General features: G+C 52.4%; 2 protein-coding genes and 1 long non-coding RNA gene across 9 annotated transcripts; 1 reads left to right on the forward strand and 2 right to left on the reverse strand.

Moving 5' to 3' along the window:
* Window positions 1–4,082: 4,082 nt before the first annotated feature.
* PPP5C (protein phosphatase 5 catalytic subunit) lies at window positions 4,083–23,526 on the reverse strand. Its single transcript, XM_072774024.1, has 13 exons — window positions 23,301–23,526; window positions 17,100–17,341; window positions 11,098–11,245; window positions 10,271–10,392; window positions 9,383–9,448; window positions 8,967–9,065; window positions 8,052–8,157; window positions 7,172–7,314; window positions 6,938–7,025; window positions 6,081–6,121; window positions 5,812–5,990; window positions 4,800–4,881; window positions 4,083–4,605 (listed from the first exon to the last, which is right to left on the reverse strand). The coding sequence occupies exons 1-13, from the start codon at window positions 23,419–23,421 to the stop codon at window positions 4,543–4,545; spliced, it is 1,500 nt and encodes a 499-aa protein (XP_072630125.1). The 5' UTR covers window positions 23,422–23,526; the 3' UTR covers window positions 4,083–4,542.
* LOC140603613 (uncharacterized) lies at window positions 23,465–37,026 on the forward strand. Of its 2 annotated transcripts, XR_012006528.1 has the most exons (4): window positions 23,465–23,598; window positions 29,619–29,775; window positions 33,666–33,799; window positions 36,054–37,026. It is a non-coding gene; the product is annotated as an uncharacterized lncRNA (long non-coding RNA). The 2 variants fall into 2 exon arrangements; XR_012006526.1 differs by lacking the exon at window positions 36,054–37,026 and having other exon boundaries at window positions 33,666–33,979.
* Window positions 25,598–54,270, reverse strand: HIF3A (hypoxia inducible factor 3 subunit alpha). 6 transcript variants are annotated; one of them, XM_072773976.1, is made up of 15 exons: window positions 54,213–54,270; window positions 49,101–49,291; window positions 47,777–47,922; window positions 46,403–46,487; window positions 45,999–46,111; window positions 45,640–45,848; window positions 43,659–43,765; window positions 43,300–43,447; window positions 39,789–39,907; window positions 38,603–38,793; window positions 37,370–37,474; window positions 33,027–33,298; window positions 31,927–32,044; window positions 30,454–30,535; window positions 25,598–28,287 (listed from the first exon to the last, which is right to left on the reverse strand). In XM_072773976.1, exons 1-15 carry the CDS (start codon window positions 54,236–54,238, stop codon window positions 28,190–28,192), a joined length of 2,010 nt encoding a protein of 669 aa, XP_072630077.1. In that variant the 5' UTR covers window positions 54,239–54,270; the 3' UTR covers window positions 25,598–28,189. The 6 variants fall into 6 exon arrangements, with proteins under 6 accessions (XP_072630077.1, XP_072630087.1, XP_072630105.1 ...); XM_072773986.1 differs by lacking the exon at window positions 54,213–54,270 and adding an exon at window positions 52,840–52,945; XM_072774004.1 differs by lacking the exon at window positions 47,777–47,922.
* Between the last annotated feature and the right edge of the window lie 15,405 nt (window positions 54,271–69,675).

Consider the following 69,675-nt stretch of genomic DNA (forward strand, 5'->3'; position numbering starts at 1 on the left):
ACTAAACATGCCAATGACAGGCTGGGTGGGGTTGTGGAGGGAGGCGTGAAGGGAAAGGTAGCTTCAAAGGAAGAGAGGCCCAGATCCAGCTACTTCCGAGCCTCAGCTCTGTCCAATGGGGCAGCTGCCTGGGTCCATCACAGCAGTTGGGGAGGGAAGCTTCCGAGACCCCCTTCTGGTTCTCCAGCTTCTCCTGTGTAGCCGTCCCCAACTCCGACAGGCCCTCCTCAGGTAGCAGGGTATCTCGGGGGCCCCTCATTCATGCCCAGACTCTGATGACCTCCACATTTGTTCCTGCTCAGATCCCAAGAACTTCCAATGGTTTCTGACATGACCATGCATCACAGTGTCTACACCTGACCTCAGTGTCTCCCCACTCGGCCACCCTGTGCACCTCTCATGGCCCCAGCTTGGTGACCCTGACCTAAATTCTAAAGGCTGGGGGTGGGGGGAGCCCCCATCCCAGCATCTGTAACCTTGCATCTTAATTACCTGTTTTCACGGGCATCTCTTGGCCAAATTCCCTTTAGTATTTAGTCTTATATTTAGACATTGGTTGTTTTTGCTGTTGTTCAATTAGCTGCCTTGAATCTTATGTTCATACAGATCCGTCCCTACTGGTACCTGTAAAACTTACGGACATATGGCGACCTTCCCCTCACAGGTCCCTCTCCCTGTCCTTCCTGCACCTCCACCCAAACTCCTTCATGTGGATGTTTAGTGTTAGTTCTTGTTGGGGGTATATCTCCTGACTTCCTTAATTCCTTTTTTTGTCAAGACATAAACACTACTGAGATGCTGCCCCTCCCAGCATCTCCTGAAGTGGTTTCTCTTTTCATTAAAAAACTCCTCTGGTAGCCACTCAGGGAAAGATAACACCCCACATACAAGAATAAGCAAACTCCAAACAGACCTGAGATCTAGATGGAAAACAAGGAATTGCACAAACGTGGGAAGAAAACCTGTCGGGGGCAGCCCGGGTGGCTCAGCAGTTTAGCGCCGCCTTTAGCCCAGGGCCTGATCTTGGAGACCCAGGATCGAGTTCTGGTCCTGGAGACCCGGGATCGAGTCCCACGTCAGGCTCCCTGCATGGAGCCTGCTTCTCCCTCTGCCTGTGTCTCTGCCTCTCACTCTTTCTGTGTGTCTCTCATGAATAAATAAATAAAATCTTTAAAAAACAAAAAAAGAAAAAGAAAAGAAAACCTGTCGGGATTTCTGTGAAACCTGGGTATAGAGTTCTAACCCTGACTCACAATGCAGAGACCATGAAAGAAAAACCCATACATTCGATTTCATCAAAATAGACTTTTGCATGGCACAAGCAAAGTCTAAAGAGAAAAGACTGGCATATAAACTGAAATATGGTTAAGACTTACACAGAGTATAAGTTTTATCTTCTGTGTAAATTTTTACAATTAAAAAATAAAAAAGGAAAGACCAGGAAAAAACTATTATTTGCAGCCTATTTCCCAAGCAGAGGGCTTCCAATACATTCCTTACAAGCTGTTCCAGTTAGAGGTCCACAAGAATCTCATGAAGAAACACCAGACCAACCCCCCAAATAAGCATTCTTTAAAAAGGAAGGATCACATTCACCACAAATGTCAATGTCATAAAAGACAAAGAGTGTGAGGAAACATTCCAGATTGAAGCAGACCAAAGGGGACAGGACAACTAAATTTAATTAGGGCATGCCTGGGTCAACTGACATGAATTGATATACACGGTGGCTGGAAGTAAATACAAACATCCTATGACTGTGAGGCTGACTAGCGGTTACGTTATCCTTACTCAGGAAAAACACACTGGAGGACACAGGGCTAATGGGCTATGACCTATGCTCTGCAACTTTCTCCCAATGGCTCAGGAAACACTGGTGTGCGTGTGTGCATGCGCGCCCCACACCGAGTGTGTCAGGCAAACGGAACTGAAATGAAATGCTTTGTTCCTTGGTGAATCTAGGTAAAAGGTATACAAGTGTTCTTTGTACTTCTCTGGTGGGCTTTTGTTCAGTTTAACATTGTTACCAAATAAAAAGTTAAAAAAAAAAAAAAAAAAAAAAAAACCCAACAGGATTTTATGAAGAATGCCAGCAATATACATTCTAGAATCCAGACATCCTTAACATATAAAGCCAAGCAGTTGACAAATTAAATGCTTGCTATAGGCCTCTTTCTATAGAAAAAATTCATCATCTACTGACTTAAAAGAATCTGGCTTCTCGAGATCAACCCAAAACTGTACTTTGAATCAGAAATTTGCACAAATAAATATTTATTTCTATCTGGGTTGGCCTTAGTGACTTGCTTGACAAGCAGAATGTAGTGGCAGTGATGCTGTGGGATCTCCATGATCAGGTCACGAGGACTTATGGGCTCTCCCACCTGAGTGTGTAGGGTGCCTCTCCATACCACCCTCCCGACACCCCCCACCCCACACCCCGCCACACCAGGACCCAATTACACTAGAAGAAGCCCAAGCAACATGGAGGCCCTGTGTGGACGCTCCAGTGACAGTTCCCAGCCTGCACCAGCTTCCAGGCCTCAGAATGAGCCGCCATAAATGTCTAGCTAGGCTAGTCTTCTAGTCTCCAGGTGACTCCGGCCCCAGATGTCACCTGACAGCAAATGCCTAAGACCTCAAGTGAGAACCGCACAGTGAAGCCCAGTCAACCCACAGAACCGAGACAAATACACAGGTCTAAAGGCAGTTGTTTGTTGTGTAGCAAAAGGACTCACCTTGCCTAAATAAAGGTTTGGCCCTTGCCCAGCTCCCAGGAGGGGACCTTGAAGCCCTGAGAACATCCTCCCTGATGAGGGTCTTTGTTTACTGAGGGCCTTGGGCCACTTGAGGTGGTTTATGCTGGGGACCCTGGGCTACATGACACCAGCCCGTCTGGAGACGAAGGGTCCGCCCGCAGTCGAGGAAGTCAAAGTGACCAACCCCAATAAAGACCCTGAGCGCCAAGGCCTGAGTGAGCTGCTTCTGTGCTGGGAGAAATCAGTGTGTGTGACTCTCCTGTGTGGAGGACAAGTGGGAGCTCCAGCCTCGTCTCTCCTGGACTCCCTGCTCCCCCGTCCCCATCCCTGTGTGTCCCTTGTCTCTGCTGATTTTAATCTTTTTGCTGTAATAAACTAACCATAACCGCTTTTTCTGAGTCCCATGAGTCCTCCTAGCAAATTACCAAGCAGGAGGGGTAGGTGGTCTGGGGCCTCTTGGCTACGGCTGCTGGAGAGCCACAACCCCAGTGTGCTTGTGGAGACTGCAGCTTCTCACCAGGCCTGATCCACATGCAGGTCTGAAGGCCTCCTCAGAACACGTCCTTCCTGTGGGGAGTAAATGGGACTCGGCACATCAGGATCTGTGCCTATCCTCCTCAGGATATGCTAACCCCCAGGAAGGAGGTTCCCATACCACACTGCTAAAGTGGAGCCTCTCCAAATACCATGAAATCAGGACAGCCATCTCATTTCTGCCCCAGGGGAGGCAACCCAGGGGGTCAACGTGCTCACAGGACCCCACCCTCCTACACAGACAATAACCCAGGTCTACATCTCCCCAGGAAAAGGTGGGTCCAGAGGTGCTCAAACTGGAAAACAAAAATGTCTCCAGAGGGCCAGAGCCAGGCATAGTAGCCTGGACGGGATTCAATACTCATCTCTGATGGAGAATGAAAGAACAACAGTAGAAAATACCTCTGGTCTTCCTTGGCGGGGGGAAATGTCTGCTTCACTGGGTGCTGCAAGAGCCAGAGTGGGGTCTGCCCTGGCGGACACTGAGTGGCTGAGGGCAGGCGGTAGCCTCAGTGAGGACCTGCTGACCAGATCGTTAGAGGGGAGGACGAGGCTTTCCAGCTTCTGTTCTGGCCTGGCCACCCCGGCCCAGCCTGCGCCTTGCTTCCCGGTGTGCACCCTGGGCCACTGCTGGGGTGGGGATGGGGGGTCCTCCCTCCAGAGCCCGTGGGAAGGGCAGACATTGGGCGGCCTGGCTGGTCCAGTCCCAAGGTACCCCAAGCTTTATGGCCCCCCCGACCCCTCCGGATGCTGTGCTCATCCCAATCCCAGCAGCTCCACCGAGACCAGTTGACTTACAATAATGACTTTATTTTAACATTTAATTACAGACATAAAATAGCTGGGGAAGGGGGTGAGCCCCAGCCTCGCCCCATCTCGGGGCCGCCAGGAGGGGGGGATGCAGGCGAGGCCTCCCTGATGACCCTCCTTCTGGGGGGGTCTTCCTATGGCGGGGCCCTATTGCTTCAGGGGGAGGGGCCATGCAAACAAGGGAGGCGGGGAAACCTCTGGGCCCCGCCCACCCCACATGCAGTGGCCTCCCTCCCTCTGCAATGCCCGGATGTGCCCCAACCCCAGCCTCTCCACCTCCTTTCTCTTTCTCCGGGGAGCGGACCCTCTGGTCGGCTCCCCACCCCCTCTGCAAACCTATAGGGGAATAAATACAAACTTTACAAAGTAAAAGGGGTCCAACGTTGCCCTGGGCTGGGCCTGGGGTCACATGGAGTGCAGGCCCTGGGACATTCGGGCCTCACATCATCCCTAACTGCAGCAGCGTGCTGGCGTAGGCCATGGGCTTGACGTCGGGATGAGGCTGGGGAGCAAGAGCACAGAGGACAAGGGAGACAGAAATGGGGTGGCTTCAGGGGGAGTCTGAGCACTAGATGCAGAGAACCGCCCTCCCCACAAGAGCTGTTGGGCACTGGGCCCTGACCCTGACTAGGCCTCTCAGCCTGGTCCTCCCTACGTCCAGGCCAGGGAGAGCAGGGGACCCAGCTGGTGACTCACCACTGCTGTGAACTGGTGGAACTGGGGTCGCAGATCGGAGCCCCGGAGGTGGATGTAGGAGGCTTTATTCCCCATCTGGTCACTGTGGGGACAGGGCAGAGTGGCCAGTCAGGGATGGGATGGGGGAAGAAGAGACCCAAGGAGGCTGGATGGCAGAAAGTCCGAGAAAGGAGGGAGAGACAGACGGTCAGAGTCCATCGGAGACTGACAGAAACAGGTACATAGATGTTGAGAGCCAGGAGAGGGTGAGAAACACAGACACAGGTGGACAGAGACACGTAAGTGAGAAAGAGGCCAACCCAGAAACACAGGGATCCTGGGGAAAGGAGGATGAGGGGAGGGAGGAGGAAGGTGGGATGGGGGAGCAGTAGAGGGCCTTCCTGAGCTGACAGGGAGCACAAGCAGCCCCATGGAGGCAGGGCTCTTGCCAAACCCTGAACTCTGACCACCCGGAGACATAGGAGATAGAGGAACGTGTGACTGGCACCCAGGGTATGGGTGGCCTGGTCCAGAGCACAGGCAACCCTGCAGGTCAGGGGGCCTGGTTTCTTCCACCAAAACCCAGCAAGTGGCAGGGAAGGAGGGACAGGGAACTGGGAGACCAGGACACTGAGAATGGGGCCCTTACTCGGGTCCTACTAGGAAGAACTCAAACTGCAAAGAGACATTTATGTGAGACATGAGGAAACAGAGCTCTGCGTTCAGGTGACCTCTCCTGACACCTGACAGTAGGACAGTGGTACCCTGCTTGCATAGAGAAAAGGAGAGTCCTTTCTTTCAGAAACATACGGGGGTGTCGGTGCATAAAAGAGGTGATGCCGGGGGTTTGCTTTAAAAGAGCCCAGGAGTTGGTAACTACTGAATCTGAGTGACTGCCACGCAGGTGTTCCTGATACCATTTGACCTACTCTTACCTCTCTTAGAAACGTTATTGTAAAATTAAAAAAAAAAAAAAAAAAAAATCAGTGGGAGAGAAAAAGAAGCCCAGATCAGCGGAGGAGGTGGGACCCACCAGTAGTTGGGTGCGGAGAAGACTGTGACACAGCGGCCACCGTGCGCCACCTCGTAGCCCTCGGCCTTGACTTCGTGGCTGCGGATGATGTAGTCCAGGTGGTTCTCTTCCAGGAAAGCCTTGGTGACATCAGGGCCAAACTGGCAGCTCACACCCCGCTTGCTGACCGAGCGTCCGTTCTGGGGAGACAGGGTGCTCAGGGTGCTGACCGCCCCACCCTTCTCTGCCCGCAGCCCACACCTGCCGGCCGCAGCCCTGCGCACACTGACCTGCGGCTGTGGGTCTGACCAGAGCAGGTCGCACATGGGACCTGGGGGGGAGGAGAGGGGACGTCAGGGACTGGCCCACCCCACAGCACAGGTGGGGTGGGGGCTGGGCAGGGCATCCCTGAGCAGGGGCATGTGAAATAGGGTTCTGAGCCTCGTGACCTCCCCTTCCTCCAGACCCATTCAATGTATTATGGCCCCACAATGGGAGGAACTTTTAACAGTATAGCTCAGATCACACACCCCTGCTGTTCAAAGCCTGCTGTGGCCCCCACTGCCCTAGGAACAAAGCCCAAGCTCACCACTCAGGCCTGTGAGGCTCTGCGGGGTCTGGCCTCATCAATCCCTTTAACGTACATCCTGGCTTACCCCTAAACCACTGGCCTGCCAGCTGTTCCTCCCACCTGCAAACTCACCCCTGACGTGGGGCCCCCTGTGCTTGCCCCAGACATCTTCTATGTGGCAGGTGTGTCCTTCCCCATGAGTTCTAATGTGGCATCCCTAGAGAGGCCATCCTAACCTCTTCAGGCCCGGGCAGCACTTCCCACAGTTGTGTGCATGTGCATGAGAACGCTCCGTCGGTCCTCACTGCTGGAACAGGAGCCCTGATTTGTCTGTCACTCTCTGGGCTCGGCAGCTGAACTCACAAATGAGTGACCGATGTGTGCTCCCCGTGAACACAAATGCTCCCTCACCAGCCCAGCCCCATGAAGGAGGTGCGGCAATCAGAGGACACAGAGGCTCAGCCTTGCTGTCCTTGCCGAGGGTGTGAAGCCCACCCGGGGCAGGGCCACCCGTTTCTGCTGGAGATGCTGCAGCCCTGGAAAGGAAGGGGCTGCCACTCAGCCCGCCCTGGTCACCTGAATCTGGGGGCTGCCGGTTCCGCTCGATCTTCCTGATATCGTCCAGGGTGACGCCGTCCTCACTGAATAAGCCCCCATGCATGATCTGGATGTGGGAGTGACACGGCTGTGAGTGGAGGCGCCAGCCACACCCTACCCCTCCAACTTGCTTCACCAGCATATCTGCCTGCGTGTGGCCCCCATGGGTGCGGGGGTGGGAGGAGCCTGAGGGGTCCTGTCTGCCACCCTCACCAGTACTTTGCCGTTGATACACTGGGCCAATGGGAGCCACTCGAACACTTCGCTGAAGAGTTCATACATCTGGGCTGTGTATTTGGCCTTCACCTCTCCCTCGAAGCCATAGATCTGGTTCATGTTGTCCGTCTCGTGGTTGCCTGGCCAGCAGCAGAATGAAGAGAAGCTTCAGCATCCCCTGCCTGGGCGCCCCTGGGGACTGGGACTTAGGGTGACTGCCTAGCAGCCCCAAGCCCACAACATTCACACCTCTGCTTGTAGGCCCTTCACAGAAACCTGACAAGGTGCAGACACTGTTCTTGGTCCCTTTTCTGGAGGGAGAAACAGTCTGAAAAGCACACATCAGGTGTGTGGCCATGAGGTGCAGGCCTGGTTCAGCCTTGGGCTTCATTTTGGAGAAGCCTTGTGCCTTGTAAGCCAGAAGGACCAAGGAGGGGCCTGCTACAGAACACCTATTATGGGCTGGCCCCGTGCTGTGCTTCCAACTTCCCACACACAACCTCATTCTCCCCTCCCGGGTTCCTGGGGCTCAGGGGAGACAGAGAAGCTGCCCAGGCCCCCATGTCTGCTGAGTCTGGATTAGTCAAGTCTTCTGCTAGACCCACCTCTTCACCACCTCCTACAGAGAAGCCCACAGCAGGTGGTTACTGAGCACTTACCGTGTACCAAGTGCTGTTGTGTGAGCCCCCCGAACCTGGCCATGAACCTGGCCACCACTAGTGCTCAGGCCCCTGGGAGCCCCAAGCCCGGCCCACCCTTACCCCCTCCATCTCTCAATGGACAGGACCCCCCCCCTCCCCCGGGGCTCCTTGTTCCCTGGCGAGCTCATCCTACACAAGGCCACACTGACCCCAAACCCTGCTGCTGCCCAGCTTACCTCGAAGTAGGTGAAAGTGATCTGGGTACAGGAGCTTAAAGCCAAACAGGGTGAGGATCACTTCTACGGAAAAGGAGCCGCGGTCCACAAAGTCGCCATTAAATATCTGCTCTGCTAAGGAAAACGAGGTGGGGCATGCACTGCCTTCTTCCCCTGCCTTTCCAGGTCCCATGGCTCCCGGTTCTTTCCTAGGAGTGGGGATGTCAGCAAGCCTGGAGGATCTGGGGTGTTCTCTCTGGCCCGGCAGCTGGGCCTATCCGAGCCTCAGCAGGACAGTCCTGAGATCCCCCACCTCACTTGTTTCTCAGGGAAACAGATGGTAGAGGGGGACATGAGGTGGTCAGCTCACTTTGCTCCCCCTCCTCAACCAAATACAAGCCCAAAACCATAGGGGAAATGGAACACAGACCCTCCCACCGCATACTATGCAGGCCTGGTGGCCCCACACGGTGGCCATTAATCAAGTAATTGTCATAACCTCAGCAAACACTTATACAGCTCTGTGAGGCTCAGAGCCTCAGCTCTTTGCAACCCTCTCAACAATGAGGCAGACTCTACGATCCCCGTTTTTCAAACGAGGAATCTGAGGCACTGAGAGGAGGTATTGCTAACGGTCACACAGCTGGGAAGTGGCGGTGCCTGGTGTTGTTACACATATGATCTTGTGGCAGCCTCATCTGGAGATGAAGAGAGGCTGGGGCCCAGAGAGACTGAGCCACCTGCCCAGGTCACACAGCATGCAGGGAACGAGCCCTGGCCTATCTGGTGCTGGCCGGCCACTCCCACCACATCCTTGTGCCTGAGCAACTGGTCAGGCTTCTCCCTTTGCAGGTCCACGCCTTGCTCTGTGGCAGGAGCGCCTTTCTCAAATCCAGGTGGAGGAAGGGGAGGGTGTGCTTTTCTGAGGAAGGATACATAGGGGTTGGTCTCCGAGGGTAAACCATTGAGCTCAAATATGTTGAGGAGGTCATAGAACTGGCCATGAGTGTCCCCGCACACCGTAATCTTCTCTGTCTGGAAGAAAAGAGGCCACCGGAGAGGGAGGGGCCCAGAGAGAGACGTGGGGAGGGGGCAGAGGTGAAGGGAGAGGCAAGAGGTCACGGGAGACCGAGAAGAGGCATGCAAAAGACACAAGCAGGGGACACAGAAATGGAGAGGGTGGGACAAAGACCAGGAGGGGAGAGGGACATTCAGGGGAGAGGCAGGAGGTGGGGGGAGAGGAAAGGCAGACCAAGCCAGTTGGGTCTGTGAGTTTCTGAGCTCCACAGCCCCTCCCCAGCCAGGGAGCCCCCCACCCCTGGCCAGTCCACACACCACCCAACAGTGCGCACCTCTTTGAGTGTGGTCTCTACGAGCGTGCTCAGCTTGGAGAGGGCCTCTTTGACCTGTACCAGGATCTGGAAGGGAGGGCAGGCTGTGAGCGCAGCCGGTGGGACTGCCTGCTGCCCACTCCGGGTCCCGGAGAGCCTGGGCTGACCAGGAGGCACCACTGAGTGCAGGGCAGGGAAAAGTGGGGGCAAACTGGAGAGCACAGAACTCCCCCAAAAATCTGGCTATGGGGCTGAAAATCCGAGTGCTCCCACAGTTCTGGAAGCTGGAGACCTCACAACTTAAAGACATTCCCAGGATGCTACCAGGGCTGAAGGAGAGTCCTGATTCCAGTGTGAAAACACCACGAGTCAGCGGTGACCACCAAGAGCTGCGCCAACTGCAGATTGCCGGGATTCAGCCCCTCACACCAGTGGCCTGACACAAGATGGGGCCGCCATCTTCGGCGGAGAATTCTTACTCAGCTCAGTCTCTACCGTTCTTTTACACAAAATGTCTGGCATACGATTTAAAAAAGGATGAGACGCATGAAGAACAGACAACAGAAGCAGACCCAGAGATGACCCAGATGGTGGAATTACCAGAGACTTTAAAATAACTATGATAAATGTGTAAAAGATCTAGTGGAAAAGACAACGTGCATGAACATATGGGGCAGGGAGATGAAAACTATTAATAAAAATAACTAGATGGAAATGCCAGAAACGAAAATGCAGCATCAGAAATAAAGCCTTCCTCTGCACTGCTCAGCACACTCCCCACTCGGTGGTGCCGGCTGCCGTGGCCACCCTTCTTCTCAACCTGCCCTCCGTGGCTGAGGCTGGGCACTGCCAGCGCTGCGATGCTATTGTGGGGTGACAGGTGTGAGCAGCGCCTGACACAGGCCTTACCTGGTAGGCGCATTTCCGGTGCAGTTTCTTCTGGTCCTTGTACCACTGCATGAGCTCCTTCATGAAGGTGATTGTCACTTTGCCATCCTCGAGCTTGGGCCCACTGTACTCATCCTCAATGGCTGGTGTGCGAATGGAAAGCAGGGGCGAGAGTCAGTGGCCGCAGCCCTCAAGGTGGTGGTGGGGGCAGGGAGGGGAGGCTGGCTCCTGGGCATGGGCGAGAGGCCGAGGGAGGGAGAAGGTCCCTCCCCTGCCCACTCCCTTCTGCTCAGGCCAGCTCTGCTAACCTCTCTGTATAGTGAGCTCCCTCTTCCAGCACCCCTCCCCCCTGCTGCCTACTTGGTTTTATAGCACTTAACACAGTTAATTCATTTGTTTACTTGTTAATCATCTCTCTCCCCACCAGGCCATCAGCTTGATGAGGGCAGAGACTATTTTAATCGCAGCTGTATCCCGAGAGCCTAGAACAGGGTTTGGCACCTAGTAGTTATCTGTAGAATGAGTGACTGAATTGTATGAGCACCCGGAGGACTGAGACAAATCCCACTGGGAGGCCCATGAGGGTGGGGTGGACTGTACAGATGCTGGTAGGAAGCTGGGCCCTGGCACGGGGCAGGAGGGGCTCGCCTACCTCGCCTGAACCAGGGAACGCAAACCCTGGCAAACCTCGGCGGCGTGGAACTGTGGAGCTCCCAGGAGCGTAGACAGAGGAGCAACAGACATTGGGCTGGGGACAGGAGTATAGGCACGTGGGGAGTGGAGAAGGCCCAGGCAAGGATGTGGTGTGTTCAGGGCTGGGTGTGGCAGGGCACCTAGGCCTGACTCACTCATGCTCTCAATGTCCAGCGAGTCCACAACGGAGCGCTTGTGCTCATCGCCTGCAATGGCCCGCTCGAAGGCTTTCTGCTTCACGATTTTGTTGCACTCCTGGTACTTCATTTTGGCATCCTTGTCGTGGGGCTTTACCTTCACCACCTGGGCAGGCAGGCAGAAAGGGAGGGAGCGAGGGAAAGAAGAAAAGAGGCATCAAGGCCCAGGCACAGCTGGCCTAGGGCAGAGAAGCAGACTGGTAGTGGGGACACTGAGGCTGTGCTCAGCCTGTCTGGCGCTGGGCTCCCCAGACACGGAAGCCAGACCACCGGCCTCCACGCACCACTGGCACACCCCTCTACTCTCTCACTTCCAGGCTGTGTGCCCCAAAACAGGGCAAGGAGAGCTGCCCGCACAAAGAGGGCTGTCCTGGGGTTTGGTAAACACTGTGAACCCATGCAAGCGGGGATTTCTTACAAAAATCAGCTCTGTCATTAAAAGAAGCGTCCTGGCTGAGGAGTACGCGCTCAGCTTTTGGCTGCTTGTGGGAACCACAGCAGGCTGAGGCTCACTCTACTGACATGAGAGTCAACACCAAGGGGGATAGGATTAGAAGGAAAGGATGGGCTGGGTCTACAATCACGAACAGCCCCAGATGCAACAGAACCAATGATTTGCTGGCTGACTGGGACCGTTTTTATCACCTATAAAGGCGGGGTGTGGGTGTGGGGTGTGTGTGTGACAACACGGGACACGACTAGCTCCACCTGACAGGGCCGTAGGGAAGAACAGGTAACAAACAGAGGGCCTGGCACGTCGCAGCCAGCACCTACTGCTGTCCCCTTGGTGTCCTCCTCTGCAGGGCAGTAAAAGCTGTGGGCTGCCTGGGTTCAAATCTCAGCCCCACCAGTCCTCAGCTGAGTAACCCAGGACCAGCCTCTCTGCAAGAAGGAAGCTGTAGCAGTATCCGCCCAAGAGGCAGCAGCTCACAGGAGTGAACATGCACAAAGTGTGCACGGTGGTGCCAGCAAGAGTAAAGTCTACACAAGTGGAGGCTGCCCTTCGTGGCTCCTCTCATGGGCCGCCATGCTGGAAATGGGATCACACACACAAAAAAAGCCCCAGGCACGTGACTGTGGGGTCCAGTAAGTGTGCAATAAAGGCACCTGATCCCTCCCCACCCTCCACCACTCCACCACCTTCTATCCCACTTCCCACAAACTCTGATCCTCCCAGTTTGGAAGCACACAAGGCCACATGCCCCGGCCCTGTCACTTCCTTTTTTTTTTTTTTTATTTTTATTTATTTATGATAGTCATCAGAGAGAGAGAGAGAGAGAGAGAGAGAGAGAGAGGCAGAGACATAGGCAGAGGGAGAAGAAGCAGGCTCCATGCACCGGGAGCCCGACGTGGGATTCGATCCCGGGTCTCCAGGATCGCGCCCTGGGCCAAAGGCAGGTGCTAAACCGCTGCGCCACCCAGGGATCCCGCTCTGCCACTTCCTTACCGTGTCATCTTGGCAAGGATGTCATGCCCCCAGGCCTCAGTATCATTATCTGTAACTATAACTGCTATGCTCAGACCCTGCCCAACTCGCCCACCCTGCGGGTCGACCAACGAGTAGGTCCTGCAGCTCCTGTGCCAGGGGCCCAGAGAGAGGTGCCAGTGCCAGTCCTCAAGTGCGGGATGCCACCGCCCCCAGGGAAAGGCTGGCAGAGGGAGTCAGAAGCCTGTGCAGAGGTACTTGCCAACCTCCGTGGGGGCAGCCCCGGTGGCGCAGCGGTTTAGCGCCACCTGCAGCCTGGGGTGTGATCCTGGGGACCCTGGATCGAGTCCCACATCGGGCTCCCTGCATGGAGCCTGCTTCTCCCTCTGCCTGTTTCTCTGCCCCTCTCTCTATGTGTCTCTATGAATAAATAAATAAAAATAAAATCTTAAAAAAAAAAAAAAGAATAAAAGCCACAAAAAAACCCCCCAAAAAACAAAAAAACCGTGGGTCACTGTGGCTCATTCACTCTGGGAATGGGTGCACAGACGCAGTGGATGGCAGGAAGCTGGGTCATGGCACGCGGTGGCTTCCTCCCTGTCTGGGCAGGCTTCGGCTAGGGCAGCCTGCCAGGCAGCTCCACCTGAGGTGTGGGCATGGTGTGAGGCTCGGGAGGTAGGCGGCACCAGACACCACCTGGAGTCCTTCCCACTGGGGAGGGTATGAGTCCACACCCTGGGATCAAGTCCAAACCGCCACTTGGCCTGGCCCACACAGGCCTGCCCACCTCTCTGCTCTCTGTTTGCCCAGCACAACCTAGCCAGACCAAACCCACAAGTCCAACGTGCCAGCTCCCTGTCACCTGGTGCAGGCTGCCCCCAGCCCAGAACACCTCACTTGCACCTCCAACTCCTTCCTAGCTCCTCCTCCTCCTCCAGCTGTCAGCACCGCCGCCCCTCCTCCAGGAGCACCCTTACCCCCCTGGCTGGGTCGAGACCCCGGGGCTCACCTGCCCCAGTCCTAAGCACGGCTGGAGATGGGTGTCTCCACTGGAAGGTGGCCCCATGAAGGTGAGGCTGTGGCTGTGCCCCAAGAGGGAGTGAATGCCTCCCAGGGGATGGATGAACCACTAAGCACTTCCTCTGGCCAGTCCCCTGTTCTCAGAGAGTTCCTAGGGTGGGTGGAGGACAGGGATAAATACTAACAAGGCAGGGAAAAGGGAGAAGGAGCAGTAACAATACACAAGTAATTTTTGGAGCACTTATTACGTGCCTGACATCATTGTATGCACTGAACTTGCTCATTTTATCCTCAAAGTGGTTCTACTAGGTGTTACCACAATCCCCACTTAATGGATGTGGAAACTGAGGCCCAGAGACATGAGGCCTAAGGAGCCAGAATTCCGTTTTCTTCCCGCCTAGGGTCCAGTCTTCCACCATGCAAGCTAGGACACGTTCCCTCCTGGCCTGCTGCCACCTGTCCCCACAGCACCTCGTATACCCTCTGGGGAGTTGCAGGACCATGCCACCTCTATCCTGAGCTCCCCTCAGCTTCCAGGAGGGCAGGGTGCCAGTGGAGGGCTGTCACAGGCACTGGCAGCCAGCGAGTGCTCATTCCAGGCCTGGTGGCTGGCGCTGCTGCTAGGACTCACTACGGGCCGGCAAAGGAGAGGTGGCCCTGCCAAGCCCCGCTGTTCCTGGGGAAGGTCATTTGCTCCAGACTGGAGGGGCCTGTGAGAGAGAACTCAACACTGGACTCTTCTTTAGAAAGTAGTATGCGAGTTGTATCCCGGTCCGGATCCTGACTATGGTGTCTGCATAGTTAACGCAGATGTGTCACTGGGGTAACCAGGGAGCTAGGTCTCACTTGTTCACTTCTTACAATTGCATGTGAAGCTATGATGCTCTCAAGAGCTGTTTTTGACAACTGCCACCTTCAGTTGGGAATGCTCACAGGCAAGAGCCACATGCTCAAACTGATCAAACAGGAACCCAGGTTTGCGATCCCTCCATGACACTGGAGGGCCACCTGTGTAATAACCGGGAAATGCCATGCATGACCTCACGCCCCCAACAAGTCCAATCAGCACCTAATAATTACAAGTGTTCCGGGCTGTGGTTGCAGAACCTCCAGTCACCTGGAGGGGCACACTGGCATCTGCACCCAGCCCCTCCTGTGGGCCACAGGCTCTCCCCCTCCATCCCCCCCAACACCCTCCTGGAGAAATGGCAGCAAGTGCCAAGGAGGGGCAGGCCCCACTCTCAATTTACTTATCTCATTTATTCCTTGCAAGAACGCTCTAAGGAAGGCCCTAGTGTTCTTCCCCTTTTACAGAGGAGGACACTGAGGGCAGAGAGCCAAAGCACTCAGAGCTACCCAACCAATGGCTGGGTGTCCTGACCATGCTGCCAGTGCCAACTGCCAACTCCTACATTAGTGACCTTGAGGCTTTTGATTATGACTCACCGTAAGGAAATACACATTTTATATCACATCCATATCCACATAAATGAGAATTTTTTTTTCACAAATACATACACAATTCATCTAAACGAACTACTTTTTTTTTCTATTCTAGTTGAGGAAGACAGATGTGCTGGTCTCAAACCACTAAGTCACAAGACGGGACTCCAGGTCCTACCTAGTCTTAGCTCTGCCAGGAGACCTTGGAGGAGGGGTTTCCCCCTCCAGACCTCAGTTTCCTGCCTATACGATGGACTGAATCCTTGCGTGCTAAGAGCTCACGAGGCCCACGGTGAGCATGTAGATGAGGACACAGAGGCCAAGAAAGCAAAGGCCTTTAGACTTAAGGCCAGGGCTGTTGAGAGGCAAAGCCTCAGGCCTGTGTTCATCCAAGGTCACGTCTTGGCTCCGCCTCCATGGAAGCTGTGATCCAAGAGGGGGCCTGAAGCTCTAGCATATCTGCAAGGCACCAGGGCAGAAGGTAGAGCGCGTGGATGGGCAGCCCTGCTGCCTGCTGGGAGTTCACAGAGCCTGATGAAATGTGTCACAGCAGAGAAGCAGATCACCCCGCAGGCTGGGGGAGGAACCACATGGGCGAGGATCTCAGGCTCATGTGGGGACTCCCCACGGCTCCTGGCCGAAGACTCCATGGGAAAATAGGCTGTGACAAAAATATTTTTTTTTAAGGCTGTGACAATTTAAGTGCTGAGTGTGGCCCCTCCTGAGGGTGGTTCCCAAAGGCTATGTATCCCCTACCACCAGCCTTCCATGACATCCAAAAGACCAAGGAAGAAGTTCAGATGTGATTATGTCCACAAGATGGCTGGAACTGACCATCTCAGCTTCATGGAGTATGTGGGGTTAGGCCCCTGCCTGTGAAGAAGGAGTCTTCACCCCAGGAAAGACTTTTTCCTACAATTCCAGGCATGGTGAAGGCCCTGCCATAGACCTGTGCTCAGGCCCTCTGGTCCTCTGCCCTGCCCCGTCTCCCCAGGTCTCCCCCTGCACTGGGAGCCCAGCAGGAAAACCCTGCTCCCGACCAACCCCAAGTGCTCTCCTGGGTTACTCATTAATGGACCCTGTGCCCCAATGACCTCCACTCACGGCACTTCACCAGAGTCCCACAGCCACCCAGGAGGTGGCTACTCCTCTTGCCACCATTCTCTAGATAAGAACAAGGGGGAAGTTACACTAGGGAACGCCCTGGGACCTGAAGCTCTGCAGTTCCTTCCTCCATCCTCCCAGGTGTCACCGTGCTTCCTCCTCCATTTTGCCCCCCAGTCTCTAAATTACCTTCTGTTCCATGCCCCTGCCCCCACCCTGACACAGGTGTCTCCTGACCCACGATTTGGCTCAAGACTTCACCTGGCCTGAAATCCACCCTCCACCCCAGGCCAGCAGCCAGCCCCGCTCCCTCCAACAGCAGCCTGTGGCTCTCACCTCACCCAGGCGCCCCTCCCCACACAACAGAAGTTGCTCATCGAAGTATGGTGAATGAAACAAAAGGAGGGAATATGGGGGTGAATGGGGGGGGGGTCAGAATTATAATGCAACACATTCTGATTGAGCCTCTGCTGGTGCCAAGCAATGACCCAATGAACAGAACAAGCAAAACCCCTCCTCTCAGGGGGCTGACACAGGAGACATGGGTGCCAGGGGTTCGAATTCCAGTTCTGCCACTTGCCAGCTGCATGCTGACAGAGAGGTGACTTAACTCCCTGGGCCTCAGCCTCCCCATCTGCACAATGGAGTTAATCACCGTCCCTCCAGAGACTCATTTATTCCTCACCACAACCCTCAGAGGTAGGTCTCAGTGTTCTCCCAATTTCATGATGTGGAACAGGTGGCACAGAGAGGCCAGGTACTAAGCAAGTTATGGTAGAGCTGGGATGTGAACCCCTGAAGAGGGCTCCGGGCCAAGGGGCCTCACAGGCATTTATCTGTTGGATGGGTGAGGGGTGGTTGAATGCATGAATGGCCACCCATACCCTCCCAAGCCAGCCACGCACCCTGAGGCCAACCTTCCCCAGCTGGCCTACTCCCCAGGCCCACCCTCCAACGCCCGGCTCACCGTCTCATAGTCACGCAGGGCAGCCCGGAACTTGCCCAGTGCCATGTTGCTGGCGGCCCGGCGGTAGTAGCCTTTAATGTACTTCTTGTCGATCTCGATGGCCCGCGTGGCATCAGCCAGTGCGTAGCCATAGCACTCAGTGCGCAGGTAGGCCAGGCTGCGGTTGCCATAGTAGATGGCATTGCTAGGGTTCAGCTCAATGGCCTGGCTGTAGAACTTGATCGCGTTCTCGTAGTCCTTGGCTGTGGAGATGGAGAAGGCGGCGGCATGAGGCACGGTGGCTGCCACCCAGTAAGAATAGGCCCTAGGCTGGGTAATGGCCCAGTCTCCCCATTCATGGATAGGGAAACTGAAGTCCACGGCTGGGCTCAGCAATGTCTTTTCAGCCTACCTCCTCTCCCTGTCCCAACTGTCCCATGCTTTGTTTCCTCAGGTTAAAATCCCCAGGACTCAAAGTCACTTCCACATAATCATCCAGCCATGCCATCACCCCTTATGGCCCCAACCTGGATACTTCTTCCCGGACTTCAGGAGGGTCTTACTCCAGTCCTATGGCCTGGAGAGGGTATATATTAGAATGCCAGAGCGGAGATGTTGTGAATCAGCAAATCTGAGTCCGCCCTGAGCCCCCTGGATGTCCAGCCCCACAAAACAAGTAAACAAGCCCAAAGAAGGGGCCTAGTAGAACAAGTAGGAAAGGAAAAGGGACCTACTCAGGCCTCGAGAAGGGGAAATACTAGCAGAGACCCAAAAGAAGTAACAAACTGGACAAGAGGAAAAGCATTCCCAAGAGAAGGAACAGGGGGTCCAGCAAAGGCTCCGGGCAAGGACGGAGGGAGTGTGCTGCCAGCATAAGCCTTGTATTTTAGGATTAGTGAGTGAGAGGCTGATGGGGCTGCAGAGTGAGTGGGAGGATGGAAGGGTGAGGGCAAGGACAAGACACATCCCGAAGGCCACTGCCACAGCAGGGGGTGGACCCTGAGGTGTAAGTGTAGAGCAGCAGGATGTGTCATCTGGCCAATGGGAAAAGGTTCATTTTATTGGAAATGAGCTATGACTGTGCCTTGCACTTTACATCTTGACTCGGGGAACCGTCACATCTCCACGGCAGAGGCACTGTCTGGTGCTCACTTTACAGATGAGCCACGGAGGTCTTGTGCAAGGTCAGACACCCAGGCTGTGTCTGCAGAGCCAAGCTTGGACCCTTCCCATGTGCCCATTTGATAGAGAGGAGGCTATGGCTCAGGGGCTTGCCTGATTTGGGGGACCATGATGTGCCAAGTGCTACGCAGGGCTCTTGGTACATGAGTCCCTTCCCTGAACCCTCACCACACCTCTGAGGATAACTGAACTAGCCCCATTTTCCAGATGAGTGTACTGAGGCTCAGTGAGGGAAACTCATACTTGAGGTCACAAGGCAAATGGTACACAGGAACTGTGGGCCAAGCCAAGACCAAACATTCCCATTCTCACTCTCCATGCCAGGTAGCCCCTGAAAGGGAATCCAGCACAAGGGGCGGGTGGTCTGAGCCCAATTCGTGGCTTCACCTCTTATTTGCCGGGTGTCTTTGGGCAACTTATGTTACCCGCTCTGGACTTGAGTCTGAGAGTCCTTCTCCCAGCACTTGGCCTAAAATGGGAATGCTTGCCCTAACTCCCACCTCATTTTTGTCCAGCGCCATCAGATAAACCATAACTTTCCTTTGTTTTGTTTGCTTATAATCTATTTCCCCAATTTGAACCTAAGCTCTATGGGGGCCAGGGCCCTGCCCTGAGGACACAGCATCCCCTCTGCTCTGGCCTGCCCTGCTGGGGCTCACAGTCCAGTGGGCGACAAACACACACACACACACACACACACACACACACACACACACACACTACTGATGAGCATTTAGCACGGGGGCAGACCAAGAAGATGCCAGAGCAGGAGACCTGGAGAGTGAGAAAAGAGTGAGTCAGGTGAAGAAAATGGAAGAGAGTTCCAAGCTCCATGAATAATTCTTCAAGGAAGGAAGGAAGGAAGGAAGGAAGGAAGGAAGGAAGGAAGGAAGGAAGGAAGGAAGGAAAGAAGGAAGGAAAAGATTGACACTAGGAAAAGGAGAAGTCAGGTCCCGGGGAGACGGCCAGGAACAAAATAATACCTCCTGTAGGCTAATACCCACTATCTTTCAAAGAGGGTTCAGATGTCCCCTCTTCCGGAATGCCCTCCTTGACTCCAAGGCTGGGTCGGGCACTCCTTTGGGCTGCCCTGGCCTCTGGGCTCACTTATCCCAGCCCCGCTCATTTCTGCGTTTGTCACCTTTAGGTGATGGGTGTGTCTCTTCAGGACTAGGAGTCCCGGAGGGCAGGCCCCACAGACTTCCCAGAAACAAGCAAGGGCAGAACCAGACAGCCTAAGTCTGCCGGACCCTCCCTGGAATGCCAGCGCCTTCGAGGACTACTTCCAGCCACCTGGCTGAGTTCCAGAGGCCAGCTGGCCAGCTCTCTTGATGGCTGAGGTGTTACTCTCGTGGCCATTTGGCCTGGCATGGGGAGCCTGGTGTCTTGGAGCCTGACACCTGGCTCTGCAGATGCTGACCACGAAGCCTCAGGCAAACAGCCTTCCCTCCCTGCATCTTCACTGGCTCATCTGAAAAAGCAGGAATGACGATCAGCCATTCTCTGCCTCACCCAGCTGTGAGGGCTACATAAACTCTCATATGAAATGTGGCTACGGCAGAGAAAGCCATCAGCAGATACTTCCAAAAGAAGTGAATATATGACTAACTGAAAGGGAGAGGAGAATCGGGCAGAGGAAATGGGAGGGGACTGTACTTCCCGCATCTACCCAACGACACCAAATCCTGGCCCTGTTCTATCTGCTTTAGATGCGGTGCATCTAATCCTCAAGACAGTCCTCATTTTAGAGATGAGGACAGGAAGTCACAGAGAGGTTAAGTCATTTGCCCAGGGGGTGACACAGCACATAAGGGAAATAAACAAGATTTGAATCCAGGCAGCCTGAGCTCTTAACCATGTCTACAAAATCTTAGACCCAGAGGCTTCTCTGGGGGTTAAATCCAACCCCTCCCATTTTATAGAATGGGGGATGATGAGGCCCGGAGAGCAGAGCAACAGCAGGGACCAGGCTCTGAGCTCGTAGAGGGGATCCAGCCATGCTGGCAGGGGGATATCCTCTTCCCCCTGCAGGCTGCAGGTAAGGACTCTGAACAAGGGAGCACGTGGTGAGGAAGGGGGATATCCGGGCTCTGCTGCTCACACTCTGACCTTGGGCAAGCGGTTTCACTTCTGAGCCTCAGCTTCCTCTATAAAACAAACAGGGCTGCTCCTACCTACCTCTCAGTGCCCGGGGGGAAGATTAAGCAAAGTGGTGTACCTGGCCACCACAGGGGCTCAATTAAAGAGAGCTGTAATTATTCTTTTTATTGTTATTCCCACAGCCCCCGAGGCTGGGGCTCTGTGCCTGCCATTGCCTGCCAGAGAGTTGAGGGGCCTGGACCAGTAGCTTTCTCCTCTGTGCCAGCTCAATGTGAGCACCTCTGGCTGCATGCCCGGCCTCAGGGATTCTGAGCGCCCAGGTCCTGGGGGGCAGGGGGCCCCTCCCCATGACTTACGGTTTCCCAGAATTCTTACCTCGCCTCAGCAACAACCCTCATACTTGCTGCTCTTCCTCAGCCCCATTTCAGGGACAGCCAATCCCCAGCTGGAGACCATGCCTCATCCTGGACACCTCTCCCGACGACACCTCTCCCGACCCCTCAACCCCCCGAAGCCAGGCAGTTGCCATGTTCTGTCAAGGCAGCCTCCTGAACATCTCAGATCTATTCATCCACTTCCATCCCTCCAGCCCCGCCCTGCCCTGGTCTGGCCTTCAATCTGTCCACCTGCCCGGGTTCCTGCCTCAGCCTCCTCCCTGCTCTCCCAGCCTCCAGTCCTGCCCCTCTGTAGGGGTCCAGCTAAAGCACAAACCTAACCCTGTCCTTCCCTTTCTCAGAACTATCCATGGCTCCCCAGAGTCCACAGTAGAAAGCTCAGCATCCTCCCTTGCCTCCTACACTCCGGCCCCACTTACTTCCTTGAGGCTAGGTTCTGCTCACCTTTGCCAGGATAGGCCTCTGCCATCCTGTTCTTTCTGCCTGGCATTCCCTCCTCCCTCTCACCAGCCCTCATATCCTCTCTGAAACATTTCTTGTTGGTTTCTGACCAGAGACACCTCTCATCTACCTGTCCACCATCCTTGTCTCCTTCCTGCCTCCAGCTCTGCCCTTGTATCCAATCTCAGCCCGGAAGCTGGGGAATCTTACCATGCCTCCCCACCACCCTCAGGATGACATCCACACTCCCTGAACTGGCCTCCAAGGCTCCGCCTCATCTCTCACTGGTCCTCTCCTCGTGGCTGCAGCCTGACCAAATGTTCCTGCTCTGAATCCCCTTGTGCTTCCACTGAAGGCCAACTGAAGGCTGCTAAGGCTCTAGATTCCAACCCCATTTCTTTTCCCCAGCTTTGCTGCCATAAGTCTCCCATCTCTCTTGTAGGATCAATTCCAGCTCTCTACTGGACCAGACTCTTGGACTCTTCCATCCTTTAAGAGAGAGAAAGAAAGCAAGCACCTCCCTCTCTCCATTTCTCCACTCCCTTTTAGGACCAAAATACTCGAACCACTTTGTCAACATTTGCTGTCTCTACTTCACTTCCTGTTCACCCTTGGGTGTTCTCCTAGCTAATTACCAACTTCATTGTTGCCCAAAACTGTTCTTATAAACTGCCCTTCTTAGGGCTACCACCAACATTCGTGAAGCCAAATCCAATGGTCAATGCTCAGTGCTCACCCTGGTAGCACCCGACCCAAGGTACAGCCCCCCTCCTTCTAGAAGCACTCTCTTCTCTCATCTTTCCTGACACCTTTCCCAACTTCCCTTTCACTTCACTGACCACTCCTCCTCAGCCTCTTCCTCTTCTTTTCTAAACATTAGAATTCCTCAAGGTTCCAGCCCCTTCTCTCCCTAGATGACCTCATCCATTTGCAGGTGTTCTATTCCATGCATAGGCTGATCAGGCCCAAATTCCTCTCCTTGCAGCTCCAGACTGGCCCATCTGTCAACTCAATGTCTCCTCTTGAATAGCCCAGTAAAATCCAAACCAGCTTTGCAATGACTTATGAAACCCCACCTGGTCTGGCCCCGGTCCTAAACTTATCTTGTATCCATCTCCCTGCTAACTTGCTAAAGCTTCCGCCACACTAGTCTTTCATTTCCTACCTCAGGGCCTTTGCACATCTGGCTGCATCCACCTGAAACACTCCTTCGCGATTCTTCTCAAATGCCTTCTCAGTAAGGCTTTCCCTGACGACGCTCTCTATAAAGTAGCCTCCAGCCCTCATTCTCTCCTTCACACCCTGTTGGGGTCTGTTCAAAGCATTCTTCATAACTTCTAAGCATTTTATTATTTCTTGTGTTTTTGCTCAATGCCTTATTCTCCTGCTGAATTACAAGCTATAAAAGGGCAGGGCCACATCTGCTTCATTCCCTGCTAAATCCCCAGAGTCTGGCACAGTCCTTAGCGCAAAGCAGGTGCTCTAGAAATATAATGAATTACTGAATGAATGAGTGCCCCCACATCTTACTCTTTTTCAAGATCGGATGTCATACTATTCTTGGGATTTCCCCACCTTTACTCCCAGGGCCTCCCACGCATCCCTTTTTCTCGTGCAACCCCCAATCTCCTTGCCCTCCCATCTAATGATCTATTCCCCACCCCTACTCTACTGGGACAGTGCCCCCGCCCCCCCGCCCCATCTCCCCACTGGGTAGCACCATCACTCCCCAGCCCTGTGTCACTACTTGGCAGCGCCCTCTTCAGGCCTCACCACAACTAGCACCTCTCAAGGACCTCACGTTCGGAAATGCCCTCGCTCCCGTCCCCCTCCCGCCGCACACTTGGTAGCGCCCTCCCCAGTCTCCCCATTTAGTAGCACCCGCTCCGAATGCCGCTTCTAGGTATCACCCCTACTGTCTGTCAGAAGCCCCCCCTGTCGGCCCCTGGTAGCGGCATCCTGGGCCTCCCCAAGCCCGGTCACTTGGTAGTGCCTGCCCCGCGCCCAGGCTGCCGCTCCGCGTTGCCATGGTTCCGCGCGGGCCGGGCACCCCTTGCCCCGGGCCGCTCTCCACCCTCCCTGGCCCCCTCCGGGGCAGGCGCACCTTTGAAGTAGTCGTTGGCCTGCGTCTTGAGCTCCTCTGCCCGCTTCAGAGCGCCATCAGCCGGGGGCTCGTCCCGGGGGGGCTCAGCACACTCAGTCCGCTCGCCCTCCGCCATCGCCATGCCGCAAAGCGACCCCCACCCTGGCAACGGCCGCCAGCGGCACCCGGCCGAATCGTCGCGAAGGAGTGCCGAGTTGCTGCGGCCGCTGCTGCACAAGTGTCGTAAAGCGCGGGCCCCGAAGGCTCCCTTCACGCGCCTGCGCAGGGCCCTTTCGCCATAGAGCGCGCGGAGGACAAGGTGACCAGAGGGACCCTAGACAGCGCCCTTCGTAGAAGGAGCCAATGGGGAGGGCGAAAGGGGGCGCGCGGGGCGGGGGCGAGCGGGGAAGGTCTGGCCGGGCCCGCGCTCGCGAAGTCGCCGTGTTCGAAGGCCGCCGAAGTTCTGGAGGGGTCTTCTTGGGTGGGTGGGTGTGGCTGCAAGGCAGCCCCACGCAGAACCAGAGCCGGGAGACTAGCCCTACGGCCGGTTATTTGGGTGACCTTGAGCAATTAGGGGCAATTACCCCCCTCTGAAAAATGCGTGGATTCTCAAACCAAGAGACTAAAGTTCCAACCCTGAAGGTTAACTGTATCTCCATCTGTTAACTGAAGGCGCTCTGGATGCCCTAGTCCTGAGCAAGGCCCAGAAGTTTGTTGCACCATCTCCTTTCTTCATCCTCATCTCCTAGTCCCCAGCCTGCAACAGTGGCCTTAGAAAAACCTAAACTCTTTCTACTGCATTACCTAGGAAACACTGAATAGGATAGCCCCAGGCGACATCTCCAGATGCACACACACACCCCCCAACCATTACATCCTAGCAGACCATCCTCTCCAAGCCTTCAACTGCTCCTCCTGTGGAACTATGGCACTAAATCATTTAAGGCCCTGCTGGAGCTCCCATCCTACAACCACAGCTGTCCCACTTCTCAGTCGCCTTGTCCTGACAGCCTGATCCCACCACCTCGTATCATAGCCAACAATCAGCCTAGAAAGTATATTATAGTATCAGCTCCATTTTACCACTGAGGACACCGAGGTTTGTAGAAGTCAACCAACTTCCCCAAGGTCATACAAGGAGAGTGGCAGGGCCAGGACTTCACCTTGTCCCATCTGATTCTGTGCTCTTAAGCCCTACTCCACTGTCCCTAGACTCTAGATTTTTGAGATTTTTAGAAGTGTGTATGGGAAGGCTGCTGTGATGGATTTGAATCCCGGATTCGAATCCAGCTCAGTCCTTCCCTGCTGTGTGACCCTGGCAAGTGATCATCCTCTGAACCTGTTTCCTCTTCTGTAAAATGGGGACAATAACTGTGCTTATTATATATGATTAGCGGAAATTTGATAAGATCATAGGAATAAAGTATTTGGCAGAGGGCCTAACACAGAGTAAGCACTTTTTATACACAGTCCAATAAAATACTCAGAGTGGTATCGAGTACCTAGACCTGAGAGGGGAGAGGAGGGGCTCACCCTGTTGGACAAGCAGGGAAGAGTTCCTGGAGGAGGGAATGTTTGAACCAAGAGCTGAAAATGAGTAGGAGATAACCAAGTGTGAAGGAGGAAGGAAGAAAAAAGCATTTTAGGCAAGGGAGCAACGAGGCCTGAAAGTTTTATTTCTTTAGTAGAGCACGTGGCTTGGGGTCATGATTTCAAACCCCACATTGGGTATAGAGATTACTTAAAAATTTTTAAAGTAGTAATAAAAAAAGATTCCTGCATGGAACATAGGAAGAGGGTTATTATAAAAGTCATACAGAGATGGGACAGAACAGGCACACCCATCTGCACCTGAATCTGTAGATACGCAGTCTCTCTTTCTCCCTCTCTTTCTTTCTCTCTCTCTCTCTCTCTCACACACACACACACACTCAAGTACAGAGAACCATGTCATACAGATACCAGTATACAGAATGATAGTGTCAAAACAGTCCCATATGTGTAAGCATAATTGTAACACCACAAAACCTCCCACATTCAGGAACACAGAAACCCAAAGTAACCAGAAACACAAAGCAGAATCATTTCACTCAGATACTAACATACAGGTAGAAGGAATTACAACTCCCCACTCCTCACAGGTTCACAGAATTATGTCACAAAAACACATATATAGATTTACAACATCTCCAGGCATACAACTTTACATAGACCCATATAGGAACACAGTCACACACACACACACTCACAGCGACATGGAACGGCCAGTGTACCCACATACCCTGAAGCAACCCCACAGATGAGTCAACACACGGAGCTCTGGTGCCTACCAAGGCAAGATCTTTATGGTGGTGTAGAAATTAGTGGGTTTCAGAGCCAGAGTGGCTGGTCCAGTCCCTTCCCCTCCCCAACCCAGCCCAGTTCCCCGGAACCTAATTTGAGGGCCCAGATTACCCCCTGAGGGAGAGAGGGCCCAGACCCTCTTCCCCCATAGCACCAATCTGGATAGGCCATCCCATGACAAAACAGAGTGAGAAGTGCCTTCCAAAAAGGGGGTGAATTGAGCTGAGAGAGGGAGGCCTTTTTGTGTGGGAGACCCAGAGTAGCACCATCGTAGAAATAGGTTTGGAGGGTAAGAGTGACACAAAGGTGGTCGTAGAGGACTGAGGAGTCCTGGCCTCTCTCCCCACCCTGTGATATGCAGATAGGGCTGTGCGTGTCTCTGTGCGGCTGGGGAAGTCTCTTGGATTGTAAAGGGAGCCCCAGGCCCCCCAGGTACCTGGGGTAAAGTAAAGGTAAGTGCATCCCTGGAGAGCTGAGGGGGGCAGTGGTGGTGGCTCTAGGACAGGGTAACTGTAAGGTATGAGCTTGAGGATGGCGAGGCTTGAGCATGAAGTCCCCTAGTAGAGGGACTTGGAATGGGAAGACTTGAGACAGAACAGGAAGTGGGGCAAGTTGAGTAGGATAGGAAGCCTAGAATAGAGTTACAAGGATGAGGTCTGGAATCAGAGAGTCAGAGGAATCCAAACCAGAGGAATCCACAGGGTGACATCCAGATTGTAGAATCAGGAACACCTGGAGGCTAAGTTCTAGAACCAAAAGAATTTGGATCCGAAGTCAGAGATAGCTGGAGGCTGTGAGGTCTAGAACCAGAGGAATCTATAGAGCAAGAATAGAATTCACAAAACTCTAAGAACTGAGTTCTAGAACCAGAGAGATTTTGGAGTCATAAGATCTAGATCTAAAATCAGGAGTTGGGCATTGTAGGGTCTAGAACCAGAAAAATGTATAAAGGCAAGGTCTATAATCAGAAGATGTCTGAAAGCTAAGTTCTAGATCTAGAGTAATTTGGAGTCATAAGATCTGGAGAGCAAACTGGAGATTGTGAGGTCTAGAACCACGGGAATTAACAGGGTGAGGTCTGGAATCAGAAGACATCTGAAGCCACGTTCAAAAATCAGAGAAAAAAGATCATCATCTCTGGAATCACAGGGTCCTGGGAACTGCAAGTTCTAAAGGTGATGTAGTCAGGAACCAGTGGATGTTGGAGGTCACAAGGTCTAGAGCAGAAGAGACCTGGCGTGCGGTGTCTGCCCTGGAAGTACTATAATGGTTGTAAGAGTGACATAAAACTCATTTTACTCCTCTTTGATTGGAAAAACAAGTGTTGAGTGTAAAAAGTTGAAAAGGAATGAGCTGGGTATTGTGAAGTGTACCACCAAAATGACTTAGAAATTTGGAATTCTGGGTTTGGAGCCAAATGTATCACACATGAGGAAGACTAAAACCAATACGAAGCTTGGGTTGTGGGTTCAGTCTGGAATCAGAGGCAGTTGTTGGTTGTAAGAGGTGGAATCAGCAGGAGTTGGAGCATGTGACATCTGGTACAAGGGAGACTTATTTACAGAAAGGTGTGGAACCAGAGGAAGTCAGAGTGAGTTCTAGAACCAGAGGACTCTGGTGGGTGTAGGCTCTGGAGCTTGAGGGACCTGGGAGCTGTGAGACCTAGAACCAGACAACTTAGGAGACCACGGAAGTATGAAAAGAGACAGTGCTAGAGGTGGTGGGTCCAGGACGAGAAGAGGGGTTTGGGGGATATGGGGTCTGAACCCAACCTGCTGGGGGCTGTGCAGTCTAGGACTAGAGAAGGTCTGAGGTTGTGTGGTCTAGAAGCATAGAGAGCTTGAGGTTGCATGGTCCGGGAGCAGAGGAAGCTGCAGGTTACCCCTGGTAATAGGAAGCCCGTAAATGGAGCTAGTGTCCCGGCGAGGCTGGGGGCAGCAGAAGTCCCAAGTGGAGGGGCGGGTGGAGTGGGGTGGCCACTTGGGAGGCTAAGGGATTGATCAGAAGTTGCTAGGGGTGAAGTCTGCGCCAGAGGCCCCTCCCCATTAACACCTGAGGGAGGAGGGGGGATCAGGGTCCTGCATTCTCATGGACCCCAGGCAATTCATAGCGATTAAAAACATCATGAAAACAACAAGGATAAAAATAAAAGAAAGATGGATGGAAAGAAAGGTGATCATGGTTATCAATACTCCCCAGAGCCCAGAAACACAGGTCTGAATCCCAACCTTCCCCTCCCCCCCAATTACCAAAATTGAGCCAGGAGAGTTGGAGAAAGAGATGAGGTAAGCAGTATTGAGAACCCCAAGGGAAGTCCTGAGAGAAGGAGGAGGAGGGCTCCAGGGACCCCCCTCCCAGAGGTCACTGAGCTGAGACCACCCCAAAGAGCCCCCAGATGTCGGGGGCAGAGGGGTGAGAGCTGAGGTAGGCCCAAGATGGGCAGGGGCCACCAAGAAGAGAGAGGAAACCCCTCTCCTGGCACCCCCATCCTGTGCGTTGGCTGCCGGCGTGGAGTGTGGTTGAGGTCCTTTCTGGGGAGTGGCAGGGAGAAGGGAAGAGGGCCTGGCTCAGTTGGCCTGGGCCAAGCCCACCGCTGGTTGGAAGTGGCTCCTGGGCTCCACGGTGTCCTCATCCGGGTAGAGAGAGAGCAGCGAGGGGCCCAGGCCTGTGGGGGAAGATGGGAAGGTCAGCCAGTGGGGAATTACTACCCAAACCCATCTTCCCCTCATGACAGTTAAAAGCGTGGGTGGCGAGGCAGGCGTGCCTGGATTCACATCGTAGGAAAATCGTGGGCAGGTTCTAATCTCTGAACCTCGGGTGCTCGGGATGTTTAAGGCAGCTGGAGCCAGATGCTGCCTGAGTTTGCCGCTCTTTACTTGCTGTGTGAGCCGAGGCAGGTGACTTCACCTCTCTCTGCACCAGCTACCTCATCTGCAAAGTGGACTACTGCTACTCCCTTTCCAGGGCTGCTGTGGGAAGTAAACCAGTGAATCCTTGTAAAGTGCTTTGAACGATAATTAGCACTGGTGAGCGCTCAGTAAATGAGCTGTCGTCACTGAGGGAACAGGCGTACTTACTTATACCTACCCCATTCGGAAAATATCTATTGAGCACCTGCTGTGTGCCAGGCACGGGGGACAGGGCAGGTAATGGGACAGACGAAACTCCCCGTCCTGAGTTCCAGCAAGGGGTGTCAGTTCGATCATGTATACAGTAGGTTTCGCACAAAACTTGGCACAGAGTGAGTGCTACATAAATCTTAGTTCTTCCTTTACAAATATGTACTGAGGCCCTGCTCTGTGCTCAGCCACTGCCCTGCCTCACCCAGACTGTAGAGTATGGCAGTGACAAGACAAGCCTGGCCCCTGCCCTCACACGGCTCATACCCACAGGGAGAGGACAGCTAAAAATCAAATGACAAACACCCATATATGAGCCATGAGCTTAGGAAGTTAGGGAGGGCTCCACAGAAGGGGTAATATTTGATCTGAGATCTAAAGGATGCAGTAATTAGGCAAAGAATAGAAGGAAAAGCATTTCAGGCAGAAGGATCAGCATATGCAAAGGCCCTGAGGCTATCTCCTCAAGCCAGATTGCTTCAAAGTCAGCAGGATGCCTTCTGGAGTCCCCATGTAATTAGTCCCCCAACCCTTCTTCCTTCTTTGCTGTAGTTGTACTGGCCTTGCTTTCTCCAGCTAAGATACGCTTCTACCTCAGGACCTTTGCATTTGCTCTTCCTTCCACCTCGAATGCTCTTCCCCTAGAAATTTTCATGGTTCACTCTCTCACTTCCTTCAAGTCTTTGCTCAAATGTCACTTTCTCAATGAGACCACTCTTAACTGTGCTACTTGAAATTGAAATCCCACCCCCCCCCCCCGCTCCCCACCCCAGAATTCCTTTTCCCTTTGCATGCATTATTTTTCCCAGAAGCATGTGTTTCCCTCCCTTGCCTCCCTTCAGCTCTGTGACAGCAGGGATTTCTGTTTTGTTCACAGGTGTGTCCCAGCTCCCAGGACAGTGCCTGGCACTTATTTGTGTTCAGTAAATCTTTGTTTCGTGTCTGAAGGACAGAATGAACCAAACAAAAGACCGTAACTGTGGCTGGAACAGAGGATGTGCAGCAGTCAGACCCCGCAGAGACTGGAGGACAAGGTGAGGAGCCTGTTCTTTCTCGGAAGGGCACTAGGGAGCCATGGATGAGTTTGGAGTGGAAGGAGGCCTGGGTCAGATGTGTGGAGGTTTGGAGTGGAGCTCTGGCTACTGACAGGCGTGCTGGAAGGTGAGGATGGTAGCGCAAACAAGCCTAGCAGCCGGTCTCGCTCTGTGGCTCAGTGGCGGGGCTGTGAGGCCAACATGGCGTGAGGGCAGACATTTCTTGAGTGTTTACTACCAATCAGATCTTGTGCTGGGCTCTCCTTGTGCTGCCCCTCCACAGTTCCTGCACACATCTCCTTAAGGTAAGAACTATTATAACACATCTGTCGGAGGAGGCAAGGCTCCAGAAGCAAAAACTATTTCCCAAAGCCACGTAGCTGGGAATGACCAAGGCAGGACAAGCCCAAAGCATAATCAGACACAGGCTCCGGGAGGCCTAGACTGAGCCTGGGCTCAGCTTCCACCCCAAAGGGCAGCTCTGGGAAGCCTCTGCCTTCTACCCCTCGGGGCCTCTCTTTCCTCCTCACAGTGCTGCTGAGAGCAGAAAGGGGATGTCTGTCTTTACCAGGGTTGCATACAGGCACTGACAGCTGCCCCCAACCTTCTGGATTGCCCCCCCTCAGCCATCTGGGGCACCTTCTTGGGGAGAGAGGGATCCAGGGCCTTGCTACTCACGCAGGGGCTCATTCAGTTCCAGGAGGTGGGTGCTGGGATCCTGCTGGCTCCCTGGGGCTGGCCCTCCTGTCAGAAGGAAACTCTGTAGGAGAGAGACAAAGCTGCCACCACCATCATCGTCATCAATATCCCAGGAGACAGGATGGTGCAATGTGGTTAAGAGCTCTGCACGGTCCAGCGGTCACTTATGGGCTATGTGACTGTGGGTTAAGCCAATGTCCTACATCTCCTCCGTGTGTCCCTCCAGAGCCCCGTCCTGCCCTTCACCTGTGCCCCAGCAGGTAGACCATGCACATGGACCCAATCAACATGCAGCCTTGCTCCGCATGTTCATGTTAACGGGAGATGCCAGCACGATGGACAAGAAAGCAAGGGTATCTGATCTAGCTGCATCTCTGCTGGGTTGTCCTGGGTTGGCTGTGTCCCGCCATGGAAAGTTTTGGCTCTCACAAGACCTACTGTCTCCAGGATCGAGTGACCACCCTCTGCCCTGTGCCTTCAGGCAAGGGACAGTGCCAGCTCCCCATGCTGCTAGCCCCATGGTGATGCACCACCTCTTGCTGATTCCTAGACACTGACCCATGCAGTTGCTTGTCCTCTCATGTGCAAATGTGAATGCTAATAGTAACAATCATGGCAACAACATCTTAAGAGTGGTCATGGGGATTAAATAACTTAATCATGAAAGGCACTTAGTACAGTGTCTGCTGCAAGGTAAGCACTCAGTAAGTATCAGCTGTTGATACTATCAACCACAAATAGCCCTGCTCTGAGTGAGGAGCCAGAGAGCCACGGAAGGTCCTGGAGGGAGGAAGTGGTGCAGCCTAGGACGGGTTTTGGAAAGGGCAGAAAGGACAGCAGAGGTGAGATGGAAGCAGGGAGATGGGGGAAGGCGGGATACGGGATGCTGCCTTTGCTTGCTTGTTTTTATACTATTTATCACAGCCACTAAGGATGGGCCTAATTTCATTTGTTTCTCTTGAGTCCTGTGAGATGTAACCATCCCACTTCCCAGATGAGGAAACTGAGGTTCACAGTGGTCCCATCCACCTGCCCGATGGTCTCACAGTTACTAGGTGGCAGACCTGGGACTTGAACTTAAGTCAGTCTAACTCCAGTGTCTGGACTCTTAATGCTATGCTAATAATCCAAGGCCAAGAACTGTCTAGGTTTGGGGGGAGGCTCTCGGGAGAAGAGGAGGTTCCTATACCTACTAACATTTGTCATTTCTCCCCTTCACCCTGCTTAATTTTTCTTCTTAGAACTTACCACCAACTTACATAAATTTGCACAGCCCTTCCATACCCCTGACCTGAGCTAGCAAATCAAGGTCCTAGCCTCACCTGGATGACTGACCTTCCATTTGACCTTCAGCCGGTACCTGCCCCTCTCTGGTTTTCCCACCCATAAAACAGTAGGCTTAAGGCCACTAGGTTCTGAGGGCCAGAGAATCACATGAGTCACCCAACATACCAGGCTGAGGGGAGGCAGCAGGAAGTTTTCGGGTTCTGGGCTGGGGGACCGTTTGGGGGGTCTCACTCCCAGCAGCTCCACCCCCTCAGCCTCGTCTTCTGAGCTCTGAGCTAGGGTCCTGGAGGGAAACAGAATCTCAGAACACAACAACCCAAGCAGGTGTGGGCACCACTGTAAGCAGGTGATAAGCACTCATTCACTCTCCCAAGTGCCTGTTTATTCCTTTACTCATACACTCACCCATCCATCCACCCATCATCCACCCATCCATCCATCATCTATCCATCCATCTACCCACTTACCCATCTCTCCATCCACCAATCATACATCCACCCATCCATCCACCAATCATACATCCACCCATCTACCCACCCATCCACCAATCCATCTTCCCATTCATCCAGTGATCCATCTACCACCCACCCACTCAGCATCCATCCATCTGCTGTATTCATTAATTTCCTCCCTCCCTTGTTCAGTAAGTCTTTATTTAGGCACCCACTGTATATCCAGCACCAAGCTGAGAGCCTTGGGAAATAATGAGATGTATCCATAAAGCCTCATACAGATAGTAAAGGGACCATTCTGGACACTAAATGGGCACATGCCTACAACGTGGAAAGTAAAAACTCGAGTATTAGTAATTTAATGTCTCTGGAAGGCAGACATGAACCCTCTGAAATTATATGCAAAATTGTGCGTCTGTATGTATGTGTAAATGTTCTTGGGAAAGAGTCCATAGCTTTCCACAGATTCTCAAAGGTGTTAGGAAACTTGGTTTTAGACAGTTGCTTTGACACTTGCAATGTCCTTTTAACTGTGACAAAAAATCATCACTAGGCCAGATAAAAATCTGTTCCAAAGGAGAGGGCTCTGGTGGACTGGATAAACAAAGAGAACAGTGGAGGGCACTCTGGGGTGGGGGTGGGGGGGCACAGCTGAGGCAAAAACAGAGGTTGAAACGAACATGGCATGGGCTGGGGACACCAAGAGCCCAGCTGGAGCAGAGGCCAGCAGGTCAGCAGGAGGAATGATGAGGGATGGGGCTGAAACAGGAGGCAGAAACAAGACAGGGGGTGTCCCTCCCCTTATATCCTCACCTCTTCCGAGCCCCAGCCATGGAGGAGGAGGCCGAGGGGTCCCCTCTGGAAGGGCTGGAACAGCTCAGCCGGGGGTCACTCCCCCAGCGGGGCAGCAAGGAGGACTCAGTGGTTGGGGGTGACAGGCCATGGAAGCTCCGTGCACGGGGCCTGGGGATGGCTCCTGGAGGTCTGTGGAAGGCCCTGGGTAGCTGCTCACTAGAGTTGAGCTGGAAGTCATCATCCATGGAGATGTAGGGGGCCAGCATCTCCAAATCCAGAGCATCGACATCCTGCGGGAAGCAGAAGGAGGTTAAGAACAAGAGCCTTGAGTCCCAGCTCTACCACCTCTGAGTTGTGTGCCTGTGTGGCTGACATCAAGAGTCTGAGCTTCACAAAAAAAAAAAAAAAAAAAAAAAAAAAGAGTCTGAGCTTCACTTTCCTCATCTGTAGAATGGATGGAAGGACTCTGGTAGCCAGTCCCCAAGGTGGCTCCCAAGGATCCTCACCTCTTGGTGTTCATGTCCTAGTATAGCCCCCTACTACAGTGACCAGGGTTGATCTGGGAAAAATAGAATATTGAGGGGATGATAGTGTGGGACTCTGAACATCAAGTTATAAAGGTACCATGGCTTCTGTTTCTGCTGCAAACTCTCTCAGGTCACGTGCTCTGGGAGAAGCCCTACGTAGAGGCTCATATGGCAAGAAACAGACCTCCCGCCAGCAAACCAGCGAGTCATCTTGGAAGTGCACCCTCTAGTCCCCTTCAAGCCTTCAAGTCACCGCAGCCCTGGGTAATGACATCTGGACTGCAATCTCGCAAGAGACCCAGAGCAAAAGCCACGCTGCTAATTGACTCCCAGGCCCCTGATCCCCAGAAATTATGTGAGCTAATACATGCTTGTTATTTTCAGTTTTAGGGGAGTGTGTTACCCAGAAACAAACAGCAAGTAAAATTTTGATTTTGATCCCAAGAGTGGGGCGCTGCCCTAACAAAAAGCCTAAAATGCAGAGTGGCTTTGGTACTGGGTAGTGGGGCAAGGGCAGGGCCCGGAAGGGCTTTGAAGAGCCTGTCAGAGCCTAGATTGCCTTGAACAAACTTAATGGAAACATGAAGCATAAGGAGCTGGCCAGGGAGGGCTCAAAGGGAGGTGAGGAACACGTGACCAGAAGCCGGAGGAAAGGGGATTTTTGTTGTGAAGTGACTAAAGTTTAGCACCAGTGTTGTGTGCAGTTCTGTGGAACTCAGAACACATAACTAGTGAGCCAGGCAATCCACCTCTGAAATTGCCAGCCAGAATGCTGAACAGCTGCCTGATTTCTTCTTGCCACTCAGAGTAAAGGCAAGAGGAGAAATCTTTTCTTTTTAAAGAATTTATTTATTCATGAGACACAGAGAGAGGCAGAGACATAAGCAGAGGGAGAAGCAGGCTCCTTGGGGGGAGCCCAATGTGGGACTCGATCCCAGGACCCAGGATCATAACCTGAACTGAAGGCAGGCGCTCAACCACTGAGCCACCCAGGTGCCCTAAGAAGAGAAATGCTAAACAGAAGGAGCTGGAACTTGAAGGTCTGGAAGCTTCTCAACCTCCCTGTGAAGCATCAACTTTACCCAAAATGAGGTGTGGTCTTTGCCCCAGCTCGTTGGGATTTCCTGAGTGGCCAGATATGTCTTTGCTCCTCAGGGTGAGCCCCTGGGGCCATATCTGATACTGTGCCAACAAGATGACTCAAGCTGGGGGCTGATCATGCCCGAATGGCCAACCGTGTGATAAGAGGGTTGGGGCCACGTGAGATCAGACTGACCTCCAGGGGAAGCATGTGTATCAGGGAGGTAAGATGAAGATTAAGGTTAACTACACGGGGAATAATCCAGTCATGCCTACATAATGACACTTCAGTGAAAACTGGACACCTGGGGCACCTGGCTGGCTCAATTGGTTGTATCCAACTCTTAGTTTCAGCTCAGGTCATGATCTCACGGTCCTGGGATCGAATTCCATGTCAGACTCCGTGTTCAGCAGGAGTCTGTTTGGATATTCTCTACCTCTGCCCCCTCCCCCTATTTATGCATGTGCGCTCTCTCTCTCTCTCTCTCTCTCTCTCTCAAATAAATAATAAATTAATCATTAAAAAAAAAACAAAATTCTGGACATCACAGCTTGAGTGAGCTTCCTGGTGTGGTGATACACCATGTATGCTCCCAGGAGCGTGATATGTCTCTGGGGTCATGAAAGCTTTGCATGTGGGACCCTCCTGGTCCCAGATTCCATCCTATGCACCTCTTCCTTTGGCTATAATATTCTTTTGCTATAATAAAACTATTATCATAAGTCCAGTGCTGTCCTAAGTTCTAGAGCTACTTTTTTTTTTTTTAAGATTTTATTTATTCATGAGAGAGAAAGAGGGGGCAGAGACATAGGCAGAGGCAGAAGCAGGCTCACCGTGGGGAGCCCAATGTGGGACTCGATCCCAGGACCCCGGGATCACACCCTGAGCCAAAGGCAGATGCTCAGCCACTGAGCCACCCAGGGGTGTCTCTCTAGAGCTACTTCTAGCAATTATTGAAACTGAGGGACTCAGTGGGAATCTCTGAATTTGTAGGCAGCTAGTCTGAAGTGAGGATGGCCCTGGGGCCTCCCAAGCTTGTAGCTGATGTCAGGACTCTTGGATAGACTTGGCAGACCAGAGGACTGCAGCCTTCACCTTGTGTTTGCCCAGATGGCAAAGGATGCTAAACCTGAGCCAAAAAGAGCACTCTTGGGAAGGCATGGTCTAAAGATGAAGCCCAAGGTGTGACTATAAAATTCTTGGTGATGGCTTTGGAAAGATCAAAGGTCAGACAACGGCACTCTAGAGTTTAAGGATGTGTCTTCTCAATCAGACAACAGGGCTTCCATTAAACTTCCAGACACTGTCACTCAGCATCTCAGTAAAAGCCCCAAGGTAGGGGCTTATCTCAAAGAGATCATGGGCATGACTTTTGTGTAATGGAGTGAACTCCAAAGAGATTCACATAAGACCCACACATTTTTTTTTTTTTTACAGATTAATATATAAACAGAAATGTTGCCAGCTTGGACTGAAAGGGACAGAGATGGTTACTAAATGAAAAGAGCCTTTGGGTCACCAAAGTCCCCTCACAAGAAAGCAGGTCATGAAAACCCTCTCAGCTGCAAAAACATATTACCTTTTATGAAGAAGCAAGGAGGAGTCCAAGCAAGGAGTCTAGTCTAGAGGGTGGAGTCAAGAACCATGGAGAAAGTAGTAGGAATAAGTTCTCATCAAGGAACTTCCCACAGTTGTCCAACCAGATTTCAAAATTGCTGTGGACCAGTGACACCTGTACACGCTCCAATCCTCTCGCTCTTTTTAATAGAACACATGGCCTTACTTTGTGCCTGTCCCACCATTGTATATGGGGCATGTGGCTGGCACATAACTTGTCTCTTTAGTTCACAGGCCAACAGAGTGAGGGCTTCACCACTCTCAGACCCGATGTAGGTGATGAGGTTCCAGATTTAGGCTGATGCTGTCATGGGAAGAGACTTTGGGGGCACTTGGGAGGAGGTGAGTATATTTTGCAGGAGGGAGAGACATGAATTATTGGGGGCCCCAATAATCCTCACCTTCTGGTGTATGCAGATGCCTTCTGCATTGTATCAGGGTTGGTCTGTATGACCAATACAATATAGTTGCTTCTGAGATTAGGTTATAAAAGACTGCATTTTCTGTCTTGGGCTCACTCTTGTTATCTCTTGGATTCCTTGCCTTGGGGAAAGCCAGACAGCCTATGTGGTAAGGAACTGAGGCTTCCAGCCAGAGCCAGTGAGGGGCTGATGACTGTCAACAACCATGTATATGAGCTTGGAAGTGGATCCTCTAGCCCCACATGACTGAACCCCTGATGGAGCGCTTGACTTCATCCAAACAAGGGACTCAGCAAAAACCAGCTGAGCTGCTCCCAGATTCCTGAATCTCAGAAATAGTGTGACTAAATAAATGTTACTTCTTTCAAGGTGCTCTGTTTGGGGATGATTTACTATGCAGCAATAGATAATACATCATATCACTGTCATTTATCTAGACACTCAATCATCCAAGTATCCATCCATCCATCATCTATCCAAAGAACCAATGGCCTAACTACTCATCCAAACATCCAATATCCATCCATCCATCCATGTATCTATCTAACCATCATCCATCCATCTATCGACCATCATCCACCTAATGAATACAGTGGCCTTTCTATCCATCCATCCACTCATGCCCTTAACCATTCAGTCACCCTCTCTAAAGCTCAGATATATCAGCCCCCAGAGCACAGACGTAAAGACTGTTCCTTCCAGGCCAGCCCTTACCTGAGCTATATCTAGATCCGTCTCCACAGCCTCAAGGTCTTTCCCTGAGGCCAAGAGTTTGTGTGTATTTTCCATGTTCATGAGTGGTTCATCTGGGAGATCAGCCTGTGGGGAGAGAGTAGCCACTTAAAGGAAATCTGGAGCCTAGGAAATGTTAACAGTAAGATAGTCTGATATTTGAGCTCAGGGGTAGAAGTAAGGGTTAAATGTCAGATGGCTGGGACACCAAGGAAATCAAACAGCAAAAGCGAATGAATTCTGGACCCCGGTGTTCAGTAGGTGGAAGAAGCTGGGGATAGCTTGACAGGGAAAACTCAAAGATTAAAAGACTAAAGCCTGAGGCCAAGGTATTCAGGCCCTCTAGGGTTAAAGGTCTTGGAATCTGAAGTCTGGGTAAAAATGATGCAGAGTCCACTCTCCCAGGTGAGGTCAAAGGCCACAGTCTTATTTTGCTGGTGGAGAAAAGATTTTAGGGGTGGGGGGGGGGGTTGGGTAAGGATGAGAAAGTCAACATCATATAATATGGGCCCCTGAGTCAAAGGTTATACTATGGGTGCCTGTGTGGCTCAGTGGTTGAGCGTCTGCCTTCGGCTCAGGGAGTGATCCCAGGGTCCTGGGATGGAGTCCCACATTGGGCTCCCTGCAGGGAGCCTGCTTCTCCCTCTGCCTATGTCTCTGTGTCTTTCATGAATAAATAAAATCTTCAAAAAAAAAAGTCACACTATGTGAACTCATGTAAAAAATGTAACTGCTCTGGTATACTGAGCACCTACTAGGTATCAGGTGTCTACTAAGCACTTCCCATGAATGATCTCAATGAACCCTCAAAACAATCAATGAGATAGCTACTTGCTGTGATCCTAATTTTATACATATAAAGACACGGAGAGCCCACTTGCCCAGGACAACATAGCTGGTAAGTGGCAGATTCAGGACTTGAATCCTAGTTTGTGTAATTTAAGACATTAGACATTCTTGACTGTTTGAGAGCCTGGATGATTGATCACAAAGCAAGGAGGAGGTCACCCATGCCAGTCCCAAATATCCCAGGTTTTGGTCCAGATAAAAGTTGAAGAATCTGAGATGTAGGTCTTAAGGGAACCCCAAACCCCATCTCACCCCAGCCTTCCCATTGCACAGATGGAGAACTGAGGCCCAGAGAATAGCAAGATTCAAAAGCCAGAAGCCAAAGCAGCATGGATCCTGAGGGTTTACTCAGGAGGAACTGCTTACCGGAAGAGGACTTTGGGGGCGCCGTGTGGCTAGGGGTGCGCTGGGGGTGGCGGCTACTGAAGTCCCATCCAGGATTGGTGCCAGGAGGCGACGAAGGTCAGGGCTACAGAAGCGGCGGGGATCAGCGGCCAGGGTGGCTTCGCTCAGGGCAGGGGGGTGCAGGAAGGCCAGGATCCGGGGACCAGAGGCATCTACGAGACGCAGAGATGGGGAGGACACAGGATGGTCATCCAGGGCTGAGGGGCAGAGCCCTCCACACCAACCCCAGGGAGCCTCATTGACATTTTCAACAAAGTATCAGAGGGGATGCCATTCACATGCTGCAGAGCTAAGTTCTGCAGAACGCTTGCTGGACCAGGTCTAATCTCTTCCGTTGCCAGATTGTGGTGAGGCCGTGGAGGGTCCTCGGGGGGCCAGTGCAGGGTGGGGGGCACACAGTAGGCTCGGGATAGTAGCAACTGCCCAATGATGGGGAAATGTTTTACTATTTAAAATCAACACGGCTGGGCCGAGGCCCACGACTGACCCTATTTTCCAGTGACACAGAACAGCCATCAGCCACTCAGCTCTGGGGGGCTTGCATGTTAGGAGAAAAGACTGGCCCAGGGCCCTCAAGGAGGTTCTAAGGTCCCTGGAGGGGAGTTCTGAGCCAGAAAAGGAAAGGATATCAGTGACCCCATACCACACCCAGGAGCACTGGCTGCCAGTGACAGCTTGGAGAAGGTGATTGGCCTTGAAGAACCAACAGGAAGAGAAGCTGGTCCAGGATTGGGGAGTCACCGAGAAAGGAGCCAGACGTGGGAGGGTCAAGATTCCTGGATGCCAAGGAGCAGTGAGGTGGGAGCAGGGAACCAACCAGCTGAAGGGTGGGGGCCATGGGGAGCCATAGCAGGATTCAGAGCAGAGGAGCCACAAGACTGAAAGAATCATCCCAAGGACACAGGAGAAGAGGAAGGATAGCAAAGAGAAGAGCATTCTGGGCAGAGGAAACTGCCAGTGCATAGGTCCTGAGGCATGAGAGTCTAGCATGTTCCAAGAGGGCTAACTAAGGAAACTGGTGCCGCTCAGAGAGTGAGAAGAGGAAGGAGACAGGAGTCCGGTCACACAGGGCCTGGTGAGCCCTTTATTAAGGCATTTGGGCTTTTCTGGAGCCACAACCCCTCCCGGTCCCGGCCCTGTCCCATACCAAGGCTGTCCCCGGGATTAGGGGTGTCCTTCTGGGAGGGGGTGCCCCGCTGAGAGTGTCTGCGAGAGTGTCGCTCCGTTTGCTCCAGGGACAGCACCACTCCGGTCTCTTCCACCCGGCTGGGGTACAGGGCAAAAAGGGGAGTGGAAGTCAGGGAGCATCCTCGGCCCCCAGCCCAGGCAGCCCCTTCAGATGACGTCCTGTCATAGGAGGCGATCTCGTTCAGGGGCAGAAGGGCATTGTGCAGAAAATAATGTGCCACATTTACTTGTTGCCTTTAAGGATTTAATTTTTGTTGAATGCTTTTTATGATAATAGCTTTTAAAATAAAATTATGTGTGTCTTCCCAAGCTCTCTCTGTGGAAGGAGACAGAAAAAAAAAGAGTTGGCATTTAGCACAGCCTGGGTAGAGAGGGGAGACGGGTGGGGGCGGGGGTGACAAGGGACAGAGAAGGGGAGAATAAAAAGGCATAAGAACAAAATATTCTCTTTATATTTGCTTATAAACATATTCTTAGAAATGACTGATTAAGTATATATATTTAACATTCTTACATTACCAAATATGAAGAATTCAGAGGGATATATTTTAATGAATAAGATTTTATTTATGAAGTTTCTATTCATAGACATTTTTCATATTCAAGGGAATGGATTTATAAATATATCCTTCTTATGTCCCCCGTGCCTCCCTTCCCCCCAGTCTCTAGCTGCTCAGACAACCCAAATGTTCGCTGAGGGAACTGGCTTTTGGAGAATTGGTCTGGGGGCTGAAGACCAGACCCTTGTTTGCATCTCATTTGCATAACAATATGCAGGAGGGCCTGTGGGTGGTCCTCCCACCAGCTCTTTGAGAAGCTACAACCCCTTCCCCACCCTCACCAAATCCCTTCTGGGCTGGACACATCCCAATTTAGGCTGGACCAAAGCCACCCCATCCCCTTTGAAAAACACAAGCACGCACATGTCACACATGTACACACGCATGGTACACAGGAGAACAGCAATGCTCATATACCCCCAAGTGTATACACAGACAGATATGGATGCATAATCCATGCTCTCCACGCTCACACGTGTGCATATTCAGCACATGAAGTTCACTCATTCGTTCATTCCATAAACATTTCCTAGACAACTAGTACTGCCTGATGGCTAAGAGCAATGGCTCTGCAGGCAGTGGCCTGGGTTCAAATCCCTACCATGCCACTTTTGAGCTGTGTGACCTTGAGCATGCGGCTGAACCTCTCTGTGCCTCATTTTCCTTCCCTGTAAAGAGGCAATATAATAATACCTCCTCCCCAAGTTGTTATGAGGCCTAAGTGGGCTAATGCATATCAAATGCATAGAACTATGCCTGACACATGGTGAGCTCTATGTAAGTATTTGCGATTATTGTTTATTGAACAACTACTAGGTGCCAGGCGCTGTTCTGGGTGCTGAAGATTCAGCAATGCCCGTGTAAATGAGTTTCTTTCCTTATAAAGCAATTGCTCACTGCAATGGATGGAGGCTCAGTTGTGGAAGGGAAGGGGTTCTTATATACAGAGTATTACCACCTGACACACAGATAGCCATGCAACTGCACACCACACAACAAGTACACAGAACAAGGGCAATTAACACCATATACTCCTTATTTCACTATCATTAAGTAAACTCCTATTCTTTCCTCACCCATTTCTGCCAGGCCTGCTCTTTGCTTAGAGTAAAGAAGACTGAAATCACATGGCCAGGCCATAGAAAAGCAAATCCTCACAATGAATAAAAGACATTTCCAGAAGGGGGGGGATAGGCCCCCTCTCATTTGCAGTGACAATGGCAATGGGAGGCCTCTTGCCACCTCTACAAGCTATTCAAAGACTCTGATTCGGAAAGGTGTTAAAATGAGAACCCCTAGATGATCAGTCTTGTTTTCTTGTGCAATACAAAGATTCATATGGATATTCCTGTTACTTGCTTTTTTTTTTTTTTTTTTTAAGTAAGTTCCATGCCCAACATGGAGCCCAATGCAGGGCTTGAACTCAGGACTGCAAGATGGAGAGCCGAGCTGAGATGAAGAGCTGGATGCTTAACCAACTGAGCCACGCAGACGCCTCTACCCATTTCTGTTTTCTAATAGAATCTGTCCTCGATCAGGGGTGCCTGGGTGGCTCAGTGGTTGAGCGTCTGCCTTCAGCCCAGGTCATGATCCCGGGGCCCTGGAACTGAGTACTGCATTGGGCTTCCCGAAGAGCCTGCTTCTCCCTCTGCCTGTGCCTCAGCCTCTCTCTGTGTGTCTCTCATGAATAAATAAGTAAAATCTTAAACAAAGAAAGAATCTGTCCTTGATCAAAAAGACGTAAGAAAACTCCTAAGGCTTTAGAAATTGATACCATGTCCTGGAAGTTAATTTGCAAAGAAAAGCTGTAATTTTGTCTTCTGTGGTAATTTGCTGCCCTCGCCACAATGTTGTCATGGTAAAAACTTCTAATATGCTTAATGCAGTGGAGGAGAGCCTGTGATTTACCAGTGCACATCCATTAGAATGGTTAAAATTAAAAGAAGACAAAAACAGACAATACAAAATGCTGGCAGCCATGCAGAGGAACGGGAACCCTTGCAGGGCTGGTGGGAATGCAAAATGGTGCCGCCTTTTTGTAAAACGACCTGGTGGTTTCTTGTGAAGTTAAATATACACTGACCATATGACCCATCTACTCCATGCCTAGGTGTTTACCCAAGGGAAATGAAAACATGATCTCACAAAATCTTCTATGAGAATGTTTACAGTAGCTTTTTTCGTAATCACCCGAAATAGGAACCAGCCCAAATGTCCTCCAACTGGTGAATGGTAAACAAACTCTGGTCTGTTCATATTCATACCATAGAACACCACTCAGCATTAAAAAGGAGCGTCTCATACACACAATGGAGATGTTTTAAATATATTATGCTACGTGAAAGATGCCAGACTCAAAATGCTCCATACTGTAGGATTCCATGAACCTGACATTCTGGAAAAGGCAAAAGCCTAGGGTCAGAGAACAGCTCTTGGTGGCCAGGGGCTGGGGGGTGGGGTGGGATTCACTATGACAGAATGTTTTCGGGTGATTCTCTATACCTTGATTGTAGAAGCGATTCACAATCGCACATCTTTGTCAAAACTCAGAGAGCTGTATACCAAAAAGTGAATTCATTATATGTAAATTACACTTTAATTTTTTAAAAAGCCCCCACGATTCTGCTGTATTTCTTTTTTTTTTTTCTGCTGTATTTCTCACTTTAAATTGAATATAGAGTCCTTTTCCATTTCAGTGAACAGTGCACACATGTGCATGGGTGTGCGCACACCCATGCATATGTGTGTACATGCAGACACATCTGTGTGCATTTAGTCACACATGCTCTGCATACGTGCACATGTGAACACTCCCTCTCAGAGTTGGATGCACAACACACGCACGCTGTATGCACACACACCTATCCACACACACACAGATCAGACCCACACATGCCCCCTCACACTTACCTGATCAAGAAGTGGACGCAGACGATACTCTCAGAATGGGGACCCCGGCCCCCTGACACCACTGTGGCCTGAGTCTGGGTCCACAGATAGCCACCACTCCGGGCCAGGAAGCGATACTGCCCCGTTACTGCCTGGCCCTTGCTCAGCACTGGGGAAGGGGACGGGGAGGGGTCAGGGCCCCAGAAGGGACAAATGGGGCAAGAAGGTGCTAGGGGCAGGGGCTTGGGTATGGGGACCAGGAAAGAGAAGGTTCCTTGGGGTGTGGGGAGCAGGGAGCCGGGATCGGGTTTGTGGGTAAGGCTCTCTGGAGCATGGGGAGCTGGGGGGCTGGTTTCAGAGTGCCAGGAAGTCTCACGTACGGGTGTGGATGCTCTGGCCAACGGCGTCCGAGTCCAGAGCGTGAATGTACTCATAGGCAGAGCAGCCAATCAGGTCATCAGGGCTGTAGCCAGCGACCTCTGCGATCCTGGGGTGGGTGCAGTGGGGCCTGGTCAGTTCAACTGGCTGAGGTGGAGGGTGGGGCTAGGGGACATGGGGATGAAGCTGCCAGGACAGAGACAGATGGGGTTGTAACAGAGAGAAAGGGAGAGTAAGAAATAGAAAAGGGGTTATGATAGGCTGAATTAGTGGTCCCCAGAGAGGTCTGTCTCCTAATCCTGGGGACCTGTGACTACTGCAACCTCCCAGGCCAATGGGACCATGGGTGGCTGATTAAGTGAAAGATCTTGAGATGCGGAGCTTTATCTAGATGAGCCAGGTGGGCCCAGTGTGGCGACAGGGGCCCTCACAAGAGGGATACAGAGAACAGGACTGTGCTGATGGAGGCGGAAGGCAGGGCCTTGTGTTTTGAAGATAGAGAAAGGGGTTCCAAACCAAGGAATGTAGGAAGATTCCAGAAGATTTTAAGGCAAGGAACCTTCAGAAGGAATGAGGCCTTTGGCTTTAGCTCCATAAACTCATTTCAGGGGCGCCGCACCTGGATGGCTCAGTCCACTAAGCATCTGCCTTCAGTTCAGATCATGATTCCAGGGTCCTGAGATCGAGCCCCACATCAGGCTTCCTCTCAGCAGGAAGCCTGCTTCCCCCTCTGCCTTCACTGCTCTCCCTGCTTGTGCTCTCTGGCTCTCTCTCAAATAAATAAGTAAAATCTTAAAAAAAAAAAAAAATCTAACTCATTTCAGGCTTCTGACCTCCAGAGGTCTGTGATGTTTTGAGCCACTTGGCTTATGGTGATTGCTACAGCTGCATGGCAGGAGAGGTTCTTCCCCCCAGAACCACAAAATGAAAGATTGGAAAAAATGAATAAAATAGAAAGTAATAATGATGATAATGATTAAAAAATATTCTCGCAGCTCTTGGCTGGCTTAGTTGGTGGAGCATGCTTCATGGAGACTCTTGATCTCAGGGTCACAAGTTAAAGCCCCACTTAATGAAAAAAAGATTTTTTTAAAAAAAACACACTTTTAGGGGTGCCTGAGTGGCTCAGTGGTTGAGCATCTGCCTTTGCCTCAGGTCGTGATCCCGGGGTCCTGGGATCAAGTCCTGCATCAGACTCACTGCATGGAGCCTGCTTCTCCCTCTGCCTGTGTCTCAGCCTCTCTCTCTCTCTGTGTCTCACATGAATAAATAAAATCTTACAACACACACACACACACACACACACACACACATCTATAGCGCTCTGCACTGGGCAACCCACTGAGTGCTCAGAACAGCTGCTCTAAGGAGGTTCTGGTCTCTCACTCCACAGGAGAGACTGGAGAGCACAGCACAGAGAGGTGCCGGCGTGTAGTGAAGGGTACACAGCCAGGCTTTAAACCCAAGCCCGACAACAGAGCCCAGACTTGCCATTCCCAAGCGACTCCAGGACGGAGGGAAGGAAGGAAGATGCAGGAACAGGAAGAGCCAAAGGGAGAGAGGGAAGAGGGAAGAAAAGGAGAGGAAGGAAAGGCTAGGGGGGTGGGTTAGGGCAGTGTGCTGAGTGCTGCCTTCCGTGTTGGGCACTGCGCTAACTGCTTCAAACAGACGGATTCATTTAGGGAAAGCGACAGAGGGACAGAGAGAGAGAGAGTAAGGAAGACTCAAAGAGCACAGAGAGAGAACACAAGGTAAAAAGACCCACAGAGAATTCAAGGACAGCCAGCCACACAGAGACAGAGAGAGATAGCATTAGAGAGAGACAGAAGTGGATCAGATGGAGAACCAGGGGAGGGGGTGGGGAGGCAGGAAAAGGACCAGCGAGTGACTGGGGCAGAAAGGAAGAGGAGGAGCTGGGCCAGTGGAGGTTGGGGGGGGTGGGGGGGGGAGTGGGGGTGGATGGGCCGTGGGACTCCTGCCCACCTCTCATCACAGTAAGTGAACTTCATGTCCAGGCTGTGGCGGCTGAGGAAGGCCCCCCGGCCTAGTGGGGGCTCCAAGCTGCCCGGGTGGGGGATGGCTTCACAGATGAGCACCAGGCATTGCAAAGGAGGCTCCAAGTTGGGGCTCCCCGCTGGGGAAGCCTGTGCAGGGGGCTTGTAGACCCTCATGTGTCCAGAGCAGTGCAGCACCTAGTTTGGGCGGGGACAAGGCGGTAATTCACGTGGGCCTGGGGCTCCCAATGGGGCTGGGAGGTATGTCTCTGTGGGCCCTCCCCTCCCTTCCCCCCAGAAGCTGAGAAGGAGAAACCCCTGACCCACCCCAGGCCAGGCCCTGCACACCTTCCAGGTGGCTGCCTTGAGGTTGAGGGTGCGCCCACGGTTGGTGAGAGTACTCTTCATGCGCAGGGAGAAGCAGCGCTCGGTGGGGACCTCCGGCTTCTTTTTGGATAGGCCTGGGGTGGGGGGCCACAGGGATGGGGATGAGCAGGTCACCAGGTGGCTCTGGACAGGGCCCAATTCCCTCCAAAATCCTGCTTACTAAAATCTCCCTGGCCTCAAAGGTCGCAGCCTCCAGCAAGGGCCCCCAGGAGTAGGGAATCCTCCCTCAGATACCCCAGGGCAGGGCTGTGTCCCCCTCTTCCCATCTCCCTCAGTCCAGGCTTCCAGAGGAGGAGGGGATGTGCTGAGGGACGGGTGGAGCCTTGGCACCTATGACCAGGGTCAGAGGCCTCAGAAGAACTCACTCTGCCGCAGAGTCAGCGCGTCCTGGAGCTCCTCTTGGTCGCAGGGATGGATGAAATCAAAGATACTGTGTCCGATGAGCTCAAGCTGCCGGGGCGGGGGGGGGGGGGGGTGGATATAGGGGGTGTCTAGGAGGAAGAGCACTTTTACCAGGGCCTCTGACCCGCCCCTTCCTACCCATCCTCACCATCCCTGCCCAAATTCATGAGCCTGGATTACTTCACTAGTCCATTCATTCATTCATTCACTTGTCTTCATTCATTCACTCACACACTCACTGAGCAACCATCTCTTCGGCACCTGCTATAGCCAGGCCCTCTTCTAGATGGTAGGCAAAGCTGTGCCACACAGGCAAAATCCCTGCTTCTCAGAGCTTATTGGCTAGCGGGGCAGATGGTCCATAAGGAAACAAATACAACAAAACAACACAGATATAAAACAATATGGTAAGGAAATGAAGAAAACTAGTGTAAGGCCATGAAATGAGGGGATGCTATCTTAGAGGCCATGGTCAGAGTCCGTGTCTTGAGGTGATATTTACACAAACTGCTGAACCAAGCCAGTGAGGTGGTCATGTGGCTCTCTGCAGTGTTCTGGAAAGAGGGAACAGCAAGTGCAAAGAGGGAACAGCAGGTGCAAAGGTGCACCTCTCCACCTGTGTCTCCTGCCTTCCCATCCCCAGGCCTCTGGGGATTCTTCTTCTCCCACCCAGGGCCCCACACCCCTCCCTGTGAATGGACCCTCTAGCCTCTAGTCTCTTCCCTCCAACTCCACCTCTGTGTGCACCACAAGGGAGATCTCCAAATCCTAAATCCGATTCTACCTCTCTCACAGTCTCTCCCCTGCTGAATATCCTTCCATGGCTCCCCAGTGCCCTGGCAATAAACCTGATTTGGCCCTAAGGCATCTAGCTCTGTTGACTTCTCTAAACTTTTTTCTCTCTCCTTTCCCACTGCACTCAGCACGTAGCCAGGACACACCTCTTTCTTTACCTCAAATTCTCTATTTTATCTCACCTCTGGGTCTTTGCATATTCTGTTCCCTCCACCATGAACACTGCCAGTCTTCGCTGTTCCCATCCATTCCCCATACCTTCTGACTGGCTAGAGGCCTTCAGGTTTCAGCTCAGATGTCTTCTTTCCCAGGAAGCCTTTGATTCCCCACTGAGGCTGGCTCAGGTAACCCCCTTCCCCCGAGGGGCCCCCTAGGCTGCCCCATCCCAGCCCTGGCCGTTCTGAATCTTCCTGTGTGATGACACATCTGTCTCCCCTCTGTGCTGTGAGCCCTGTAAAGACAGGGCTCAGGCAGTCTCCATCGCCTCTGTAACCCAGCATCCCCTGCACAGGGCCAGGCACAAAGCTGGCAGCTCCTCTCACCTGACTGAGGCCCAGGTGTTTGCTGACATTCTCCGACAGGTAAGCCATGTCTCCCTCGGCAGTGAGCACCATGACGAAGCCCTCCAGGGCCTTCAGGTAGCAGGCATCCAGAGCTTCGCCCCCTGCTCCCACCTGGTTCCACTCCCCTGGTGTCCGGGCCAGGGTGGATGGGGTGTCTCTAGTCAGCCATGGATCCACCCTGGCTAGCCTCCCTCTGCCTTCCCTCATTTAGTAGAACTTATAGATGCCCCCAGGTGTGCAAGAACATATGCCAGTGGCTTGGGAATTCCAAGGAAGGCAGGGCCACCATGGATTATAATCGTAAGGGGACAGGGCTTCTCCAGGGCACAGAAGTCTAAGGAGGTGGGGGTCTCCCAGGAGAATAGAATTCAAGGGGGGGGTGGCCTCCTTGGATGGAGGGCAGACTTCTAAGAGGATGGGATTCCCAGGGGTCAAAATTTAAGGGGCTAGAAGGAGTCAGAATTCTAAGGGGGGGGGCGGCAAGCCTCCCAGAGGTTCAGAATTTCAGAATTTTGGGGGCAGGACCTTGTAGATGGGCAAAATTCTAAGGAAGCAGGGACTCCCAGATGACAGAATAGTAAAGGGGCTGAGCCTCCCAGAGAAGGAAAATTCTATGGGGCAGGGAAGTCTCATGGGCAGAACCTGCCAGAAGATGGCTCCACATCCCTCATAAATAAAATCTTTTTCAGGGTCCTGGAGATTCCAAAGTGTGTGTGTGTGTGTGTGTGTGTGTGTGTAAAAACCCCCAGCAGGATAGAACTCCAACGGTGTGGGAATTCAAGAGGATGGCTACTCAGGGGAGGGGCCATGGACCCAGGGAGCTTGGGAGGGGACTCTCTTAAGTAGTCATTAAAAGTTGGGCAGTGGGACGCCCGGGTGGCTCAGCGATTGAGCGCCTGCCTTCGGCTCAGGTCGTGATCCGGAGCCCTGGGATCGAGTCCCGCATCGGGCTCCCCGCGGGGACCCTGCCTCTCCCTCTGCCTATGTCTCTGCCTCTCTCTGTGTGTCTCTCATAAATAAATAGAATTAAAAAAAAAAAAAAGTTGGGCAGCTAAGCCTCCCAGGGATATTTATTGCAAGAAGGTCTCTCTCCCTGGGGACCAAACCCTGAGGGTTGAAGCGCTAAGGGAGCCGGCCGGCCTCCGGCCTCCTCCTAGTCCTTGGAAGTCTAACTCGAAAGAGGTGGGGCTTCCCCAGGGGGCGGGGCCTCGTCGGGCTGGCCCCCAGGGGAAGGGGCTCCGCCGGGAAGGCGGTAGGGGGCGGGGCCTTGCCAAGGTGGGACTTCCCGGGGGGCGGGGCTCACCTGCGGCGCAGAGGCGGTGCATGCGCAGGTAGCTGATGGTGAGGCGCATGATGGAGGCCTTGTCCAGGTGCGCGCTGACCCCGCGCGCGAAGGGCAGCGTGTGCGCCAGCTGGTACAGCACCTCGGTCTCCTGGCTGCGCCGGCTGCGGGCCGCATCCCGGGACTTCTCCTTGCGCAGCTCGGTGCTCGACCTGCGGGCGTCGGCAGCGTTCACTGGCGGCGCCCGCGGGGCGGAAGGAGCTGCGTGGGACATGCACGTGGGGCGCTGCCACATGGGGCCCGGGCTCGCGGACGGCAGGGCCGCCACCGCGCACGTCTCGCCGTGCGGCCCGGGCGAGTTTCCGGAGCTCTCTGGGCCCTGCTACGGTTATATTCTGGGGCAGCTCCTAGCCACGGTTTTATCTGTCCCCGAGCCTGCCCGGGCTGCCCCCAGCGGGGCCACTGTCCCCTCCCTGACTTATCTGCTGTTTGTTCCCCGGGCTTGGGACGCCAGGGGACCAAGAGGCCTCCTGCTGGGAGGGGGCTGGCCGAGCTGGCCCCAAGCCAGGAAAGGGAGGGAACATGAAGATGTCAGCAGCCTCCGGGCCCCCTGCCCTGCAGCCTCCCAGAACCCCCTCTCTCCTGCCCTTTCCCCTCCTCAGCTGAGCTGAATCCTCAGAATCTTAGAACACAGATCTCAAAGTCCAACCACCCACCAACAAGGGCCCTGCCAATGTGACACAGCGAACCAACCCCAGTGTTCTGTGGAGCCAACAGCTAACCACTCACCCCTGCCCTTGAATCTGCTTCAAATGCCTGACTTCTACGTGTGGGGTTGGGAGAAGGATGGGTACGGTTTTGTCAGAAATATCTGTCACTTATCCAGCTTTTTGCCATCAGTTCCCTGTGCCAAGTGGGTAACTTACATTAACCCCCTTAGAGCTCAGACAACCCCAGAGAGAAGGTAGTAACGTTATCCCCATTGAACAGATGAGGAAACCAAGGCACAGAGAGGTTGCAGGGCTTGCCCCCTAAGGAGTGAAGTCAGATTTGAACAATTGTCTGCCTGAACTCTTCAGTTTTCTCTGTTCTGTGGTCCTGGGTGTATCTCCAGGTTACTGCTTCTCACTGTCTTAAATGTCCAAGTCCAAACAACATGGTTTTTGATAAAAAAGAAAAGATTAGAGTACATTATATATAGTATAGTATGCGTTATCTTCTCCATATTAATAATATTGATAAAACCATTAACAAGCAGTTATGATTTGCTGAGCAGCACGTGCGTGTCTGGCACTAAGTACTCATTCAATCCCACCTTAAACTTCCATTTCACAAAAGGGACACGGAAGCTCTGAAAGGTAAAGTCCCTGGTAACAAAAAGTCACAAAGCTAGTAACTGGCAGAGCCGGGATCTGAACTCAGGGAGTGCGGTTCCAAAGCCTTCCATCTTCTTCTGATTCCTTCCTTGTGACCCACCCAGGAGAAGCAGAACTCTAGGAAGGGAGGCTGGCCCTTCCAAAAACCAGAGGCCACTCCTGGGCATGGTATCAACCTCGCTCGCACACAGCAGACCTGCAGCCCCACCCCCAGGCATGACGGAGAGGGGAGGGGACTGTCCTGTCAGGCCGCAGAGGGGAAAAAACTCAGTGCAACCACTGGGAGGCACAGGAGGGGGCAGGCTGGGTGGAACGGTGGAGGGAGCCAGTGATCACCCCCATCCCCTCCTCCCTGGCTGGTGGGAGGCAGGGGCCCCCAGTCCTGCTCTGCCCGGAGGACATTCCGTCCTGTCCTGTTCTGTTCTGTTCCAGCCCTGTTTGTCTTCCTGCCCAGAGGGTGGGGGTGGGCGGGCCTCACTGAGCTGGGGGCCCAGACAGAGGGAAGAGGGAGTGAGAACGGGAATGGGGGTGGGGCCGGCCCCCCACCTCCCTGGGCAGCTGGGCTCTGTAATCCTCTCCGTGGCTTCTCCCTCCATAGAAAGAGCCAGCTGGTGGCTGCAGCAGGACCCTCCTTCCAGCTCCCAGCCTGATCTCTGGATACTCTTCTGGCAGGAAGTGTGGGCCTCTGGCTGGCTTCAGAGACGCCTGGGTCTCTAGCCTTTCGTTCAACAGAGTAGGGACTAGTTCCTCTGGTTCAGGGTTCCAGTCTCACTCCACTACTTATTAGCTGTGTAACTTTGGGACAAATCACAGGGCTTCCCTTGAACATAGCACCACAACCCCACAGGGTTGTTTTAAAGATTAAAATGAATTTATATACGTCAAGGACTTAGAATAGGGCCTGGCAATTGATTAGTGCCACCGAGAAGGTTAAGCTTTTCATTATTCCTTCTTTGTCCACATCAGGAATGGAAGGCTCAGGAGTCTTTTGCTCCCTGGAGACCCCCGTGGGCTTTGGTGGTGACCCTGTGGCGTGGTGTGGGTGCAATTACACACACGACTTTCGCACAAGCGCCTTGGAAGTAGACCAAACCATCATGACAGTAAGAATAATGATCACTTTGCTGTACTGAGCACTCAAGGAGCTAGAAACCCCACCACCACCACCACCACCTTCAATCCTCTCAATAGCCCTCCGCAGCAGGGAAAGTGATCTCCCTTTCCCAGGGCCTGAACCTGAGGCTCAGAGCAATGGGATCACTGGCCCAAGTAACCCAAGTGGTAATTGGGGCCCTCCACCCCAGAACCACCCCATGTTCCAACCACACCCCAGTCCGACTGACTGTGTATCTACTTCTGCCCAGAACACTGCTACCAAGCTTATTGCACACCTGTGGGGTATCCTGCCCCAAAGATCAGTTCCCTCACTGCTCCTCGTCTTGGGTAAGGAGAGGTATGACCCCCATCTTCTAGGATATGTTACCGGGGCTTAGAGAGGCAGTCACTGGCACAAGGCCACACATCCAGGAAGCAGATGAGCTGGGATCTGAACCTGACTTTGCAGTCTGTGCTCTTAACTGCCATGCCTGGGTGGGCACGTCCACGCCAGGGGTCTCCACCCTGCCCCTCTTTGCCCGGTGGCCTCCATGCCTTTCCCTTGTCCCACCTCTGCTGCCTCCGGATTTCCCCAGCTGGCCAGTCTCCCCAGCTGGCCCCATGCCCAGCCCTGGTCCAGCCCCCTGGCACTCTGCCCAGCTTGGGACGTGCAGCTGGAACCCTGCCACCCTTCCTCTGTGTTCCAGCAGAGAACAGGGGGCGGGACCAGGGTCTGGAGGCCCCAGGGTGAGGCCTGGGAATGGGGGCTGGGGCGTGGTGCCCCCATTCCCCAACTAAGAGAGGGAGAAGCCCACCTCTGAAGAACCTGCCACCAGAGAGCAAAGGCATAGATAAAGTAGGAAGACCCTGAGCCACACTCGGGGCTGCTCTTGGCCCTCTCTCTTCTGACACTGAGCTGGATATTGGGGGGGGGGTGGTCATGAAAAAAGTGTAGAGGATCTAGGGGGCCTTAGGTTGTATCTGGGCATGGACCCCTCTTGGCACTGCGAGGCCAGAGGCAGGGTTTGGGTTTGAGAAAGGACTTGGGTGGGCTCAGTCAGGAGGAATCTCTCTGCCTCCACCTCTGCTCATTCCCAAGGATATGGTAATCCAGTGGGGTGCCTGTACCCAAAGTCCCATCTTCTCTGGGAACCCTCTGATCTGGGGGGCACCCGGGGCCCTTACACCCATCAGAGACCTTCTAAGAACATCCCTGCCCCGGGGTGGGATGGTAATATGCCTGAGCTGGAAGAAAGGAAGGGGGTGAGGAGGTATGGGGGCCCACTCACCATCACCCAGGCCCCCTTTGGCCCAAGTGCCATCCTAGGGGTGCAGGAGGGGACGGAGCGTGGCCGGGATCCGGGTGCGAGTTATGAGTGGGTGGTGCGCAGCACTGGGATGACACCACAGGAAAGGGTTGGCCTTGGTGGGGAAGGGGGAGCGCCCCAGCTCAGCCAGGAGGGGCCCCCACCCAGCCAGGAGGGGGCGCTGGGAGGGGCCGGGCTGAGGCTGGTCCAGAAGGAATGGGATGGAGTTCCTGCAGGCCGGGAGCCAGAGACTGGAATAGAACTGAAGGGGGGAACAGTGAGGCAGGGGTGGGGTGTGGGGGCTAAAAAACATGGTGTTGTGGACAGATCCAATCAGACCTGTGAAGCCAGGGAGGAGGGAAGGGGGTGAGGCTTACTGGATGCCTCAGATTGGACAAGGAAACCGAGGGCCTGCAGGATTTTCCGGGGCCCCACGAAAACATAGCCAGATAGACCCTCTGGCATCGGACCCAGAGCACTCAGCACATCTGCACCTGCTGGGCGGTGATCACAGAAACCTACCCTCTGGCCAGGAGGACCCAGCTGAACACTCTGGCAGGGGAGGTGCTCCCAGGAAGGCTTGCACTGAACCAGGCACAGCACCCTCCATGGGGGATTCCCCAAATAGGGCTTGGCTGGGGTGACCCTGTCCCCAGACCCAGGCCCTGAGTGGGGGTGGGGAGGGAGATAAGGGACTAGACTGTGGGAAGAGGGTCAGGCTGTTTCTCCGTTATTAAAAGAGGTGGCTCCACCTTTCAAAAGGGTACAAAAAGGTCCCTGGGAACGGTCCCAGGTAGCTTCTGAAAGGGGACCCCCTCTGCTTATGTCTAGGGAACCCAAGGTTTGAGAGATTGTCGGAGAGCATCCAATTATAGGGCATCTCTCTTCTCCCGAACTCAGCATCTGACTCCTCGTTCCAAGGGAGTCCCTGTATCTGGGAAGGCTTAGTTTGGGGGTATCCCATGAACCCTAGGATCCCAGGGGTCCGGGGGCAAGGAACAACCTCATTGCTGGGAATTCGGAGGCCAGTAGGTTCAGGATGTGGAAGGAGAATGCCGCCCGCTCCCGCAGAAGCCCGGGCACCCCCAATTCCGTGGGGACCCTGGAACCAGGAGGGAAAGCGAACCCGGAGCGGCAGGAAATTGGGGATCACCACCCTGAAGTCACTCCAGGCTAGAGGGGCGGGGCAATCCCCCTCCCCTGCAATCCGCAGGCTGGAGGGTGCGGCGGGGACGGGCCTCCAGCCGCGCGTCCTGGGGCGTCCTCGGCTGGACCCGCGCATCCCCCGCCCGGCTCAGGGGTCCCTGGAAGGAGAGCCCCCCGACTCCGAGCATTCCTGCCCCGAACCCCGGTACCTTGCGCGCTGGAGCCCCAGCGCCATGGCTCGCCGTCGCCGCTCCCGAGCCCTTCGAGGCCCCTAGCCCCCTCCCCTGCCCCGCGAGCCCCCTCCCCAGCCCCGCCCCCGCCGCGCCATTGGCTGCGCCGCGCCCGGCCCGCGGCTCCGGTTGGTCGGCGGGTGTGTCACTTCCGAGAAAGAGGCGGGACCAGAGGCGAGGACCTGGAGCTCCAGCGGTGGGGGGGCACCGCGGCGTCCGCCGCCCCCCAGCCACACCCCTCGCCGCGGACTTCCTCGCCCCCTGGCCCGGCCCCTCGCGCGGAGTTCCCGCACCAGCGCTCTCCCGAGCCCAGCCGGGCCGCCCTGACCCTTACCCCGCCGCCCCGGCCCAGCCCTCCATTCCCTGCCCCCGGTCGGGCCCCTCGGACCACCAGTCCCACGCCCTTCTAGTCGCACAGCTCTGCCTCCTCCGTCGCTTCCTGAGATCCCCCCGCTTCTCGCCACCCCCACCCCACCCCGGCTCTCCAATCCCTCCCCCTCTGTACCCCACCTTTCCCTCTCGGTCCCATCCCTGCAGCCAGTACTCCCACCTCACCCCGCTCCTGCTCCTCCAGCCTGGCACCCCCTGCACCCCAGCCCCACCTCCTTGCCTCCCTAACTCCCTTCTCAAGTTCCAACAGCTGAATGATTACGTTTATGTCAAGTAAATATGTCAAACCCAATCACACCCACTTTTGAAAAGAGCAGAGAAATGGTATCTTTCTACTAGGGAAGTAAGAAGAGAAAGGTACAAGGTCACCAAGGAGTGGCTAAAGCCTTAGGATTGGCTAGGGAACAGTGTGTGTGTGTGTGTGTGTGTGTGTGTGTAGGGAACGGTTTACTAATCCACAGGGCACCCTTCTTCTGGATGCAGCTTTGAACAGGGAAAAGAATAGTATAGCCAAAGTTTGTAGGATTTGCCTTCTCCAGTATCTCACTCATTTTTCTTATAGGGAACCACTTCTCTCTGTAATATTCTGTTGTCGTTTTTTTAAAGACTTTATTTATTCATTCATTCCCACTGAGCAGGGAGTCTGGTGCAGGACTCGATCCCAGGACTCCAGGATCATGACCTGAGCCAAAGGCAGACGCTCAACCACTGAGCCACCCAGGTGCCCCTGTTTTACTGTATTTAATTTAAATAGGGCTGACCATAACCCTCCCTGCACCAGCTCCAGGGACCTAGGATTCAAACCCAGCCAATCAGTTTATTCTGTTTCCCTGGTCACAGAGATTGGTTCAGGGAAGATGTGTGACCTAACCCAGCCCAGTAAGAACCATTTGCTGCAACTAAAGAAAAAAGATTCTTTATTTCTGCTAGAGTTGCCCAGCTGGTGGGAGGTGAGCCTGGAACTGATGGAAAGAAGAGGCTTTACAAGATAAAAGTCAATACAGAAGAAGGCAGAAATGAAATTTTGTGAAAGATAGTCCTGACATCAGCACTTGGGTACCTGGATCCAGCCATACCTAAACTCCAATTTAATATCAGAACCATTTTGGCTTTTCTTGGCTGTTGCTGTTGTTAAATAAATATTACTTTATTCATTTACTTTGTGCTTAGATTAGTATGAGTCGGGTTTCATCTGCTTTCACCCAAAAGAAAGAGTCTTGATTAAACAAAGGAAATATCTCCCAAGCTCCAGCATGAAGGCATGTGGAGTATGAGAAAACAAGAGGCCTAAATTAGACAGGGCTGCAGGGGAAGCAGTGTCCTACAGGAGGAAGCAGAGGCTATGCGAGTCATAGCAGAGAGCCAGTGTGAGCGTCCGAGGAAACCTGGCACGTGTTAAACACACATCAAAACGGAATTCACAAATATGTACGGATGCGCCGGGCATCTATGATCTGGGTTAGCATTAAACTTCACTCACTGGTTCCTGGCAGCTAAGGCAATAGGGGAAATGTGTTTGTTGAAACGGTTTCCAATTTTTGCTGAATGGGTAAGTTCTCGTCTGCCTCGAGAAACAAGGTTTGTTCCTGGAACTGAAGTTCAGCGGATACATTCTCGTTATTAAAATGTAGAGTGATCTGAGCCACCAAGGACTGTGGGAGCTCCGTGGAGGTGCCTCCTCACCCAGGCCGTCAAGGTTTCCTAGGGAGGAGACATCTGAATGAATAGGATGAACAGCAGAGAGGAAGGTAAAGGGAGGGCTAGGGGAAGGTACTCTGGACAGACGGAAGTGAATATAATGGTGTGGAGTCGAGAGAGCTTGGTACCGCGAGGGACCCAAGAAGTAGACTGCCTGTAACCTGGAGGGTAAAGAGAAGAGGTGAGAGGTGGTGGTGGAGTGGTGCGTGCAGGTGAAAGCCGTTAAGGAAGTTTGGGCGACCTCCTGAGGGCACTAGGGAGCTATGGCAGAGTCTTGAGCAGGACAGTCTTTTTTTTAAGATTTTATTTATTTATTCATGAGAGACAGATAGAGAGGCAGAGACACAGGCAGAGGGAGAAGCAGGCTCCATGCAGGGAGCCTGATGTGGGACTCGATCCCAGGACTCCAGGATCATGCCCTGAGCCAATGTCAGGCGCTAAATCGCTGAGCCACCAGGGATCCCCAATAAATAAAATATTTAAAAAACAAAACAAACCACCCCACGAAGAGATTTATTTTGCTCATGAACTGCCATCTAGGCAGGGCTCCACGCAGGCAGCTCATCTCCACCCTACTTGGCATCAGCAGGGACCACTCAAGGGCTGTGTGCTGGAGTGAGCTGCAGCTCCCCCGTTCACCTGCCTGGCACTTGTTGCTGCCATCAGCTGGCGCCTCAGCGGTGGGCTGCGGCTGGGACATCTCCATGCGACCTTGCCCCGTGGCTGCTTGGGCTTCCTCACATCATGGCAGCTGGGTCTCAAGGGAGAGGAAAAGTGAGTGAGGAAATAGGCAGGAGCTGTGTCTCCTTGATGACTGGGACCTGGAAGTCATGCTGTGTCACCCCCTGTTTTAAAAATTATGTATTTATTATAAATTTTTTTAGATTTTATTTATGTATTCATGAGAGACACGCAGAGAGAGGCAAAGACACAGGCAGAGGGAGAAGCAAGCTGCCTGTGGGGAACCTGATGCAGGACTCGATCCCAGGACCCCGGGATCACGACCTGAGCCAAAGGCAGACACTCAACCACTGAGCCCCAGGCGTCCTCCATCCCCCTTTCTCAAGTCAGACATGAGTCCTGTCTGGCTTCCACTTCCTGATGGGAATTGGCAAGCTCGTGCAATGAAGAGTGTGTGGGACTCGAAATACTACTGTGGCCGTATGGGGGAATATCTGCCACACTCCTCGCGAGACAGGATCTTGGAGCTCTGCCTAGGAGCAGCCCCGTGGGGTGGAGTCTTAAGTCTTGAGATTCTGGAGAAGGGACAGAGGGATCGTGTCCCCGGAACTGTGCACGCACCCAAATCTGGTATCCCTGGCCACTGTCGCCTGTACACCTGCTCAGACATTTCACCCCTAGTATTCACCTCCTTATGTTCACCGTCCCTGCTGCCAGAGACGGGAGGGAGTTGCTCCTAACCTCCTTACAGCTACCTCTTGTGATCTGATTCTATCTCCACTAGTCCTTCCCCGGACTCTGACACCTGATCATAGGGGTTTATAAAGGCCAGCTGGCATTCCTGGAACACTGCCAGGGGCAGAAAATCCCTCCATACTCAAGCCAAGACTAACCTGGAACTAGGTGATGGAAATAAACAGCATGGGCCATAACTATCATGCCCGGGTCCTGTGCCAAGCGCTGTACTAAGCCCTTGGCATTCCTGCTCTTACTAGAACATCACGCCAGCCCCATCAGGTGCGCTCCCTTTTTTTTTTTTTTTAAGATTTTATTTATTTATTCATGAGAATATACAGAAAAGAGAGAGAGGCAGAGAGAGAAGCAGACTCCACGCAGGAACCCGACGCAGGACTCGATCCTCGGTGTCCAGGATCATGCTCTGGGCTGAAGGTGGTGCTAAACCGCTGAGCCACCCAAGCTGCCGTTTTTTTGTTTTTTGTTGTTGTTGTTTTTTTTTAATTAATTAATTAATTTTTGCTCCCTTATTTCCCTGAAGTGTAGCATTGTGACCCAGGGGGCGCTGGAGCCCGCCGCCTGCTTGGGTTCAAATTCTGGATCCTTCTTTTGCAGCTATGGGACCTTGGGCAAGTATTTACTTCTCTGTGACTCAGAATCATTTCTGAAAACTGCATTTCATAAAATAAAACACACACACACACACACACACACACACACACACACACACAATCACCCGGGGTAGATTGGATTATTGTTTCCCCCTCTCTCCATTTCCTCCTTGTTCTAGAACCGCACAACCATGACTTCACTATGTGCCGGTGGAGGCCCTCCTGAATAAATCAGATACAGTCCCAGGCCCAATTGGTCACGTGACATCGTTCGGCCAACGAGAGGGGGACAGACGCTGCTGTCATCACACACACACACACACACACACACACACACACACGCCAAAGACTCCACCAAACTTGATGATGTGCCTCCTGGAGGGAGGACAAGCAGCATCAGTGAAATACTTTCACCAAAGTAACAGGACTGAATCTCGCAAAGTTTCCGGACGTCACTATCCATTTACAGTGGACAGAAGAACACATGAAACACACTATGAAGAAACAATCAGCCAGATAGATGTAGACTGTGGGAAACCCTAGACCAGCACTGTCCAATAGAACTTTCTGTGGTGATGGAAATGTTCTATATCTGTGTTGCCCAGTATGGTAGCCACTGGCCCTATGTGACTCCTGAGCCCTTGAAATGTGTGTAGGGTGACTGAGGAATGAATTCTTTATTTTTAGCTTCTGGGGTTGCTCCTTTTCTTTCTTTTTCTTTAGGATTTATTTATTTATTCTAGAAAGAGAGGCGAGGGGAGAGCACAAGCGAGTGCAGTGAGGGGCAAAGGGAGAGAAGTCCCCAGGCAGATGCCTCGCTGAGCGGAGAGCCCCATGCCAGGCTCGATCTCACAACCCTGAGATCAGAACCTTGAGATCATGACCTGAGCCGAAAGCAAGAGTCAGACATTCATCCGACTGAGCCACGCAAGTGCCCCAGTATAGCTCTTTCTTTTTTCTTTATTGAGGAAGTGAAATTTACATAACTAAAATAAACCGTTTTAAAGTGTATAATTCGGGGGGGCCTGGGTGGCTCAGTGGTTGAATATCTGCCTTTGGCTCAGGTTGTGATCCCGGGGTCCAGGGTGCGAGTCCCCCATCGGGCTCTCTGCAGGGAGCCTGCTTCTCCCTCTGCCTGTGTCTCTGCCTCTCTCTCTGTGTTTCTCATGAATAGATAAATAAAATCTTTTTGAAAAATAAAGTGTATAATTCAGTGGCCTTTAGTACATTCACGATGGTGTGCATCCATTACCTGTGCCCAGTCCCAAAGCCTTTTCATCACCCCAAAAGAAAACCTGGCACTCTCATCCAGCCTCTGGCAACCACCATCCTACATTTGTCTCTGTGGATTTACGTACTTTAAACATTTCATATAAATGGAATCGTACAACATGTGGCCTTTTGTGTCTGGCTTCTTTCACTTCGCACAATGTTTGCAAGGTTCAGGCGGTAACCCACGGTGCAGCTTGTATCCCCACTTCATTTCTTTGCATGGGTGTTATTGCATTACCCCACTGGATGGCTATCCCACCTTTTGCTTATCCATTCATCAGCTGATAGACATTTGGGTTTGCTTCTATTTTGTGGTTGTTACAAACGATGCCGCTGTGAACATTCATGGGCAAGTATTGTTTGAACACCTGTTTTCAATTCTTTTGGGGTATATGCCTAGAAGGTGGAATTGCTGGTAAATCTAAGTTTTTGAGAAACTGCCAAATGGTTTTCCACCACGGCTATGCCACTTTATAATCCCACTAGCAATGAACAAGGGTTCCAACATGTCCACATCCTCACTAGCATAAGGGCTGTGGACCCATGATGATAGGGGAGGGAGAAGGAACCCCTCTTCTGCCTAATGGTTAATTGTCACTAGACACCCCCACACACACACACACACATGCACACACGCACAGGGCCAGGTGTTCTTGGATTAAATTGCGATTAAACTGTGTCTACCTCTTTTCTTCTCTGAATTGATGATAGGGGGCTGCCTTCTGTTCTTTTAGCCTGCTGAGTGCCTGCCCTGGAAGGACGGCAATGTATCTCAAGAATTGGGGAAGAGGACTGTCCCATCACAATTGGAACAAGCCAGTGGTTAAGAACACTGGGTTTGGAGTTTAAGAGGCCTGGGTCAAATCCAGGGTCTGTCTGCTTTTTTTTTGAGAGAGAGAGAAGGAAAGAGAGTGAGAGCAGAGAGGGGCAGACAGAGTGGGAGAGAGAATCCCAAGCAGGCTCCATGCCCAGCCAAGCCTGATGTGGGGCTCAATCTCATGACCCTGAGATCATGACCTGAGCTGGAATCAAGGGTCAGATGCTTACCCAACTGAGTCACCCAGGTGCCCCAAAGTTACACAGTGTCTTGATGACTCAGTTTTCCTCATCTGTATGGTGGGGATATAATAGTCCCTACGTCTCTGAGACTGGAGAGGATTTAATGAGAGCAGGGTCATCCACGGTAAGCTCACAGGATCATGTGCCATTCACTAGCTCATTCCTTTTTTTTTCTTTTTATTATATATATATATATATATATATATATATATATATATATAGAGAGAGAGAGAGAGAGAGAGAGAGAGAGAGAGAGAGAAGCAGAGACACAGGCAGAGGGAGGAGCAGGCTCCATGCCGGGAGCCCGACGCAGGACTCAATCCCGGGAATCCAGCCACCCAGGGATCCCCTCACTTGTGCATTCCTTCGAGCGTTTATGATGCATCTATTCTCTGCCTGATGGAGGGGACATAGACTTTCACCAGAACTGCCTCTGCTGGCCAAGGGGCTCCAGCCTGAAGGGTGGACGGAAAAGGCTCAGACAGGCACTTTCCCTATCCACGTGTCCACATGTATATATGTCATGTGCGTGTCAATGTCACACATGTGGCTGTCACAAAACAGGCTGCTGTTAAGGTGTTTCAGTATCAACCCATGTGGATTCTGACACATACACGTGTCATACCATAAGCCTGAGATCTGTATCTTAGCCTTCGGCACACAGTGATATTAGCGTGCTTGTTGATGTTGGCACATGGATGCATGTTGGCACCAGTGCATATCTGGGTTCTGCAAATAAGGGCACCGGTCATAAATAAAACAGGCGAAAGCTCAGTCATGTCCATGATCGCAGGTGTGTGAAGGTCTCACGCATGTCATAGCTCCCTGTACAGACGTTGGTGTATATGTTTGTGTTGGCACAAGTACGTGCCCCGGACAGTGAAGATGATGGAGTGGATGCTGTGGCCCAAGTCCCCTGGTGCCCCCTGCAAGAGAATCTCTCACTAGACTCTGGGAAGCCAGGGAGTCTCAGAGCCCTGAGCCCCTGTCTCACCTGCTCATGCCTCTTAGAGCTCAGTGAGCAGCCTCAGCAGCCAGGGTGTCCCCAGGAGGTGTATGTAAATAAGGTTTCTGGCAACTGGTGGCTGGGGTCCCTGGGTTTCCTGGGTCCTGCAGGAGTCTGCTTACTGTCAGAGGCTACAGCAACTCCCGTTTTATATCCAAACAGCAAGAATTCTGCACTATTTTAATCTGCTCTGAATTTTCCAGAAAAGTAAGTCCATGTGAATCAAGGGAAGATCATACTCTGTTTGGGGCAGACGTTGGGAGTGTTCACCATTTCAGAGAATCCGAATCCTATCATCGACGTCTCTCTCATCGTGGTATTTGAATCCCAGCCGATCTAGCTGGCCTTTCTGCTTTGGCTTCTCCTGTAGTCCACATGGACACATCAATGTTCTTAGTTAGCCCTTATTCCAGAATGTCAACAAGGGCAGCCCAGGTGGCTCAGAGTAGCGCCGCCTTCAGCCCAGGGCGTGATCCTGGAGACCCGGGATCGAGTCCCACGTCGGGGTCTCTGAGTGGAGCCTGCTTCTCCCTCTGCCTGTGTCTCTGCCTCTCTCTCTCTCTCTCTCTTTCTCTCTCTCTCTGTGTCTCTCATGAATAAATAAATAAAATCTTCAAAATATTGTCAACGATAAAGAAAAATAGACATTGATTGAATCTTGTCTTACTTTAAATCTAAACATACAATTCACCCAAAGCAGGAACATCTGGCTCGGTTATATCTGTGAGCACTGACCTAACGGAGCACTTCATATTCCTCATAAATTACAGGCTCTCCATCAGCCACTCATAATTCCAAAATCCAAATAACTCTGAAAAGGAAAGAGTGTTGTCTAATTTGATGACAAAGCCTGGCCTGACACAGGCTATTCTTGATCATCTGTATTCAGCCCACTTTGATGTGAAGAGCCCGCATTTCCCTGCATTACTATTGAGATGTTAGATTTCCAGAGCCACCCTGACCCTAGCTGGGCTGTTACAGCCTAGGTGCCATGGACGCGTGTCACTTTTCCAAGATCTAACCACCTCCTCGATTCTTAAACTCGTGTGTCTGGTGAAGGACAGCAGATTGTATTTTTTCCTTTGTTTCTTCTCTATATTACAGACAACGTATCACAGTGAATTTCAGTTAGAGATTTTAGGCGCGGGTAAGGTGTGCTGTGTACGAATTTTGTTTCATGATAACAAAAGGGTATTATAAAATATCTTTTTTTTTTTTTTTTTTAAAGAGGGGTATTGGATTGAACGGAGTTGAGAACTGAAATTCGAAGCCCGTGGTTCCCGAAGTGTGTGGTCTGCAGACCCTGGGGGTCTCTAAGATCCATTCATGGGATCCACAGGATCAAAACGATTCTCATAATAAATCTAAGATGTTATTTGCCCATTATTTTTCCCAGGGCACAGTGAAGCTTTCCAGAGGCTATGTGATATGTGATGGTGTCACTGCTCTGATAACACGTAATGGGTTTATTATTGCTATTTCAAAATGAATAAATAAATCTTTAAAAATTTTGCTTAGGGCAGCCCCGGTGGCACAGTGGTTTGGTGCTGCCTGCAGCTTGGGGTGTGATTGATCCTGGAGCCCTGGGATCGAGTTCCATGTCGGGCTTCCTGTGTGGAACCTGCTTCTCCCTCCGCCCATGTCTCTGCCTCTCTCTCTCTGAATAAATAAATAAATCTTTTTTAAAAAATTTGCTTAAATTGACGTAAGGTAAGTATGGCTAGCTATCCAGGGCTGCTGGTGCCAGCCCCTACTGACACACAGATCCAACTGTTACATTTTCAGGATCATCTGAGCCAGTTGTTAAAACTTTGGTGGCTTGAAATGGGCCATGGGGGGAGTACTTACACCACGGAAACACCACATCACGGGGTTACTTTTCCTTCAGGCAGCTGGTTCACCAGCACACCACACCGTATACAGCCTGCACAAACAGAAACTCTCTGGGGGTCCTCAATAGTTATTAAGGGTGTAAAGAAGTTCAGGACCACTTGTCTAGCTAAACAAAACCAGTAGAGCCCTAACCTAACCTGAGGTGCCCTCTGGTGGTAAAAATTAGGGTGGTTATGATGATCTACATACTCAAACATCCACATCTGGGGCGGGTGTGGGGTGTTTGTGTGGTTATGAAGAAATGGCAACACAGAGAGGTCCCATCAGTTAAATATTTTTGGTGGCTTGATTTTACTTTTTTTAAAGGATTTTTTTTTAAAGTAATCTCTAAAAAAAAATAAAATAAAATAAAATAAATAAATAAATAAAAATAAAAGTAATCTCTACCAACATGGGGCTCGAACTCACAACCCCGAGATCAAGAGTCCCACACCCCACCAATTGAGCCAGCCAGGCACCCCTTGATTTTACATTTTAATTATTGATTCGTTCAAAGATGACATGCCAGGGACTGTTAACAAGCTATTTCACATCACACAACTTGATCCTCACATCTATCCTATGAGTAAATATCATTACCTCACTTTTGTGTCCTGAGCCATTTGGGGGTAAGTGGCCAGTGTCATGCCTCATCACCTCACCTCTGAATCTCTGGTGCGTAAGTGCTGGAAACAAAGGCCCCCTCCTCCCTATGTATGCTTGTGACTTCTCTTCTACCTTTTAGGCCGCTCAAATCTCTTTCCACCCTGATCTTGCACGCGCCTCTCTTTCTCTCAACCTGTCCAGCACAAAACTGGGGTCCTTGTTCTCGCCTTTGGAACAAGTCAGGACAGAACAGTCTGATTTAAATCACTCAAGAGGGAGGCAGCTGTTAGAAACTTTGAACTCAGGGTGCCTGGGTGGCTCAGTCGGATAAGCGTCTGCCTTTGGCTCAGGTCATGATCCCGGGGAACTGGGATCCAGCCCTCCGGCTCCCTGCTCAGCGGGGAGTCTGCTTCTCCTTCCCCCTGCTTGTGTTCATGCTATCTCCCTCTCTCTGTGTGTGTGTGTGTGTGTGTGTGTGTGTGTGTGTAAAATAAATAAATAAAATCCTAAAAAAGAAAAGAAGAGAAACTTTGAACCTGCCCGGGGCAATCACCTGTGTGTCCCTCCCGCTCGGCAAACCTCACTGTCGACTAGGACCTCATGGATCTGTCTCTGGGTGGGCCTGGGAGGCCTCCCCTCCCTGGCCCTGGGATACTCTGATGATAAGTTCTTCTTCCACTATGATAAGCGAGAGCCAGGGCAGCCCCGGGGTCTAAGGACCTGGGAGTGGAGACCCAGGACCTGAAGGAGAATGAACCGTAGCTCAGAGTCTGGTAGAGATAGTGGCCCGGGGGGGAAGGGGGGGCAGGGCCAGAGGCATGTGGGTCCCAGCTCCAGTCCCTGCCCTATTCACCCTGCAGCTGGGGACAGGAGGGTGTGGCAAGGCTGGAATTGCACAGAGGTGAGGCCTCCGTGAGACTGCCCCAGATACCCCTCACTTGAGTGGAAGAGAGGACACACCCTTCTGGGCTGGAGTCTTGTTTTGTTTTTAAGATTTTATTTATTTATTCATGAGAGACAAAAAGAGAGAGGCAGAGACACAGGCAGAGGGAGAAGCAGGCTCCCTGTGGGGAGCCCGATGCGGGACTCGATCCCAGGACCCCAGGATCACGACCTGAGCTAAAGGCCCATGCTCAGCCACTGAGCCACCCAGGTGCCCCAGGGATGGAGTCTTTAGGGTTGAGAAGGTTAAGGACAAGTCACTGCCTGGAGTGGGCCAGGCCTTCACTCCCACCAGGCAACACTGGGCTCTGAGCTCCAGGGGGGCCTCAGTACTAGAAGCTTCTAGCAGTTGGACTACAACGGGCAGGACTTCCTCACCTTCGCCCTAGGGCTCCTCGTGTGGATGGTGGGTGTGTTCTTCTCCAGCATCAGGAAGCTCTGGGAGACACAAGGCCTTAGGGCTGATCTGGTCAAGGCTTTCCTGCATGAGACTTGTCCTGCCCAACCCCTTAGATAGCTGGCCTCCTGCAGGGACAGTGGACCCAGGAGGAGGGTCCACTGAGTCTCTCCTGATTCCTACAAGGATGAGAACTTTCCTGTTGTTCTCTGAGTGGCTCTCCGCCTCTGGCACTAGGTTAGGTGCTGAGTCCTGACTTGTTGGTGGGTGCCACAGCCTAAGGTCACACCCACGTGGTTGGGTGGGTCGGAGTGTCCTCCAGACCCACTGCTGATCCTCCACCTGGAGAAGCAGAGGGCCCCTAGGTGTGCACCTGGGTCTCGGACCTCAGGCCACAGGCAAGCAGGAGAGAGAAACATTTTCTCTCCAAGACCCTTATTTTCTGGGATATGGACCTTGAGGAGGGGAGACCTCTCGGTTTGAACTCCTTGCTAGAGGCACTAAGATGGGGCCAACCCGGCTGGCAGCTCATACAAAACATAAAATATTCCAGCCCTGGAGCGTGAGGCTCACATATTCAAACCCAAACCACCCAGAATCATGTCCACCAGGGCCATTCCACGTTCGTTCTGCTATTTCTTTTGGGGCAGGTCTAGACGGAAGTTTCTTCCTTGTCTAGTCTCGTGACAGAAAATAAAAGGTGCTGGGATGCTGGTGGGCAGGAGGAGAACACCTACAGTCAGCCAGAGGTCCCCCATGGAATGGAAGGCCCAGGACAGGGCAGCCCCGGTGGCGCAGCGGTTTAGCGCCGCCTGCAGCCCAGGGTGTGATCCTGGAGACCCGGGATCGAGTCCCTCGTGGGGCTCCCTGCATGGAGCCTGCTTCTCCCTCTGCCTGTGTCTCTGCCTCTGTGTGTGTGTGTGTGTGTGTGTGTGTGTGTGTGTGTCTCATGAATAAATAAATAAAATCTTTAAAAAAAAAAAAAAAAAGGAAGGCCCAGGACACAAGAATCAGGGCTGGCCATCCCTGTGGGCAGTCCCCCCCACCGCTCCCTGGGGCCTGCGGAGCTGATTTTGTCAGGCAAGAAAGAGGTGCAGCACACTCAGGTCAGATTCTCAACCCCTGTGGGCCAGAGCAGCCCCCTCTGTCCTGTCAGTGCCCACAAATTCATTCACACCATGTGCCCATACATTCAGGGCAGGATTCAGGGGAGCACCAGGTGGACCTGCTGGTCCCCAGGAGCAGGGAGTTCAGCTCCTCTTAGACATCCAGGTGCATGAGGGCCTGACACCCTCGGAGGGTCCTGAGATTGTTGGGGCAACACAGGGGGGCCTCCCACATGTGTGACCTCCTGGGGGCAGGACGGGTGGGGGAGGGGTTAGCTGGAGGTACATGCGCACTGGCGATTCAGGCGGGCTATACCTTCTAGCTGTTTTCCTTGAAGTGGATGGAGGGAGGATCCCCAGCCTCCCTGCACTGTGCCTTGTCTTCCCCCAGGTTCCTGTGGGTGACTGTGACCCACAGCAAGAACCCGGTGGGCAGGGTCACCCTGAGGTGTTGGGCTTTTAGCTTCTATCCTTGGGGTGCCACCCTGCCCTGACCTCATCTCGGGATGGGGAGCCTCGGCATCAGGGCTTGGTGCCTTTCTTCCCAGAGGGGACGGGACCTACCAAACCCGGGTGGCCACTTGGGGTATCTTCCCCGGAGAGGAGCAGAGGTTCACCTGCCACAGAGGATGCTGCAGACTGAACGAGTCTTTGCTGAGAACTGGGGAGGACTCTAGGGGTCCAGGTTTCTGGAGGTAGAGTCAGTGTAAGAGCCTCGTATGAAGAAGGGCCCACTGGCTATCATCACAGCCCTTTAAAAAAAAAAAAAGATTTTATTTATTTATTCGAGAGAGAAGCAGAGACATAGGCAGAAGGAGAAGCAGGCTCCATGCAGGGAGCCTGATACGGGACTCGATCCCAGGAATCTGGGATCAGGCCCTGAGCCAAAGGCAGACACTCAACCACTGAGCCACCCAGGTGTCCCATCACAGCCCATTTTAAGGTGGCCTCCAGGGCACCTAGCTCAGAGGGATGTGGGTGCTGCCTCAGCGGCCACTCTTCTGACTGTATCCCCTCTCGCTGCTGTGTTGAATTTGGTGGGTGACCCCTGGCTACCTGAGGAAGGACGCAGAGCCTGTGAGAGCCCAGGTGGAAGGCACCTGGGGCAGTGAGGACAGGTCTGATTTATTTTTTCTCGGGGTGGTGACTGGAGATACCTCTCTTCTCTTATAAACGAGACAACAGGCCCCTGTGCTAACTGAGCCTCATGTCACCAAAGCAAAACTTAACTAAATGACAGTTTCGGATTTCGCAGAAACAGAGTCTTAAACCAGGGATCACCTGGTCAGCACTAGTTAGGTCATCTGCCTGAGAGCCCTGCCATCCCTACAAAGGAAAGAAACCTTGCAACATCCATCTGCCTTTTCTTCCTGCGCCTTCTGTCTGTACAACTGCTCCCCCCTGTATCGCTTTTTGGGGCTCCTTTGCACCTGCAAGATGGGATGCTGCCCAATTTATGAATCACTGCTTAAAGCCCATATGATCGTTGAAATCTTCTCAGTTGTATTTTGTTTCTTAACACTTTTTTCCCTTTGGGGACAGGAGAGGATTAGACAAGCCCTCTTCCTATTAGAGGATCGAGGAACCAGGTCAATATTATGAAAATTGGTTTAAAAAAAAAAAAAAGGAGGGACTCCTGGGTGGCTCAGCAGTTTGGCACCTGCCTTCAGCCCGGGGCGTGGTCCTGGAGTCGCGGGATCGAGTCCCATGTTGGGTTCCCCGCAGGGAGCCTGCTTCTCCATCCCCGTGTCTCTCATGAATAAATAAATAAAATATTTTTAAAAAAGGATAATGAATCAAGCATTCGTCCTGCCTTTCACATTAGAACTGGACTTCAAGGGCATCTGGGTGGCTCTGTTGGTTGGTCGTCTGCCTTCAGCCCAGGTCATGATCTCAGGGTCCTGGGATCAAACCCCTTGTCAGGCTCCCTGCTCAGTGGGGACTCCGCTTCTCCCTCTCCCCCACTTGTGCACTCTTTCTCTCTCTCTCTCATAAATAAATAAATAAATAAATAAATAAATAAATAAACAAATAAACAAACAAACAAACAAATAAATAAAATCTTTTTAAAAAGAACTGTTATGGGCAGCCCCGGTGGCACAGGAGTTTAGCACCGCCTGCAGCCTGGGGTGTGATCCTGGAGACCCAGGATCGAGTCCTGCATCAGGCTCCCTGCATGGAGCTTCTCCCTCTGCCTGTGTCTCTGCCTCTCTCTCTCTCTGTGTCTCTCATGAAGAAATAAATAAAATCTTTAAAAAAAAAAAAAAGAACTGTTATTAGTTGAGAAAGACAAATATTTCTTCGCAGTAGTCTGAATAATAAAGGTAGGAAAAAAAGAGGCAGAGTTGTATTATGATCATTTTTTTACCCTAATGAATGAATAGATCTAGGCAGTAGCTCACTGCCACCCTCAAGGGCTGCCAGCTGCAGCTTGGGAGGCAAGTGGTGTGAGGTGCCTCCTGGTGGAAGTCCGTCACTACATGTGATGAGTCCCTCCATCCACTCACTGGAAACAGGAGGAACAGCCTTAAGCCACTGAGGGGACAGGTGGACAGGCCGTCGGCAAAGGCACAGTGCAGACTGTGGAAAACCACGGGACAAGCAACCTTGTTCCTTCACTAAATAAACTACCAGGAAACAAACAAAAAAGATGCAGGGGGAGTGGATAGATTAAAAGGCATTAAAAATTTTTTTAAAAATTAAAAAAAATTAAAAAATAAAAGGCATTTAAGAAACATTTTTCAATCACCACGTCTGAACCTAGTTTGGGTGGGGTTTTTATTTCTTTTTACTTTCTCCTATTTTGCTGAGATATAATTGACTTCGAGCACTGTTTCTTTTTTATTTTTTTAAGATTTTATTTATTCATGAGAGACACACAGAGAAAGACAGGCAGAGACACAGGTAGAGAGACAAGCAGGCTCTATGCAGGGAGCCTGATGTGGGACTTAATCCTGGGTCTCTAGGATCAGGCCCTGGGCCAAAGGTGGCGCTAAACCGCTGAGCCACCTGGGCTACCCTCCAGCACTGTTTAAATAAGTTTAAGGGATGCCTGGGTGGCTCAGTG

This window comes from Canis lupus, chromosome 1 (assembly GCF_048164855.1).
Source record: "Canis lupus baileyi chromosome 1, mCanLup2.hap1, whole genome shotgun sequence".
Taxonomy (NCBI): Eukaryota; Metazoa; Chordata; class Mammalia; order Carnivora; family Canidae; genus Canis; species Canis lupus.

Bases quoted from the DNA above. Each gene is read 5' to 3' on its own strand.
- PPP5C (XM_072774024.1), bottom strand. From the start codon at position 23,421: ATGGCGATGGCGGAGGGCGAGCGGACTGAGTGTGCTGAGCCCCCCCGG. The intron at 9,449-10,270 runs GTAAGGCCTGTG...CCTCCCTTCCAG, and splicing joins ACCGGAAATGCGCCTACCAG to ATCCTGGTACAGGTCAAAGA. The intron at 7,315-8,051 runs GTAAGCTGGGCA...GCTGCTGGCCAG, and splicing joins TCACTTTCACCTACTTCGAG to GCAACCACGAGACGGACAAC.
- HIF3A (XM_072773966.1), bottom strand. From the start codon at position 49,374: ATGTGGCAGCGCCCCACGTGCATGTCCCACGCAGCTCCTTCCGCCCCG. The intron at 30,536-31,926 runs GTATGTTGGGTG...TCTCTCCTACAG, and splicing joins TGCTGCCTCCCCTCAGCCTG to AGTTTCCTTCTGACAGGAGG. The intron at 28,288-30,453 runs GTGAGTAGCAAG...CTTCCCCCACAG, and splicing joins GGAACTGAATGAGCCCCTGC to GCCTGGGCCCCTCGCTGCTC.